The following is a 72,089-nucleotide window of genomic DNA, read 5'->3' as shown; positions in this document are numbered from 1 at the left end:
TTAGCTCAGTGGTTGAGCGAGTCGAATCGAGAGAGCAGTGGCATGCACAGGTAGACACTAGGTGGTGCTATAGCACCTGCCCTTTGCAGGTGCTATTCTGAGCATAATTCTGAGTTTGGCGGCACTAAATCATTAGCTAATTATATTATTTTGTCAATAATACATATTCCAGTGCCTGTTATGTTTAAATCGCCCACTGCTATAATAAGACAGCCGATCCACATGCCGCACAAGAGGCCCTAATTTTTCACTCAGCACCTGCCCCCCCAAATGTCTGTGCACGCCGCTGCGAGAGAGTGTCGTCACTGAAAGAGTTATGAGCGTGACATCCTTCCACAGACCGAGCAGCAAGTACACAATCGCCTCGGTGTCCTCCATTGTTTGTGTGTTTGTCTCACATAAATGATGACCCCACCCACTATGGTAATATGCAGTTAATGAAAATGATGTGCCGATGATACCCAAACTGAGTAAAGTTCAGTAGAGCCAAGTCAAACTAGAATCGTATCATGGAAAAACCCCTTAAAGCAGCTTTCAGTGGTCATCAAGACTAGACTGTTTACCATTGTGGTCATATTCTCTTCTTCCCTCAACACATTTAATCTACAGTGTGTTTTCAAAGTAAGAATTTACACACAGGGGATGCTGACAATCCTGTTTTTTCTACACATTCCCTTTCTTCACAAATCGAGGTGAGCTCCTTAAATTTTAGTGTGAATGAGGCTTTTATTGTTTATTCTCGTCTTGTGGCATCACCTTCAATTGAAGGAAAATAGGTAAACCAAATCAACGTAGTGCTGAGGTGAAATATCCATTCTGACAGGTTATTTAAATTTGTCATGTCTCCCGTCAGTCCATCAGCACTCTGATTTGGTTGGCATGCAATTTTTTGTCTAGCCGTCCATCTGCTAGACAGTGTTTTCATCATGTCTCCTCACATTGTTTCCTATGAGTGAGTGAGTGAGTGAGTAAGTGAGTGTAGAGCACATCCTCCTCCCTTCCCCCACCACCACACCACCACTGTTATTACTGCCATTTCTCTCCATCACATTCAATCATATTCCATTACATCCCATCACTGACCCTGTGAAACTGGGTGCAGTGTTCCTCTTTGGTGCCAGCTGAAATGTCACCCATGTTCTCCCGTGGGTGCATCATCCCTCAGAGAATAAGACACAGAGCTGGCACAGACACTGTCTTTCAATCACTCTTCTCTTCACAATATCCCACATTCCCTTTTTTCATGACCTGTAGCAACAAGGAACCAGCCTCTATGTTATTTAATGCAATATTACCTGTTCATCAGGTTCATTACTGAGGGATAAGACATGAAGAAAGGGGTATAAAATGCATGTGTGTGTCTGCGTGTTCTGATGTGGAAATAAAGCTATTCTGGTTAAGAGTCAGGGGAGGTCTTTCAAAATGAAACAGGCAGTACAAATCACAACCAATGTCATTAAAAAAAAGTCGATTTCCAATCTGAAGATAAGAATCTCAATTTTTACATGAATCATTTTTTTTTGACACCTCTATTGCAGGTTAACCTGAGGCAGACCTAAGTCTGAGGGGGTAGTGACACACTAGAGCTTTAAGGTAATTGAAGCTGCTGCTTGTTGACTTTCTTCATGGCACATTCTCTGTTGTGGTGCCTTAAGAGCCAATGCAATCAAGGATGACTTGACATTACTTGAGGGAAATATGCATATAAGGAGGATCTTTCTACAAATACAAGAAAAGTGTGACGGCCGTTCGCTTGACAGACTTCAATCTTGTGTGCAACACGACTTTGTTGCTGCCTGAATAATAAATAATATTAAGAGATATTGGTAAAAGAACAGGCCACAGATAGAATGGGTACTGCACAAGTAGAAGAGAAAACAGGGTATCAAATATAATAAGTGAAAGGAATTGTTTGACTTTGATGATTGTGTTCTTGCATGTAGAACAGTGAGGATTTTTGTTCATTGTCAATTCCTTTTTGCATTTGTTGTTGAATGTTGGGTGTTGGTTGGGGAATGGGGTGTGACATATTATATTCTAAAAAAGTTTGATAAGGTACAACATTGCTTTTCAAAAAAGTGCACCCCCAGTGAGTTGTAGAAGACAACAGCAATTTAACTAATGTCTGGTTTCTAGCAACTGTTTTAATTATTTTGCTTTTCAAATGAACTTTTCTGGTTGGTTTTTATTTGTTCATTTATTTAAAAAAAGAAAGAAAAATGTTATGAGCTGTCATTTTCTATCTTCTCTCCACTACAGCCAAGTAAAGCAGATTCTTGTCATGTTTCCTTCCTGACCTCTTGACATCACAGTATCATCCAAACCCAGTCTGACGTCCTCAGCCATGGCTCTTAAACCTTCCCCTTCATTACCATTGCCACCATGAGAGAATTAACAGTGAAAGGTCAATCCACATTGACTCCAAAATCCCTAAAATCATTTATATTCTTAACTAACAACCAAGCACACCAATCAATGCCTCTGCCATCTCATTTGTGTCTCACAGTGCGCATACAAAACACAAAAAAAAGATTTTCATATTATCTTTACAGTTTTTAAATGATAAAATTAGTATTTTTACACTTCTCAGGACCCGTATGTTGATGTATCTATAACCACCACTGATCAATAATGGATTTTTTTTCCCCTAATGGTTAAAATCTCATTTCATTTTGCAGCACAAATAGTGCTTTGATTTCCCAGCTCTATCTGTCACTTGGGCTGATACACAAACATAGACACGCACACACCGACACACAAGCAGTCAGTCAGACTTTGTCATAACCTGCAGAGGAGGATGGATCACACTATGATTTTAATGAATTTGCAAAAGTGGATTTATTTAAAGCAGAAACAACAGTTAATAGAGGAAGTCCAGATTCTCAGTAGTATAAGCGTGCTACTGCTGGTAAGACAGACTGAATGTGACCAGGGCCAATTTGAAGACAGGGAATAACCGGACCCAGGTGATCCCCATCACCCAACTCCACCCACTAGTGAGATCTTATCACATTTGGACGCAGGAGACATCCAGGTCACATTTTAAATCAAAGTTGTCGGTGTCCACTTGATTGCATCAGAACAGGTGTTAATTCCACATCTGACCTCAGTATAGCACATACAATCTCAACTTCTATCCACCTGATTCCTGGAGGAGTGGCTGTTGAAATTATTATGCTGGAACTCCTGGAGCAGAAGAGGAAGTAGCACAACTCGGTGGCAATGGCAGGTGCGTGGCTACGGTGTCAGTTCAACAGTGTTTTTCTGCCACATTAATAGGCATCAGTCAAGAACCCAGCAAAGAGCCGGAGGGAGAATTGAGGAGATGCACATGCCTTATCAGCATTATGTTCAGTTAGTTTAGAGTATAATTAGTAATTATTATCATATATTCAATATTTGGATCTGTTTTTTGTGTTTCCTGAAAAGCCTGAAGATTTGCACTTCGATCAACACATAACATCACTATACCCATATACTGTGGTTTAGAGTTTTAGTTACAAGAAGTGGGAAGCTAAAAGTGAACAAAAACATGGGATACAAATTTATGCCAACCCCCAGTCACTTTGAGAGACAAATGACACTGGTGAACCATTTCCCCTCAGTCAGTTTCCTGCAGGATAACAACAAATGAATGGCTGCTGTAGGAAATTCATGTTTCACTAAGTGTGTCAACATGGCCCCAATTCATCAATGACCAATGCCTCTCTCGCACTGAGCCAAAATACACCGTAATGGACCTCATCTCACTCCGTGTAATCCTCAGCAATTGCTGAGCACCACAGAGAAATGAGTCTCGCATAGTTATGAGTCAGATATTTGTCAAGTGCAAGCACACAGCGCAGAATTATGCTGCTAATACACTGAATGTATCCAGTATTTTTATGGCTTTCATTAGAATCCAGATATTTTTTTCAATTAGCCCATCCTCTTTTCACTGTGGGGATTTCTTGGTGAGTGCCACTAATCAATAAGGTTTTATGATTATTCTTTTTTTTTTTCAATCAGATGTCAAGCTGTAGAAATCATTACACCGTGGAGGATTTGTTTGGCATCCCTCAAACAATCCACGGCCACTCTATTGAGCATGCATAAATAAAACCAGCACTTATTACTTACCAAGTTCCAGATAAAACTTGTTGTTATCATCATCTGACAAAGAACAACAACAACAAATTGGTTAATTATTAGGTTTTCTGACAGCGGCAGTGCTGAGATCAGCTGTACTGACATTTCAATCGAGTGATGACAGAGAAAGCTGGAAGCACAACGGCTGTCATCGTCAAGTCACACCCATGGAGCGTATAAACAGGCTGAAAACCTGTATTTAGTTGTCTGTAATCACACACACACACACACACACACACAATACTGGTCACTTCACTCCAAAAACATTTCAAGTAAACATTGAAATAGTGACAGAGCCGTGAGTGAGTCAGATCTGAATTCATCTGCCCTGTGGACATTAGGGGTAGCACTGGATTATGTGCTATACAATAAAAACAATATAATAAAGCAGGTAATTTGAATCCAACACATTTTCTTTTTTTTATTAACACAATGAATGTAAATACATTGATTTCCTATATAAGGTGACACATGTAGACTGCAGAGCTGGGTATCAAACCGCCGCCCCTCCAGTTGAAAGACTTGCTGATCCACCGTGTGGTCAGGAGGAGGCTGGTCAAGTGAAAAGAAAAGAATATTCAGCGGATTGTCAGAGTTCTCAGTCACAATATCACAAAAGTGACATTCATGATCATATTTTACAGACCTTCAAAATAAAATGACTGTTTTAGTACGGAATGATAGGTAGTTCACGATAAAAAATATGTTCATGATGTAAAAATAAAAAAACAAAAACAAAAACAGACTCAAAAATAGAATAACAAAATTCAATAATTACCTGTAGATAAATGCAATTATATTGAATTATGTGTTAAATTTAACCTACTGTGTTTTTATTATAAAAACAATTGTTTCACAGTTTATTGCAATTTTTTTATTTGTTTTACTTTATGCTGAAGGGTATAAACGTTTTGTTAAACTAAACAAAGCAGACTTTTCAAGAAAAAACAAGAAATTAGAACTTTATGTTGACTCTACTGCTTCAACTGAGTGTTTTTTGCTGTGTGAAAAGAAAACAACTTTAATTAGAGTTATGTGTACTGGACTGTCTTAAACGGCTGCTTTTAACTATTAGCAAAACAGCACACAGATCATCTACAGTTTCTTCTACACTACCCCCTCACCTTCTAATGAACCAATGCACATTCATTATTTTGAATATGCGCCAATGTTAAATATGCTCTATGTTGACAAAATACAGCAATGCTCAGCAGACAGGAGGGATGAGGTCACATGGGGCCATATGAGAGGAGAGAGAGAGAGAGAGGAGAGGAGCACTGTAGGAGAGAAATGGAGGGAACAAAAACTGTGTGTGAAAGAGACTCAGATTGAGAATACGGTTTTAAAATGGATGCATCAAGCTGCTCTGTGCCCCTTGCCACAGAGGAAGAGAGGAAAGGTCAGTACCATCCTTTTAAATTACACTTCGTCTAGTGGGCAACGCTCACTTTGTGACCGCACAGTTCAGCCGAGTGGGTAGAGGGTTCACGCTGGGGTTGGACAGTGTTCCATCTCTTCTTCTTCTTCTTCTTTTTCTATGATTGTTGTACTGTGTGTACTTGTTCTCTAATTGGATTAGACATTTGTAAGGCCTAACTTGCCATGTGCATTGCAAACACACATTGTTTTGTTAGGGAATTGAGTTCAAATATACAGCATGCGTAAGGAGAGATACTAATGCCTCCACTGTAGCTTTTTATTTGTTTGACTGACATTAAATCTCCTCAAAACATGAAAGATGACTAAAAAAAGACAAATGTCATGAGATAAATTTGTGCATACTCAAGTAAAACATCACAGACATGTCCCTTTGCCAACAACATGCATCAATCCAATGGATATGTTATTTTAATAAACTTAAAGAAGCTAAAAAAAGAGGAGATAAAATATATTGTATTATTATTACTATTTATGCACGAACTGCATCAAATACAGGTCCCTGATAGTTAATGACCTGGATGATAAAATAGAAAAAATCAGTTTCTGGTTTGTTGTCAAGGAATTTGTTTTGATGTTCCAGTGAATACCATCGTAACAACATAATAAGAATTAAAAAGGCGAGGGATAAATAAACGTCAAAGCAGAATAGACACGACAATTAAAGTTCAAAGTTAAACTTAAAAATACAGGTAGAAATATCCACTAAATGGAAATGCTATCCACACTGTAAACAGATTGTCAATCATGCTATAACAAGTGTAAAAGGTAATATTTTAATAGTCATGTGTGACCTCTTCTTCATGTTTCTGCATTTAAGGATAACAAATCCAATAAGGACATACAGTAGCTACATGCAAGCCAGGGTCACACAACAAGGTAATGTGTCAACAGAATGAATATGAAGGGAAGAGCAGATCAATTGAGGCCAGGCCAGAGGTAAATTTAGTTTTGAGTAGTCAAAATATGATGTATTTAAACATGTATGATATCCAAATTGCAACAACAGTGCAACAAAGAGAAGATTCATTCCTCTCTAGTCAGGGAACTACGGTAGCCTTTGCATACCAGAAAGGATGTAAACAATCTTCTTCGTTAGCGCTGTAAGATGGACAAGGAAAAACGTATGGCAGAAGAACTAAATCATGGCTGTTGCAGTGCAAATCTTTGGCAGTACTTTTTAACAAAGACAGACGCTTCTGGTCACGCCGATGTTGAGCTCACTTCTACACGACGGAAATGTTACAGAAGAAGTAGCCGCAATGTGTAACCACAAACTTTCTCTAGAGTTTATGAACAACAAATGGATTTTAGAGAGTAGCACGACATGAGAATAATTGGACACCTTGAGACGCACAGACGTACAGTAGTTACTTCTGAGATGACGACATGACACCGCAATGAAAATAAAGCACAACCTCCTATCTTCTAAAGGGGTGAGTTGTTAATCTAAATTATGTTAGTGTTCATTCAAAGTCACATACAAATTTAAAAAAAAAATCATGCTAGACACTATCTTTTCATAATCTACTGTGCGTTTCAGAACGTTATGCGGCTAACATTGTTATTAGCTAACTCAGTATGGTCATTTTAAAATGCAAATGATATGCACATCGAAACTTATGTTTGATCAGATGATCGTATTACAAGCTGCAATGGGAGCATGTGAGCATCTGCTATTAATATGAATAACAAACCAACCTGGTGTGCTTGAATAATGTGTGAATGACACAGCTTTGGGTAAAAAAAGTATTGACTGTGATGCTAATGATTTAGCAACTAGTTGAGAGTTAGCGCATCAGCTCATTCAGCAACAGACTGATCGATCCACACTTAAATGTATTTTATTTGAATTGATATTAGAAATATGTATCTATATTTGTCCTTCTAACTCTTGTTTTTAATTTTTATGAAATTTTATGAGATAAATGGGAGAACCGTTGGGGTCCCTAGACCTGCTATTGATTTGAATTGTTCAAACAACGACAATAGTTTCTGTCCTGTGGGTTAACAGATATGAGATGTCACTACTGGACTAGTAGACTAGACTACTTGATGATACTGTCTCTTGGTTCTCAGAGGGTGTAAATCTTTGAGGTTAAAATTCTCCCTTAACCAGTTTTTGGGAGTGCCTCCGTTCAAATTGCCACATCTTCTTCAAATATTGTTCATATTTTGATGTGTTAGACAAAGCTTAGAAATAGTACTTTCAGAATCTGTAAATAACTCAAAATGCCCCTTGGGAGACATGTTCCTGGTTTGTCCATGGCTGGGCGCAAATTGACGTCATACGTCTATGGGACGAGCGGCACTGTTTCCTGACAGTGGGCTTGTATATGTATGTATTGTCAAGCAATACTATCAGACCTGAATAAGGACCTATCCACGCAGAAATGTAAACAAAACTTGGGTCTTACCCTACTTCGATCTTATTCTTTGTTTTTTTTGAAAAATGTTTTCAATCAATTTCCGAATCATGCTCTCCCTTTATAAACACACTTTTTTTAGTTGCAGTTTGTTTTGGAAGCATGTGTATTTTATGTGCACTGTGTGCAAACTTTTTTTATTCAAACAATTATACATTACAATGTACGGTATACAATCACTGAAACACAGACAGAGCGACTAAGGAAAATAAATGTTACCTTAAAAATAATCCAAACCATCTCCAAACACAAAAGGAGGATGATGCAGCGACAAATATAGCTAGCAAGAGAGAGGTGAGGCTATAACATTATTGTTTCCCCAAAGTAGCGTTTTGGTTGTATACACAAAAACAAAAGGGTGGCATTTTGAGATTTTCCTACTCTGGGACCAAAAAATAGCGTTTCAGGGCTCCCAAAACACATGTGGATTCCCCTAGATTTGTTTTCTGTGAACAGCCCTTCAGGGGGCATTTTTTATGTATACAGAGGACAAGTGGAAACAAGGGTAATTTATATCACTTAATTATATCACTTTTCATGCTTCTGTGTTTTCAGTCAAGCTCCAACCTGTTTGCACTTTGCACTACTACCACAATGTTGCTGTTGCCTCTGTCAGTCCTGACATGTGACAAACAGTACCAACCTTTAGAGCTCTTACAGAAGAAAAAGAGGAAAGAAAAACATTGGTAGTTTAGAGTTGGATGGTTGATGGTACATAATTAGCTGGATCCTGCTGCCAGTTCAGAGCTCACAACTACATATATATAGTGCCTTTTGTTCCTGTTTTAATGCTCACTCAGAACCATCCAGCCTCAGTTATTTGTTGTTTACAGTGGACACCTCTATGGCCAAGTGACGGATGGCTGTTCTATATTATCCTTTTAATTATGCACATTGATTCCCCTTGGTGGCCACTGCCTTGTTTACTTCTCTGCTGTAATGCATTTGCGTTCAGTGCTGCATTGATGAATGTATCTTAATCTTAATCTGCACATGGCAACATCCATCTGACTAATGCAGGACTTTGAAATAAATCACTGGGGCCGCTCTGAGCGCTGCCAGCTGACTACTGTCCCTCCTCTCTCTCTCTCACTCTCTCTCTGTCAATGCTTTTCTCCTTATCCATCTTTATTTTAGCCTCTCCTTCCATCCCTACAGCACAGTTTAATACTGTGGCTCTTCTCATGTGTTTGCTAATATACCTTTTCACTCTAGCCCTGGATCATGTAATCACTTATTTAATTTATATAGTAATTCAAAGTGATTGAATGGCATGGGGTCATCATCCACTCTTCTACTGTTCTACTGTTTCTAAACATTGTGCAGAAGAAATGCATTTTAAGACAATGGCTGATGACCAGAGTGGGCTGACCCACTGAGGCAGAGAATTGTCAATATTGTGTTGTAGATCATAAGAAGGGCTGCTTTAGTCATGTGCTTAGCTTGGGAATCTTACTGAATTGTATCACAAAATATGTTTACAAGGGTTGTAAAGGTGCTTTACACATCATTCTTTATGTTCTGCTCTTGTTCAATCGCAGCAATATGGTGGACCCCCTTGTGGACTATTGTTAGAAAATCAGATATGGGGCACAATATCTTGCCACTGGGGTATAGCTTCTAAGGTTCAGGTTTGTTCTATACCCTTGACATTTGTACCCATGTGGTTTGGAATTTATAGAGACCATTGCTTTACCCCTTGGTGATAATTTTGTACCTTAATTTAGAGGTCAGTTTTATATTTAATATTAAGCTAATTCAATTAAATAAAATTGAAAAGCTAAAGGCAGGGTATACCCAGGACACTATGAAAGTCTATTGCAGGGTCAGCATTCACACCTTCAGGCAATTTAGAGTGTCCAATCAACCCAATCACCGATTTGCATGTTCTTGGACTGTGGGAGGAGGGTGGAGTATCGAGAGAGAATCCTCATGCACGCAAAGGAGAGAAGATGCAAACGCTACATAGAAAGGCCCTTGATCGAATCAGGATTCAAAGCGTTATGCAACAATGCAAGCCACTGCACCACCATGTTCACTGCAAAGTGTAACAACTTGCTTGTCTACAGCAGACAGAGTGTTCATACTTGTGTCTCCTGATATTGTACCTTATCTGAAGAAATTGGGTATTTATGGACCTTTTACTGCTTTGAAAAATACATGTTCTTTAAGTGAGAAAAATTTACATGAACTTACATTTTGGCACCAATTAAAAGTGTTGCCATTAGGGTGAGAGTGCACACAAATCTAAGGAACCAATTTTATTTTATTTCTGAACAATTCTGATGATAAAACAAACACCAACAAGGAGTAACTCAAGTTGTTTGCTGTCACAGCCCAAGGCTGGACACCATTTATCTTAGCGTCACCTTCATCACTGTTGACCTCATTCCCCATTTTCTAGGGTAAACAATGGCAATGTTTACCCTAGAGATTCTGGAACAGGTGCTAGAAAAGACAAACTGATATTTGGCACAGAAAGACAGATGCTTTATTTCCTGTGACATTACACCGCTCTAAGGAGTACCTGTGAACTCAATTAGCGAGCTCAGTTTGTGTTGCCGAAGTGTTTGACAGTGGTAGGGCAGGTGGAGGGAAGGAAGATGCTCCTCTCATCACCCTCTTCATCAATGTTGGCAAGGGTGTGGAACCATGCCATAGCTGTGGTTACAGCTGAACATTGTGTTTGACATCACGTTGAGTATTTATGATAATACACCCATTTGTGCTTTTAGAACCATCAGCACTATGGTTTCTAAACTGTAAGAAATAATTTGTGTGCAAACTTATAGTATCAATGTACATTTTATACCAATATTCATCGGTGGCTTTTGTAGTTTGATGTGGGAGTAGTGTGGGTTGGTGTTGGGATTCTTTGTCAGAGTCTACACACTTAGATATATATATATACACACAAATCTGTAGCCTGGGTCAACCAGCCAAATCTGCCAGTGATATGGGTTTGCTTTGCAGACATGCCAATCACAAAGACCAGAGGCGGGCTTAATGCAATTGACAACAGTGAAGCCAAGTCTAGCAGTGTTGGTATATGTGATTTAGCTGTTGTTTCCATTCTATGCAACTTATTGGAGCTGCCCTGGGAAAAAAAAATGTTAGACGCCATTACTAGATAGCCATGCCTCCAAGAAACTACAAAATGTGTGTTGACACATATTCCAACCTGTTGTAACTGTGCCACAGCTATTACATGTCCTAAGTTTTACACTATCCCTCTTTTTTTAAAAAATAAAAATAAGAAAATACTGCAGTGTAATTAAATAGTAGATTCTCATGCTTAACTAATCCCGCTGATAAAGCTTACAATTTTATTTTATGGGCAATTACACTTTTTTAAGTGTGAATTTGAGATGGCTTTTGTGCTGTCTTGGTGGTTAACACTGCAGTCTCATAATCAGAAGCTGCAGAGTTAAATACCCACAAAGGGCAAATTGAGCAGCAGGTGCTAGAACACACTTGCAATTTATTAAAAAAAATACATTGTCATAGATATTGGTGTGATGATAGCACTAAGCTTGACTTTTAACTACTCCCATCTGGATTGTGGTAGAAACATATACACATCAAATTGTGCAGCACACTGATGAGATCCCCCACTGCATCATTTTAGTTTTAAACTTTAAAGGTGACATAGAATGCTTGTATCACACATATATGTTAGTTATGGAGGTCTACTTACATATATTAACTTGTTTTCATGGTTAAAAACCTCCTAATCGCTGCAAACGAGCCGATCTAAATATCTCCTCACTCTCTCATCAGCCGCGCTGTTTCAGACCAAAACCACACCCCCAGAACGTGGACTGTGTTGTGATTGGCCAGCCAACAAGAGCTTTCCCACTGTCCTGTGATTGGCCAGGTACCTGGAAGTGACGTAATAGATAGGCCAGCTCTCAGATACACAGCTCCCCCTCTGGCACGGTGGATGCTCTGCATCTCAGCAGCTACAACAAGAGTAGTTCTTCTTCTGCGGTTGAATGTACGCAACCGGATGTGCCCGGACTAGTGCCCGCACCGGGAGGCACTACGGTGGTGAGAGGAGTGGTGAGGATTTCTGATGACGACATCAAATTAAGGAAGTGCTGATCCACTTCGCAGAGCCCAGGAAAACAATATAACACTATTTTCTCAGCAGTGGCTGAACTGTTTGTTCTGAAACTTTAGGGTTTCATAAACGAGGTAATGACACAGATACACACACAAACGCAGCGTTAATTGGAGCTTCCGGTCTATGTGGGCTTTAAATGCATTATTTGGTGATGTATGACAACATTTATTACCCATAAGTCATTTAGTGTATGTATTAATGCTTTTAAATAAACTTGGTTCATATGTGTTTTAACCAAAAATGGTGTGTGTGTGTTTTGAAGAGGAAGCTTACTACCCCACCCACATACATCTGATGCACAACCAAGAAAGATGGAAAGGGATACATCTGAGAGGGAAAAGTGGAATATAAGAATGTTGATATTATTTGTGGCATGCTAAAGCCACTGTAGTTGCCTATAAATGACGTGGCCTGGGGTGAATTTAAGCTGTGGTACAGTACAGTAGAGTACTTTGCATTTCCATTAGGAATATTACCAAAATAACCAACCCCAATGGTTCAACTTTTGGCACCCTTCCCTTAGAATACTAGAGGAAAATAGTACATGGGTGGAGCTAGACTGCTCCACCCAGCAGTCAGCCAATTGGGCGATAAAACAAAACATCACTCCCTTGCAACCGGTGTTTCTTCAACCATGTTACAATGGAAACATAGCTTTAGACTGTTCAATTGAGAAATGGGGATTGGGTACCCTAGCCCTTGAACCAATTTCCTTCCAGTGGGTCATGGGGGGATGCCCATTTTCATTAATACAAATGCATTAAATGAATATAGACAATTACCTGTGTTTGTAGATATCCTGCCTATTGCAGCTTTAATTTGTTTTAGCTTTAACGCAGCTTTATTTTACACTGTGATAAGAAGTTGATTATACTTATTACAGTGAGAAGACTTTTCACAACATTAACCACATGCTAAACCTTTCTGACAGAACTTATCCCATGTAACCACTGTGCTAAACATCTTACAATGTTGTATATAGACACCTCAGTGCAAATACCATCTGAAAGCAAGCAGCAACGTTATCACTGTGAGGAGTCTGATTGTGCATTTCAGTTGACATTCAATTGGTTTTGGAGTTAAATTATTCCTAATGTTTCTTGGCAGTTTTTTCCTCCACAGATAGTTTTAAGAAGGTAATCTTTAACCTGTGTCAGATTGCATTTCTGAAATGACCTTCCCTGTGCTGTCATCAATTGATTTCTCTTTAGCCTTAGTTTTAGAGATAATAGAGACCGGTAGAAAGATAGAGACATACAAAGACAAATAAGAGAACAAGAGGAGAGAGAGAGCCTTGGGTCAGGATGAGGCTAAGATCTGATTACACACACAGTTGTTAAAAATGAAGCATGCATCTTAAATACATGTATACTTCAAAGTAAGAGTGGTAAGATGATGTGTCTTACTTCATCTTCAGTTTGTTCTCATGTGCTCTAAATGCATTTTCACTTAAAGAGAGAGAGCGAGAGAGAGTGTAACATCGTTTTTCTGCAGCATTAAAACATCAGTGGCGTGCGGTCAGGGGAAGCTCTAATACTAACCATGATAAAAGAAAATCAATTTGTCCACTTGACTGTTCTATAAATTAGTTTTCTGTATGATTTCTATGGTCAAAATTGCTGAATTTACTAATTTTCTGTTCAAATACTCTGTGCCACACACACTGATGCAGGCAGTTTCTGCATGCTCTTCTACGTGCAGCTGTCAACTGAGTGATGGAGATAGTCTTGGAGAAGGATAGGCGCATGGACTTGTATATATATATATATATATATATATATATGTATATATATATAGGTAAGACCATACACATTTTTTTTATTTTAATCAGCCAAACAAAATTAAATAAAAAAAATAAAAAAATGAATTTGATCTTATAAAAAATTAAAGCATAATTAAAAGCGTTTAAACAAATAAATGTTTCAAATAAATATAAATATAAGCTTCTATTTTGGGTTCATAGATTGTACATCCGACTCCAGAGCAGTCCAGAGCACTCAGTGCCACCCTAGTCATGAACTTCAAAACTTCAACGCTGATATTATATATATATATATATATATATATATATATATACATATATATATATGTATATACAGTATATATGTTTGTATAGGTATAGCTATATGTATACAGTATATGTATAGAGTATATATGAAGATTTGGAAGTCATTTGAAAGGGATCATTTGCAATGGTTTATTGGTTGCATCGGTTCACTCACAATTATGTACATCATCTTTTGCTTGTTTCCCATTTTATGATACTGTTTTGTAATCACAAAGCCCTTTTATTGGAAAACACAACAGAGAAAATGAATATTAGACAATTTACTTCTAGAGTTGTTTTAAAACCCTTAAAGGAGGACATTTTAAATAAAAGTTCAGCTCACCCACATAGCACTGAGGGGTGCCAATCCTAGCAGACATTGGGCAAAAGGACACTGGCCAGGTCCATCACAGGGCCAACATGCAGAGATGAACATCCAGTGCCCAATTAACCTACTCCACATGTTTTGGCTCTCAATCGAACCAGGTTTCAGACCACTGACCCTATTGTTGTGAGGCAACAGTGTTGGCCAGTACTTCACCATGTGACCCACTTAATATTACAGTCCTTTTATAGTTCAGCTTAGTTAGATTCAGTGCCACAGTGCCGCACACATTGAATTAATCCTTCTATCAGTTATCATGCTCCATTCGCACATGACACCACACAGAGATGAGTGCTAATGCACATGGAAGACAATGTGTCACTTGTCTCCAATATGCCAACACTTAGCATATTTAACTTACGCTGGGACCCAGACATGCTGAGGTAAACGTCAGTGAGAGCAGCCATGTAAGTCAAACAAGTCAAATCCTCACACGGCAGTGTTTTGTGTCTGAGTGTTTGCTTTGTGTTGCATTGCTTAGTGTCTCATTGTGCTATTCCTTTATGTGTTGTACTTTTCTCATCAACTTTACTTGCAACCTGACCTAAAGAGAAGGAAATCTCAGTTCATTCATCCAACGCACACCGAAGTTTGCAATCCCTGAGAATGATGTTTTCAAAACTCCTGACCTCGACATATTTTCTAATATAATATAATAATAATGCTCTCTTGAAATGTAAGATAAAGCTCTGTTAAATGACTCTACATTCACCAAGCACTTTATTAAGTGCACCTAATTTTTAACCCAATATCTGGTCAGTCGAACACTGCAATTCAATGCATTTACAGTTGACATGTTGACATTATCGGAATGACCTGCTGACCGAAGATTAGACAACACAAGACATTGGTCTCTACCAATGGGCTGCTAAACCTCTTAAGTTTATATGCAGTATTAATTTGTGGGCAATATTAAATTATTTATCAATTCACAATATTTGAATTGTTTGAATTTGTTGTTTCCTTCATGGTATGATCATGGCACTTGCTTCAGCTGCAGCACGCAACATTCTGTTGTATATCCTGTACAATGACATGGGGATTTTCATGCACAACCATCTCTAGTTTTGGATGGTTGATCTAGTGTTGATGGAACATATCCAGTGAGTGGCAGTTTGCCAGGGTGAAAAGGCCTTGTTGATGTCAGAGTAGAATTACCAGGAAAGTTCAAAACGATAGAGAGGCAACAATACCTCAAATGAACCATTCATTTTAAACAAGGTCTGAAGAAAAACATCTCTGGACGCATAGCACTTCAAACCTTGGAGCAGATGAGCTACAGCAGAAGACCACACTCACACTTACAGCTGAAGCAGCAGAATCAGAGTAGTTATTATTGTCATTGTGATAATGAGACATTGCACAATCAAATTAAAAGTGCAGGTTTTCCAGTGCAAAAATCTAGAAAGAAAGAAAATAAAACATAGATATAAATATGTTACATAGACTACAAAACTAAACTAACTGAGAAAGACACTGGGCTGTGACGCCCTGCCACCAGTGTCTGTCATCTGTTAGTATGCAGAAGACATGTGCCAGCCCTTGCTCCTGATTGGTGGCTCTGGTTCCTGCCTGGTCTTCCTCAACCAATTCACCTGCCTGCCTCGGCCTGCCTGTTCCCCTGCACTGTGATTGGGTCACCCGGCTCCAGCTTCACCTAACCAATCCTGCCTCAGGTCGTTCACCATCACACCTATTAAGAACCAGCAGCAGAGAGTCACTCGTGGGCACTGTGCTTTCAAGTGAACAGTAGACCCCTTTGTTGCTCTGATTTTGTATCTGCCCTTGAGTATTCACTTTGATATTTGTGAGTTTTGACTACTGTGAATACTAGTTTGTTTGTTAGCCACTTTGGCTCGGCCTGCGTGCCAGATTTTGATTTGAGATATTCCTTTTGGTTTTAAGTGTGTGTATTCTAAGTTGACGGCCCTGAGCCGGTGTTTTGTTTGGTACTAAACCCTGTTATTGGTAAACTGGACTTAAGGGTGCTATTCCCAGTTTGGTGTTTTGATTTTGATGTGTTTTTGGTATTTTGATTTTGGAAATAGCCACCTCCTCCCTTGGGTTATTGTAATTGATTTATGTTAAGTTTACCCTCCGTGTTAATAAAACCACCTAATTTTTGCTAAACCAATTCCATCTGGTAATTTATGTTATTTCCCCTTCCCAACGAGTTAGGGTTGTAACAGACACATACATTGCACATATACTGTACTGTATATTGCAAACATAAACCAGTGTGTTAGCCTGGGTGAACCTGGCCGAATCTGCCAATGATTCGATTTTGCTCTCCGGACATGTCTGTAAGGACGTTGTTTTGGCCAACTACAGATTCTCAAAAAAAGGGAACTAATCATAAATGTTTTGGTTTTTTTTACCACTGGTTGAAGAGCAGTTGTCTTTTGAGCTGGCTTTTGTTACCATTTAAGGGACTTGCGCTACGGAGCTCCCCTGGGCAAAAGTTAATAGACACCATTAGACTACTTACTAGATAGCCATCACTCCTAGAAAATTACAAGAAACACATTTGTTGACACCATTTCCGTTGCTCTGAATACGTCATCTGATTGGTCGTACAACGCCTCTTGAACGTGGGAGGTGTCTATACCCGCTCCAGACTCAAATGAGCGCTGACAGCTCTCACTGATCTAAAGTGGACATGACAATTTATGTAGCGCAAACCTTCAAAGTATCCCCAATACTTTATCCAACCAGGAGTCAGACCAGGGAGGGGGGATGCTAATGGCAGCAACAGACTTGAAGTTAGGCAAAATATGGCATATGGCATTATCAACAGCTTTAAAGAAAATGTCAAAACAATCGAGCAATCAAGCTCAAATACACAGGTCTCCTCTTCGGCCAATCAACGGAGTCACCACTGCACGGCTGCGTGAAACGGCAGTGACTTCTTTCACACATGATACACACACACAGATGAGTGACTTTTAAAGCAGTTGTTTGTTGTAAATATTGAGATTTTAGACATTTCCTTGGTAATTGTTGGAGATAAAGCCACATTTTTAGGATCGTTAAGTATTTAAGTACACGCAAAATACCTACTGTGCTTGGAACCTTGCCAGAGCAGGTACTAAAAAAAAAGTACCTTGTACCAGGTACTATGCTAGTGGAAACTCAACTGAACTGGGCTGTGGTGAGGCGAGACGAGAAGAGCCTTTACTAGTACCCGGATGTCTATAACAGTAAATTGAAATTTAATTGTGAGAACTGAATTTGAATTTTGAGAACTGAATGTAAAAATAAAGAGAATTTTTCCAATGCAATGATTCAGATTAAATAATACTAATTCAAATTATGTCACTCAAATTCATTTTTTTTTTTTAATGCAATTGAGTTTAGTAATTTAAATTCAAATATAAATGATTCAAATTCAGTTTCTGGTGGCACATATTTCAGCCCATACTCCATTATTTAACTTTGGTTACTCCAGTTCTAAAACTTCTAAACGAACAGATCTGATTATAGATTGGGCTGTGATGATTTTGCATCCTGTGCAAGTTGTAGCCCACCTTAAGGCCAAAGTGAAATAGGACACTTCCCGTCACTACTCTAAAAATTATATAAAGCAGGAAAGATAATGGATGGATATATAATGTGCCAGGTTTAAAGACCACCAGCTTTTCAGCAGATATGTTGGTCAGACTCCGGCAGCAAGTGCACCATCTATTTTTTCTGGTACACTGCATGTTCCCCTGGAGAGCTGTTTCATTATGGCGTTAGCTGCTTTATTTCCGCTCAAAACTACCTCTTGCACAACAATCAACTTGGAATGTCTCACAGGAGCACTGCATGATCTGTATATGTGCACTCTGTCAGTGTGTGTGGCAGGGATATTCCCAGGGAACGGGGTGTTTCTTCAGCTCGCTGAACAAGAATAATGACTTTGTTGGTCCACTGAGGGAGGGGGGGACAAGTCCTACTGTCTCGCTCTTCTCCCTCCTGCCATTATTTGCCAATTACCAGCATGTAAAGTGTCTAATGCGTACCCACTACCCACAAACGTGCCTATAATAGCTTTGTAATTTGCTTATTAATTTTTAAGGATTTGAGTTATTATTTGATGAGCTATTTCAGCTCAATAATTGGGGGCTATTACTAACCATTTAGGTCAGTACTGAAGCCAAATATCAAGCTTTGTCCTTCAAATGTGGATGTTCTTAAGCCATCAGCTTCTGTCGTCAGTCTTTATTCTTCAATTTCGCTCCTTTGTTGTCATCATCAGAATATTTCCTTGAATTATCTACTGTAAAAAGTCATAAGCAGGAGTGCTGCAAGGAGCGTTTCTGTTGTGACTGTCTCCACTGTCGTGGCAACTTTCATTATCTTTCTTGAGAGGTTTGCACTTAGAAATATCCTCTGGCTGAGCTATAATTTTTCAAATCACATGTTCTGCTTTTTGCACAGATAAATAAAATGGAAATTCTAATTAAACCTTGATCCAGTGATATATTGTATTAACTTGTGGGAAAGGATCCAGACCATTGGCACCATAATGAACCCTGAAGCTTTTCCCATTTCTTTCTTTTTTCAAACCCACAGATTTATGGCTTGTCTCATTCTCCAACTTCACTTAGAAACTTTGTGATTGAATATGCTGAATACAGTCCGGCGCACTTACAGTACATGCATTTGTAGTTTGTTTATATTTTTTTTTCATATGAATAGATGGAATTTGGTATGTCCACTTGGCCCATTTGTCCATGGAAGTAGGATGTGCCTGCAGAATTAAGATGAACATTAGACCCCTTTAAATGTTTCACTCTTTGTTTCATTGCAGCCATTTTCTAAAATCAAAAAAGTTCATTTTATTTCTCATTAATGTACACTCAGCACCCAATCTTAACAGGAAAAAAAAACAGAAATGTAGAATTTTTTTTTCTGGTCGTCCCAAACTTCTTCCATTTAAGGATTATGGAGGCCACTGTGCTCTTAGGAACCTTGAGTGCTGCAGAAATTCTTTTGGAACCTTGTGCCTTGCCACAATTCTGTCTCTGAGCTCCTTGGGCAGTTCCTTCGACCTAATGATTCTCATTTGCTCTGACATGCACTGTGAGCTGTAAGGTCTTATATAGACAGGTGTGTGCCTTTCCTAATCAAGTCCAATCAGTTTAATTAAACACAGCTGGACTGCAATGAAGGAGCAGAACCATCTCAAGGACAATCAGAAGAAATGGACAGCATGAGTGTCACAGCAAAGGGTCTGAATACTTATGACCATGTGATATATCAGTTTATCTTTTTTAATAAATTCAAGATGGGGTGCTGAGTGTACATTCATGAGAAATAAAATGAACTTTTTTGATTTTAGCAAATGGCTTCAATGAAACAAAGAGTGAAACATTTAAAGGGGTCTGAATACTTTCCGTACCCACTGTATATAATAATAATTTGACTTCCATCTTCCATTTAGTCGGACCTTTCTTAACCAATACATGCATTGTTTTCATTCAAGAAAAGATTGAGAATGTTTGAGACATTTATTTTTGTTGTGTCTGTTTGCTTTTCTCTTTTCTTGTATCGTGATTGTCTGATGTCAACATTTAACAATGTAGCTGTTCATGCTATATGCCTCGTTTCCATTGCTGACTAGTGTGACTGTTAGTATTCTAACCTCCCCTGCAAAATGTCTTATCTATGTTGATTTCTGTTTTTATTTTATATAATGTGCAGATAAACTAAACAGATGTTCCTTGAATTAATAGAGAGAAGCTCAAAATGGTGTGGTTGTCATGTGAGAATGTGAGGTTCATAAAAATCCAACGGCTGCATAGTGTCTTAATCTATAAAAAAATCACATTAATTTTCAAGGATCTCTTTTCCTTATGAATTTGATCCCAAATTTAGGCAAAAAATAATTACTGATTCACAAACAAAAACACTTAAGCAGCCAAGGAGCCTCGACAAATAAAGCAATACCTTGCAGGAATTATTGAAATTAGGTGCTCTGGCACAAACGTACGGAGTCCCTAAAGAGACCTCTAGTCAGAAAGTATCTTGTGCACAGCAGAAAGTATCTCGTGCGCACCAGAAAGTATTGTATGTGCGTGTGATGTCACCAAACTTAGTTTTAAGACCATTTGAGGCGTGAAATTAGTCATTTAGAATTCAAAAATGTGGTTTGTGTATTAAGATATGACGTATTTATAGTTTATCGGAGGTGATCAGCTCCGCCTCAGTGGACGCTTGCTGCCTACAGTGCGTGGGGCAGAGCAGCGTTACCTCGGCCTGTACTGATGAAATGATCCGCTGACATCACTGTCATTAGGTCTTGGTGTCTTGGTGTGATCGATAGATTTGTTGTTGTCCAAATTCTCATGTGGACAGGTAATCACGCTTATTTTACTCTTTGCCCTTTTCTTTCATCATGCCCCTTCCACTTCCCTTTGTCATTTTCGGGAGTATTTGAAGTCTTTGGTTTGTTGCAACAGATAACCTAAATAATTCAAATACAGTAGAATGGTTAACATAACAATTAGATTGAAATGGAAATTTTAATGGGATTCATCATGAGAGAACTGAGGAAAAAAAACACGCACACTTCTAATCTCATCACAAAAGATGGGTTGTTGTGCACCTTTCCCACTGCAGCGCCACAGCTGCGATATTAGAAACGCTTGCCTCTCTGCTGCTTTATGAATCGTTAATTTCTTGCCGTACACTATATCTGAGTGCATGTTGTCGGCTGTTATTACTTACTTTTGAATTTACTTCCGACAGAAAACACAGGAATGAATTCATGACAGTTCAAACAGCCAAGGTAACTAATAAAGACGAGGGTAGGTGCAATTAAGCGCCATACCTTTATCTATTTCGAGACATATACATTTATACAATTCCTCAGCACAGCATGAAAAGTGCACTACCAGGGGCTCTGGCTTAGGAGGTATCCTATTCGTCAGAAAGTTGGTGGTTCAATTCCCAGCTCATGTTGATAGCTTTTCAGATGGTAAAAAAATGTTTGTTGATAAAACACCTCAGCTAATCAGACCGACCTGTCCCCATCCTTGGGACACGCACAGATGGGCAGTGTATAATTTTTTTTCCCCCTGTAACATTGTAACACATATATGTGGAAATAATATGAGACCCGCCAAGAGTACACCAGCAACAAGTCGGCCCAACACAAATCGAGTAAACAAAAACAATTAGATTTTTACAGACTATACAAGTTGAGATTTCGAAGAAGCCACACAATGTTTCAAAATTGTGAGTATTAAAACCATGAACTTTGTATTTCAATTAGGGTTGTTTGAGCTCTGTGAATTGATTCCCAAGGGAGTGGTGATACCACAAAGGAAACACATGGCTACTTAATATGCAGCCGGAGACTCTTCACTGCTACTGCTGCTTCGAGAAGCTGTGTTTTTGTTTGCGTGTTTTCACTGCTGAATGAAGATGGACAGGGACAAAATTGTGGCTGTTACCTCACAGATCTTTGGCTGTACTTCTTAACGAAGACAGATGCTTCTGGTCATGCCAACGCCAATCTCACTTCTTCTATGCTAGCGGACTTTAGGACTAGCGTGAACAGACACAGTAGTTACTTCTGACAACATGATGCCCGTGATGAAAAGAAGAACTTCCTATCTTCTCATGGGGTGAGTTTTCATTATCATCGCTAATCTACATTACATTAGTGTTCATTTGAAATCACATACAGGGATTAAGAAAAAGGTTCTTTCATGCTGGAAGCTGTCTTTTAATAATCCACTGTGCATTTCAGAACGTTATGTGGCTATATTGTTATTATTGATTAGCCTAATCATTTTATGCCAACTATGTTTGCTTGCGAACACTGGCAGTGCACATCACTGTCATCACATTGCTCATTGATGATGTGTCCCAAATATCTAATTTTGTTGACAACATTTATCACTTTTTCACTTGGAACAAGAGGATAAGGGGAACATTTACTTAATAAAGTAAGTATAACCAGTAGTGTACCGTGGGGTTTCAGTCAGGGCCTTCAGTAAAAAAACAAAAAACATGCACAAACACAACCACATACAAAACACACTATTATGCACTATATTCACAAGACAGTTGATCTGCAACAACCATAGCGCAGACGCACACCACTGCGCATCTATAGGCTACTGCATCATTACCACCACATCTTCCGTTATGTCACTCAGCAACCGCAATTTCACAAGCCACCATATGACACAAAAACAAGCTTCCACATAAGCATAGGTGTCAGCTATGCGGGGGAACACGTCCCCGGCACTATTTATGATCAATTTTGTCCTCACCACTTCTAAATTTTTTTTATAAATTTATCATTAACAATCGAAGTACCAGAAATGATGTACCTCTTCGGTGTAGGTCTTCCTCTTGAAATAATTTCCTTCTTTTCTCCAAACGATCGCCGTGAAAAGTGCACACGAAGGAGATCAGAAACATGATGGATCGGTGATGTTAATGCAGTGATCATAGTTTACTTCAAAACACGCCAAAGGTTCAAACGTCGTTGATGACAACAGCAGGGGCTAGCGCCAGACACATCGCTGGGCCTGGGGCGTTCTGTCACTATGCATCAAATTTTGATTGGCTGACGACACACGTCAGTCAAAGTTATAACCAAATAGGAAATGGCAGCTTCAACGATAGGCCAGCAACACTACTACTACTACTACTACTACTAGGTCCACGGAGCTATGATGCATTATGGAAAATCCAGCTGAGCTTCACAAAAAATAACCAGATTCTTTCTGGAAATATATAAAATAATAATAATAATGATAATAAAAAATACTTTTTTGATATTGTCAGGGCCAGCAGGGCCTTCCCCACCACTGAGTACAAGATTATTGCTTGTGGTTCTCCTTAGTTTTAACGGACGTTTAATATTTACATTTACATTACATTTAAACTGTTATACTGCGCAAGACTTGAACACAGGTGATATAAGGCTAAAGCAGAGATGACATCACTTAAGACTTTTCACACCCACAACACAGTCTTACACTTAGCATTTTAGAAAGACCATCCAATTATGGTACTCAAATTACACTCAGAATGATATCTTAAATATCATGCCTTGACACATTTTTTTTTTTTCATGAAAGAAAAGGGTTTTCTATACAACCTGTTTAAAGCATTGACTGTGAAGAACTCAAGCTTTCACATTCATTTAGAGATGTCAATACAGTGGGATTGATTTTCTTCTTGCAGACTTTGGTTGCTCCAGAGCAGCTGTTTCACACTTAAGTGGTAATCCATGAGCACTTTGTGGGTGTCTTTTACAAGCTGCAAAGTAAAGAAAACATAGAACAAGAGCAAAAAGTCAAGGATGGTAAAGGATTGGGCAGGATTGGCAGCAAAAGTTCTATGGGTCACAACAACACAAACATATAGAGGGAACCCTTGACCAGGGAGGAGCTTAGTATAAATTACTTAAAGATCTATTACCTTCACAGAAGTTTTTTTTTGTCAACACAGCAGTAAAGGTGAATGGCAGCAGCTCAGACACAGACACCTAGAACCTGGGTCTGGTACTGCTTGCAGAATGTAATATGAAAACTCATGACAGGTTCTCCCACATAGGCCTCAGAATAATTGAAAATGGTCTTTATTTATTTAGTGCTTGATAACTACATATCACTCAATCACTTTACCTTCTCACCCATGCACAGAGCCATTCACACATTTGCTGCCACACATGCTGCACTTTTTTAGTCTGGATGAATCCAGCTGAGATTGCCAGCGATTTGATTTTGCTCTGCAGATATCTGTGACAAGGATGCTGTTTAGGCAAACTGCAGAATCTCCTAAAACAAGCAACCAATAACAAATGTGATTGTTTGTTTTGTTTTGTCCTTTTCCCTGGTGCGCTACGCTTAATAAGACGACGACTGAGGAGCAACATCTAGCAGCTTTTGTATGCGTCCTACATGGCGGCCACTGAAGAGCAGCTGTCTTTCTTTTTGGCTGTTAGGCTTCCATTTGAAGCGACTTGCTCCACAGGGCTTTCCTGAGCACTAGTCATTAGATGCATTACTAGACAGCCGTCCCTCCTAGAAGACCACAACAAGCACATTGTTGACATATTTTTCGTCATTCTGCGTATGTCACCTGGATTATTTGTCTGATTGGTTGCATTTTGACTTATGTCCATTGGCGAGGCCTCTTGGAAGTGGGAAGTAACTACAACTTTTCCATACTCATCAAATCAAATGAGATTGAGCAAATTGGCATTATGTGTCTTTCCCAGACCATATTGGCAGTGAAAGCTGAGTAGCCACAGATTACATCCCAACATCCTGGTTTGAAGCTGACACACTCAACCACTAAGCAACAGCCTCCCAAGGTAGTTAGGAATTGGAAGATGTAGAGATAAGCAACCCCAAGCCTCAGGGAAAACAAGGGGGAAGAAAGTGAGATTATTATTAAAATATGGACATAAGGATACTAAATTTACCATAGGCGTGATTGTGAGAGTCAATAGTTATTTGTCTCTGGGTGTTTGTCTGGCAACCTGATCAGGGTGTAGCCTGCCTTTCACTCTCACATGGGGGATAAAGCAATAGACAAAACTCCAAAACTACAACGAACAATGAAATGTAAAACTGTCACATACCCAGACAAAAAGGGTGCTGATCCTCTCATTGGGGATCACTAACAGGGATCAAGTCCCATACAGGGATATCCATTAAACAGATGAGCTCTATATTTTGTAGGGCCAGATCTATCTTCACCCATGTGAACATGTGTATTTTTTTCCATATTTGCACCAACAGAAAAACCTCCAGATGTGTAATTTATTTTATTACATGCTCACAGAGACGGAAACAGCTAAATTAAATCTACAAAACCAGGGTGGCTGACACTTCCTCACCTGTGCACCCTCCCCTTTTCATTATTTTTCCATTGAGTTTTTCCCTTCCTTTTATCCTAATCTTAACCTTCACCCCACCCTTACCCAAACAAGACTTTTAACCTACCCTACCCCAACCTGATTTACCATCCTATCTTAAATTTGCTGATATTAGTAACAGAGAGGAGGCCACCATGGTTGGCAAAGCCCCAGACTTGAGCATGATTCCATCACTCATCCTCACATCATTACTGTCTGGGTAAAAAAAAATGTTTGTGAACCATGGAGAGCAGCTGCTTTATCTTTGTTTGAATGATTCAAGATTTAAGTCCTGCATTACCTTGTTTTTTGTTTGTTTGTTTATCCCTTACATGGGTCTATATTCAGAAGACAACCTGGCTTGGACTCAACTAATTTAATCAACGTCACACCCATTTCCAACTTCCCATACATCTCCAAATTCCTAGAAAAAAATAGTTGCTGTTCAGGTCCACAATCATATCACTGACAATGACCTCTATGAACAATTTCAGTCTGTTTTTTGTCCACTGTATAGCACAGAAACATCCTTGGTTAAAATCAGTAATGACTTCCTGATGGCAGCTGACTGGTTTACTCTCCATATTCATCCTTGGAGACTTTACCGCAGCTTTCGACACAATCTCCCACTGTATCCTCATTATCACTTTAACACTGTACTCAACCTGGGTTGTAGTATTCCTCTCTGATCGCAATCAATACGTTCAACTCAAATCCAATCCCTCCCCTCCCCTGTCAGCGGTGGTGTGCCTCAGGGCTCTGTCCTGAGGCCCCTCTTTTCATCATCTACCTCCTCCCTCTTGGCAATATCTTCAGAAAATGTTGTATTAACCAGCTCTACCTCTCCTCCAAGCCCACCACAACTCAACTGCACTCCTAATTAATAACAGGAAGTATCAACCTTTCTGAGTGGAAATCAACCTGTGAAAGCAAAAACAAAATAAATATAAATGCATTTTCATAATCTGGATCACCAAGGTCCGGACCTTTCCCAGTAAATACATATACATCCTAAAAAGAGATTGTTTACCTCTTGCTAGTTAACCTCTCTGCACATTTTTCATGTTGATTTTGAAATGTATCCTAGGTCATGTTTTGGTTATTTTTGTCCCCTATATCGATCAATGCACCTCACTGATAATATTGCTGCAATAAGCCCCATTTATAGACAATGTTTAGGTATATACAAAGGACATGACAACTGCCAGTGTTTGATCTTCATTCCACCAATTCTTTAAACATCATATTTTTCTTCATTGTATTATGTCATTCAGTGAGTTCTTGCAACTTTCCAGCTGCCTTGAGCTGTTTTCCTATGTGTGTGTGCATCTCACAAATGCTTTCGCTTTCCCCATGCTAAGGGCTCCGAGGTGAATATTTGGACACCTTGCAAAAAAGGAGAGGGAGTTTTGTGGTCCAGGGGGAAATCAAATATGGCTCTGGTATGACATTACATTCAGCCTTCATAAGTAATGGATAATCTAAAGGATAGATCTAGAGTACCTATTTTGTGTTGAGTTATTGTGCAGTGTTCATGCAGTAGGTTATTCTATATTTCATTTTTTAAAGGGCACTGAATTCAAACCAACAACAGAACCTCTGCCTAAAAAGCAGGAGATTTGACAGAGGCCTCGGGGGATTCTCAGACTTTTGAGGTGAGTGTTCGTTTGGACTACAAAGCCTCTCCATTCTCGCCTCAGTTATCTTGTTGAAGAAATGTCATATGCCTGACAATTTGCTGCAGTGTTTTCAAACTTGATCTTACTAAGTGGTAGAGGGAAGTAAATGCTGTGCAGGGGTAATGGGGAACAGGATGGATCAAAGTTCAATAATGAACAACTTAAGTGGAAAAAATGTAGAATACAAGTAATAAAGTCTTGAGCTAGCACCAGAGCTGCAGCAGCTGACGGAAGAAACACCCTCTAACAGGCAATGACAATATTCACTTCTATAGACATACACATATGTATACCAGAAAACACATAAATCAGACAATATGTGAGACAAGTCCACACTTTACTAGCTGTTTCATCATAAAAGTGAAGATGGAGGATTATGCCCTGGGATACTAAAACAGATGGAGACAGGCTAACGGGAGACATTTTACTGTTTCCCCACTGATCCAAAGAGATAGTGGAGATGAATCACTGCTTTAAAACATGCTCACAGTAAGTAGAAGAAGATGGAGCAATGGGAACCCACAAGCCACGACCTTTGTGATTAACTTCTGTCAAATTCTGGACTCAGACTAGATTTACCAAGAGCTAGTCTGCAAGGCAACACAGCAGTTTTTTTTTTTTTTTATTACACTGTCCATTGCTAGGGGTAATGTTATGCTATGTTATGCAAACATGACACTTAGCCTTCCAGTAACAATAACACTATATTTTGCTGGTAGTGCATTCCAGTTTTCAAATTCCAAGTAAAGCTTCAACCTGAAGTTATAATGCTAAGTCAGGAACTCTGAGCTTTTTAAGCTTTGCATTCACAATTCAAGTTGGCTGCTCAGAACATCAGATTGTATTTTATTTTTTTTGTTTTTTTTTGTAGGGGCACCTTTGTATCAAATGAAACATGAAAGTTGAACACATAGTGCTGTGCTACTTATATCTGTGAATATGTTGCTATGCTACAGTGTTTTTATGTTTGAAACATTAGCTGTGAACTAGCTATAGGATCTTGCCATTTGACTTTTAAAAATCTCTGGAAGCAGGAATGCCTTTTTCTTGCATGTGCCGCCATTCCCAGTTCTGACTTTGGACCTTAGAGGAAATGGAACGCACAATAGACAATGCACCTTGGTAGTATCATAATCATAATTTAAAAAATTGACATCATATTAACCCCAATCAATTGTATAACCCTAAAACCAAGCCTTAATCCTCCAAAATAAACTGTGATTTTGATCGCACAACCAAGACACACACACACACACACACACACAAGTGATGAACTCATTAAATCCTTCTCTCATGTTAACAAACCCTCAGCCTTCTACTGACTGTCCTAACAGGATTTGGAGATGGGTTTGCTCTTGGTAATGAAATGCACATAGCGGCAGCTTGCGTTGCCCTGGGCATCTTCAAACATGTCAACAAGGATGTTTCAGAACAGATTCTTTCTCAGTAAGTAGGTTAAGTCCACTGTTACCAACCACACTATCATGGCGGGTGGGTGCAGGATGAGGAGGAATGCCTTGCTTATGTGCTAATAATTCCACACACAGTCATGTGTTTACACATGTACATCGATTAGGGACTAGAGGAACCAATTGTAAGTGAATTATTTTACATTAGAAAACAGGATATAAAAATAATGTATGTTTAATAGTCATTCCATGCGCATTTTTTAAAAATATACTGCATTTTGCCATCATTTAAGCATAAGGAGTTAGAAAATGAAGAACACTGCAAAAACCTTTTTCAAGACAGCTTTTTTTTTTGCCTAAAAAAGAAAATAATCTTGACATGCATGTTTTTCAGTCAAATAACTAAGTTTTACAACAGCATATTATAAACTATAATTACCAACTGTGTGCATGAAGGACTGGTTTGTGTCAAAGATTCTCTTAGAGCTTAATCAAACTATGTTGTTTTCTTGTTTTACAAGCTTGTTTTTAAGAATTCTAGCCAGGCAAAATGTGCTTACCCCAGGCTTATTTCTAGTGGGTTTGTGCAGTGAATATGCCTCTGCAGTAGCTGTTTTTGACCTATAGCTACATTTAATGGACCTCCAATCAGCACAATATAAGTTTTATTTGAGCTTCTTAATTAAATACTGAATTTTTTTATTTGTTTGTTTCAGGTTTAATTTTCTGAACAGTTTTTTTTTATTTTATTTTAATCTTTTTCCAAACATTCCTTTACTTTAATTCTAATTTGGTTGAACTATACATATATATATATATATATATATAGTTGTATTAAGTATAACATAATAGTACATATATGGACAAATAACTAAATCTTTCTATCTGTGTCCACGAGTCTGTGGTACATGTGACAGATTCCGGCATCCACCCCCATATAAAATTCTTGATTTTAATTGATCTTTAAAGACAGGCTAACATGTTGCATCATTCTAAATCCTGATGACAGCAATTAGCTCATTCTGCAACGGAGAAGCTTGTGGATGAAATCAGGAAAGTATGTGTGTTACATGGGATTCTAAAACTGCAGCAACAATGGAATGTGTGGAGACACGCTACTTAAATTGACATCTACTGTGGAACTTGAGGATTTGGATAGATAATAATGGACGATAGCAGCCACAGATTCAATCTCAATGTTTTGATGGTTGATGACACTGAGGTAATGTTGGTTGAAGCTGAGACAATTGTCAATATCATCATTCTCTTTTGAAACTGAACTGATTGCTATGCAGTGACTGGGATTTGGTTGCATTCATTGTCCTACTGTTGTGTGTCATCTGTGTGTCATGGCCCACGGTCGCTGCTCCTTACATTACAGAGAATAAGTCAAACATGGCAAAGTCAGACATTCTGGAAAGAGAAGCTGAAGGCATGTTCAAGTGCAGGACCTTCCCAACAGATACTGCAGAGACTACCAACTTAGGTTAAACGTTTCTGAACATGCACATTTTATTTTATTTACACAAAGAGAGGAGGCCAACCATACACCTGACATTCCAAATGGACAAGATTCAGGACCACATAGGATTAGGATATACTCACATTTAATCGAAGAAGGAAAACTATTGTGCAATCATAAAAAGATAAAACAGTTTTAGGTAAATGAATCAGCGCTTGTCAATGAGGTCTGTTACTTATTTGAGGGGCCGTCCACATCCGGACACAGGTAGAAGTTCTTACTGTAAAAAAACATTCTTGAGTTTCACCTGAGGTGAAAATCCTACATTTAGCAAGTTTGCTTTTGTTTAAAGTTGTAAAAAATGTAAGATAGTATTGTAAAAATGACATTAAAGCAGCTTTTGGCAACATTGATGTTGTGAGCAATTCATCTCCCTTCTCCCTATGTCACTGCATGGACTCAATTGGTGGTTGGGGGGCTTTTATTCAGCAAAAACAGCCTCACCAGCATGGGACTGCCTCTTAAGAGTTCTGGCTCCAGATTGGATAAAGTGTTATGACACGTTCTCCTTTTAACTTTAGTTTTTAAGCAACATTTGAGCTTGTGACCAAGTAAAATGTATTGATTAAGGTATAATTAAAATTAATAGATTATGGAGAGTATGTTTGACGAAGCTTTCCCGTCAAACAGCCCCCTCATTATTATTAAATCAATACAGTGCATGTTGGACATAAAACAGAAAGAATACCAGTCCCCATCCAGATGTTGAAAATGATCCCCGTGGGCCTGCCATGTGACACACACGCATGTGAATTGATAAGATTAATTAAAAGGAAATTAAATAGAAGCGATTATGGAGTTGAAGAGGGGGCTTCCTGTGCTGATTGAAAACACAGTGTTCTTTAATTTGTCTCCACTTCCTCTCTGAAGTCAGGAGCTGGGGTCAGGGGTGACAGATAACTTAATAATGCTGGTAATGAGACAGAAGCAGGCAGCAGCACAAAGAAGACATTGTTCGTAAGAAAAAAACACACACATGAACACGAGTCATTGGGAGATGAGGCAGAAATAGCTCTTTGTTTGAGAACAGGGTGGACACAGTCATCTGTCTTCCATTCAAGGCGCCATTGTAAAATGCAATAATTAGCCAAAAGTCACGATTTTCCATCACTAATTTTACACAAAATAATGATGACCTGCAGGAGAGCCGTGTCTCTCACAAATCCGCCTTAACACAAATACACATACAAAACAGTGCCAACATTTCTCTTGACAAAGTACACTTAAGCCCTTTTCATATTTTAGAGATTATTAGAATTTTTTTTCTTCATTTGAAATTCTATTATCAAATGAAGTGGTTACAAGACATGTGTGGGTCATTATATTAGGACGAGGAATTATATATACAGTATCATAAATCCTGGTTTCTATGGGTGCACAGTGGTGATGTGTGGATGGTAAATGGAGAGGGAGGATGAGTGGGGGAACAAACAAATAAAGATATTCTAGAGATGTCATAGAGAGGTAAGATGACAGTGAGGATATATATGTGTATATATATATATATATATATACAGTATATATATGTACAAGTAGCTAAGAGTATCACTGTCCAACATGATATTATTGTAGGAAACTAGGAGAACTTTTCTGTGAGGAGGTTTTTGGTGTGCACATGGTTTCTCTCCAGGCACTCCTGCTTCCTCCCACAATCCAAATACATTCTGATTACTAAGGCACTTGTTCAGACCTGGTGTTAACATCAGTCTTCAATAATCCAATAGGATGTGGAAAGCATGGTACATCTGTTCACATCTGGCAAAAAAATCTGTCCTGGATGCGTCTCTTTTGATGATGAGATCAGATCTTGCTTCCGCTGCCCTGTATGCCAATACACTGACGTGCTGTCTGTTCATGAGAACAGCATGGTTTTAATAAGTGTGACTGTGATGATGGATGTCAAGATGTTATGTGTGTGCACAAGTCACAGAGACAGAGGAAACAGAGAGTGAGACAAAGGAGACAAAGCTCTATTCATGCTGCTTTAGCATAAGGAGATCAGTCTTAGCATTGGATACTAATTACTGGATACTAAACATGTGAGCACTGATTAGTGTATAAAATGCAGCTGGTCAGGAGCTCAGCTGAGAAAGTCTCTTATCTGTTCTCTTATGTGTTCATGCATGCTTGGGACTGTGGGCACTACAATATGTCCTCAAACAACCTCCAAATGTAGTTTTTGTGATTGGATGTGAGGACACATTCAGGACGGATTGGGAGCGTTTGGAACAGCAGGTCTAAATGGGGTCAAGGTCTCGCTTGTAAAAAAGAAATGATTAGAAAGTTAATGTGACTTCCCAATAAAATAAAGGTTAAATAGGGAAGATTTTTCTTCAAAGTGTGTGAGGAAGGTGATTTAAGTGACTTTGAATGTGGAATGGTTGTAGGTGCAAAACAGGCTGATTTGAATGGCTTGAAAAAGAGAAAATATCCAGTGAGCATCAATTCTTTGGGAGAAAATGTGTTGTATTTAATATAAATAAAATAAAATTAAAATATTAAATTAATTCATTTATTTATATTTTCATAAACACGGAAATAAACAACTCTAGGGCAGCCCGTGAACAAGTGTCCCCACCCAGCCAGAAAGGGCTCAGGTACCCCTGAGCAAGGTACCCAACCCCCAATGCTCCCTGGACGCTACTCTGTGTGGCAGCCCACTGCTCCTAATTCTAGGATGGGTCAAATGCAGAGGAATACTTTCCCTAAGGGGGTTAATAAAATTAAATTCTAATCTTGGTCTAGTTTCATGGCAAAAAAAATGGCTGTAGCATAGATCTCTTTCACACAGCATGACCTCTTTTAATGTATAACAGTTTACGTAAAAAAGACACCCAACCTGGTAACATACAGAGGATATACATCTATTGTTGCACTTTGAATTTTAACCCAGACTATGATGCATCCTCGCAAGTATGGTGTGTGTGTGTAGTATTGGTTGCTGGGGGTCTTAAGGCCATCAGCACCTCCAGTTCCCCTCATCTCTTCCTCTGAGGCTGTTTGATCTCTGGCAAGCATCTGTTGTTGCATCTGAAGAGTTAAAAAGAGGAGAGTACAGAGATATAGGAGGGGTAAATAGCATCAAAAGCATTCCGAAAGAAGCAGTATGAGTGTCGCTCAGCTTCCACTCATTATCTGCTAGATTTCATCTGCCCCCGAAACCCTCTCCACCCTCCCCTTTCGCTTCAAACCTCACGTCTCTTTCATCGCCAGGAAACTTTCCAGTAAACACGTGTCGGAAATAATGTCAGGCTGTTTGTTAAGTCCCCAAAGGCAAAGCGGAGTAGGCAGACAGAGGAGAGGAAGAAAGCAAGCGAGGCAGTGGAGCATTCAGCTTTCTTGTCTCTGCTTGGTGTTGTATGCCTGTCGCTGACAAACAGAAGTCAGATCCCACCCACAATCCCCAGCACCATTACCACCAGGGAAAAAAGACTTGTCAAAAACAAAAAGTGAATGTGTGAGGGCTGTGATTGGCATGGTGGGGGTAATAATTATGAATTGTGGAGGGCAAGGGCCGGGAGTGTTGGGGTCTGTGTGTGTTTGTATGTGGGGGTGGGCATTCGGGATGCCATGGGAGCTCAGACTTGGATGTTAAGAGGAGGCTGCAAATTGAAAGTGGTGAAGCAGTTGACATGACTTAGGAGTTACAAATCACGACAACACGCTCCAGTCAACCTGACAGGCTACTCCCATATGCATGCATACGCACACGCACACACACATCAAGACAGCTAATTAGACTGCACATGCGAGGTGTGTGTATTTAATGACACATACACAGGATTTCTCTTCACCTAACATTGTAAAGAGTCGGCACAATTGCGTGTTTGTGAAGCGCTGTGCACATCCCTGCCATCACTGTCACTTTCCTGTTTCACACTGTGTCCTGACTTCCCCCTCTGTGAGAGGGATTCTGAGTTTGCTATTTCCCTGGCTGATAGCGGGTGTATCCGTGTGTGTGTATCAGGAAACCAAGTGAGCGTGGCAGCCACCTCAAAGGAGGTGGGTTGCCAGCAAACACAGCTAATGTGCTACGTTGCTGGCTGCATTAGCGGCTCTACCCAGCCTGTCTAATCGGTACAGCTGAGTGCCTTGGTTTAAGCTCCACTGTCTGTCTGGTTTCATCCTTTGTCCTCTGTGTCCTCTCGTGTCATTCTCACCCAGGCAAGAAACCCATTCCCACCTCGAATGTGAGCCATGGCACTTTTTGACAGTGAAGGCCAAGAGAGCAGTATAACTTTGCAGCTCAGAATCTGTTGCAGATTTTTTTTCGTCATACTTTCCATGTAATTTGTTCCATGTGGGTTCACATGGCCCCAATTCCATCCAAAAAAATGGTCCACACACCATCGCAGACATGCAGATGACAACATTATCGTCACTCAATCGCCCTGTGCAGATGGAAAAAAACATGCACCCACATCTGAACCTACTTTCTTTTGTACACAACACACAAAAGGGCATACCTTGAGCCAAGATGGCCACTGTCATTGAAGGCCTTTAAATACTGTCTTGCACCTCCTCAGAGTTCTGCATGGTACATGCTTGTATTTTTTATACATCAATAAGAGTGTGTCTTTCTGAAATCTCATGCAACTGTACCTGATCCCACATGTTGTCCCTTTCTGATATCTATATTATCAATCCTGGAGCATGCACAGTCACTGTGTATGGTCTGCACAGTTACACATTTGGACCTGCAGACACAGAACATTCAATTGGCTTCATCAAGGTATGCAATAAAAAAAATGCGATTATAGTATTTACTGTATACCTTAGGGGATAAGATGCTTACTTCACATTGCCTTCATTTACACACTAAGTACTTTTAGTCCACTGGGCATGCTATTTATACTGGCAATACATCTAATCACACTGCACATCTTTAAATTGGGATACTGGAGCACATTGTCTGACAAAAAAAAAACAGTGAATGGTATATTGTTTGTATTTATATAAACGTTCCTTGTCTTTATGGGCATGCAAAGTGTTTTACATTACAGTTTTTCATTTTTCATGATTCAGTCATTCACACTCAAAAGGCACATCGACATGCAGTACATTTTCCATCACACATTATCCATATGCATTCACACTGCTGGCACAGATGTCGGAAGTAACTTGTGGTTAAATGTTAATATTTGAATGGTAGTCTAGTGACATTTGACTTTGATTTACGTAAACCTTCACAACTCACCCCTCTCTTTGCAAAGCATTTCAAGAACTATTGTGGCCTTCACTTACCAGAAGTAGTAAGCTGTGTATGCTCTTGCTAGTTTGTCCTTTATGGCTGCTGTTGACCATCACGTTTGTAAAATTGTGGGTACAATAAAGCATATGAAAGGCTATTCTAAGGCTACAAAATCCTACCTTTTTAATTTTTAAAGTGATTATATATTGAAACAAACAAGCTTATGGGTAGTACATCACATGTCTACCAATACTACCTCCTTAATGTTTCATACTTTGAAGCTGACAGTGATCTCTTCACATTTCTGTCAACGCTCAATCAATACACATGTACCACATAAAACCTCCAGTCACCCTGGCAGTGACATGGAGGCTGCTTTGCATATCAAGTCAAGCATATCAAGGAAAAATGTCTCCCTGCTCTCCCTGTGCTCTTCTTCACTGAAGCTAACTCTGCCGCTGGCTTGTTTACCACATGTATCTAATTCTGACACTAAATCCCCGGACTCCAAAAAAAAAATGCTCTAATTGAAATGATGTTACAACAGCATGTTTTGAGGAATCAGCTGGTCTGAATTTAATCACTGTTGTGTATCACAGGATGTGATTAAAAAAATGTCAAACCAGCTCTAGTGGGAGATTTAATAAAAGTCCATCAGCTTCTTTTATCATTCTGTAACATGTAGCAGGCTGCTCTGGTGACTACCCACGCAATCCAAGAAGAGCAATCCATCTATCACAGTCAAGAGGGAACCAATCTCTCATATGTTACAAGAGAACAGTATTTTGAATCCACTTTTTCATGTCCACCACCTTCTTTTGCATCTTTTCAGCTCTCCTTTACTTGTCGAATCAAGCTACACAGTTTTCCCCTTTCACGCAATGGCAACTCTGTCTCTTGTATTTATTACACCAAACTGAGACGTTGACCCCAGAAAATGACAAAGTGCTGCCCGATATGTGGAGCTTGTTAATTCCCAAAAGACACAGACTCGTAGTTGATGAACTGGCTTTAGTTAATTTACAACATCTGGCACTCTTCACACTTAGTTAATGCAGGATGTATCAAATCAGACTGATGATTAGCATATTACCTTAAATACAGGTGGGAACTTAAAATCAATTTGCTATATGTGCCTAGCCACGAGAAAGACCAGGAACAAGTGGGCCGAGGGGCATTTTATTTACAGACTCTCAGTTAGCTGCTAAATCATTAGCATCACAGTCAATACTTCATACCAAAGCTGTGTGATTCACACGTTATTCAAGCACATCAGGTTTGGTTTGGTTTGTTACTCATATTAAAAGATGCTCACATTCTTGCATTATGGTGTATAATATGATCATTGATGTGCATCATTTGCATTTTAAAGCGAAAATACTGAGCTAGCTAATAACAATGTAGCCACATAACGCTCTGAATGCACAGTGGATTATTAAAAGATAGCATCTTGCATTAAAAAAAAAACATTTTAATCCCTGTATGTGACTGGTCGGGTTCAGGCTTAAAGACCCTCGGTCAGGGTTAGGTTGTAATTTTCAGGCCCGTTGAGTCTATAGCAGGGTCACATATAGAGACAAACAACCATTCAACCATTCACTCTCACTCTCACTGTCACCCTCTAATTCAAATACAAAATGTATGGTTTTAAGACCCACGATACTGTGTTTTGAAGCTGCTTCTTCGAAGTTTCAACTGGCATATTTTGTAAAAAACTATTTTTCTTTATTTACTCGATTTGTGCTGGGCCAACTTGTTGCTGGTTTTCTCGTGGCTGGTCACATATCGCCTGGTGATGAATTAGTCTTTAGGGGCAATGGCCAATATTTTAAGGATTCTGGTGTAGATTGTGGATACTGAGGTCAAGAATTTGAGTTTGATGCATTTGATCAGTCTGTTCCACTTGGGGAGCAAACAGAGGTGGGACACGGAGGGGGACACAAAATCATGCTCAATCTCAATCTTCAAACTAAGATCTTGTCCCTCACTTACAGGGGAAGGAATATATTTAAGCCACTTATCAAAAGACTAACTTCTACAAATCTATACAAGCTCAAAACTATGATATCAGAGCTCTCAAGACACACGCATTTCAAAAAGTTCACTCACTCACACGCCACACATTTCTCATTCTGATAAGTGATAAAAGTCACCGCTCATAAATTAATCATTTATGAATCAATGATGTGAGGGCAGATATCTATCTGTAGTTCATTCATATAGCTGTCTTGAAGTAGCAACCTATCAGCCGGGTAAATACACTGGTTGCAGAATGGACATGCTGTGCTCTGATTCACACAACTCCGCCAATTTACACTGCTTGCGTAACAAGACTTTTGTCGCGATACATCTCGCACAGAAATATGCTGTAAATGGAGCAGTATTTCTACTGACCAAATAAACAGGAGCATGCTGGGCTTACAAGGATTCGTTCTGTGATGTAGTCAAGTGAAATACGATGTGGTGTCAACACGAGATTTTTGAATCTGAAAAGTAAACCGCATGTTTTATTTTCCGACTTCACCTTGCAGTTAGGCAACATATTCTGAAGCTTTGTAACACCCTTGCCATTTTGTAGACCTATGTAAACATAGATTGTATTACAGTGTTTTTAGTGAGGCCAAGAGACTGTGGTCGTTTCTCAATACTTGGGAAGTACGACTGGAAGTACATACTCGCCGAGTGTGGGAGTACAATCATTGCAATTGGAACAGTAGCGTACTTGTTCTACTGTTTGAATGGTGGGTGGCGCCAAATGCATAAGCCTCATTACCGCCACCTACAGAATGTTAATAAATTAATATATAAAATACTTTTAGCAAATGCTATATATTTATTCTTATTATTTTACAGTACCATGTAGTAGTAAACATATATGTATATATATATATATATATATATATACATTTTATATATAAATACATATACATATAAGTATTACATACAGTATAAATACATATACAATGACAGTGCAACTTGAATATAAATCTAAAATTCATAGTTATAATAAATAAAACATAAATAATATACAAACGTTCAAACTGAAAAGTCAAGTTTACATTGAAAACAAAATAACGCATCAACAACAAATCTATTGATCACACCAACTATCTAATCACAGATTCGTCTAAACCGAGCGTCCACAGAAGTGGAGCTGATCACTGATCTGACAACATCACTATGAGTACCATACTCGCTGCTCGCTTACTTGAGAATTGGAACAGAACAGAGGCTGATGACGTTTCACAAGTATGAAAGTATGGACAAGTACGGATATTGAGAAACGGCCTGTGTCTACAGCTGGTTATTGGCAATTTCAGCATGCTGGCAGCATGTACAGCAAAGTCTCTATTAACTGCACATTATCTCAATTTTATACCACATTGTATTGTCATTATTTATTTTTCTATTTTTATTTTTCCTCTTATTAGGGAGAATAAGTAATATAATTGATAAAAAATGAAACACACAGTTGTGTTATACATGTCCAAGCTGCCCACATCTGGACTAACAAGAAGAATTAAAGTCAATTGAACATCTGAAGGGTTTTGTATGGGAGATGGCTGGTCCACTCATGGACTATAGAAACCAGTCTATTTGCTGTATATTCTGGTTTATTGTTGTGCTCATAGTAAATCACTCCCCTGATTTTAGTCATGTTCAAAGGTTCAAAAACATCACAACGTCTGGCTTCTGAACTGCAGTTTTGATACATTACATACTGTATTGCCCCAACATGAGATTTTGGTGGGGATTGGAACCAGCAAACCTCTGGTTACAAGTCAAGTTCCCTTCCCAATTGGCCACGGGCTGCCCTAAGTATAGGGCAGTATAAGGAGAAGTTTGGAATTCTCAAAACTTTTGTGGAAACCGATTACCTCAAGTTTTTGATTAAGTCAGTCAGTCAGTCATCATCTAACCGCTTTATCCTCCACCAGAGGGTCGCGGGGGGTGCTGTGCCAATCTCAGCTACATCGGGCGATAGGCGGGATACACCCTGGACAGTTCGCCAGTCCATCGCAGGGCCACACACAACTAGAGACAAACAACCATTCACTCTCACACTCACTCCTATGGTCAATTTAGAGTGTCCAATTTACCTAATCCCCACATTGCATGTTTTTGGACTGTGGGAGGAAGCCGGAGAACCCGGAGAGAACCCACGCACACACGGGGAGAACATGCAAACTCCATGCAGAAAGGCCCTTGTTCCAACCGGGGCTCAAACCCGGGTCTTCTCGCTGCAAGGCGAGAGTGCTAACCACTATACCACCGTGTGGCCCGTTTTTGATTAAGTAAGTTAGAATATTTAAGTTTGGAGTAATTAATTTTTTTAATTCATTACACTCAAATAGTACTTTGTTAGTGTACTGTACTTAAAACATTTGTTTTACTTTGTATATATTTTTTAATTTCTTTGTAATTACTTGTTCTGATGCTATGGTATCTTTAAACTCAAAAAATATACTGGTTAGTAACCAAAAAGATAATTTTACACAGCTCATAAACTACAATTTTTTGAAGTTCAGAATACTCAAACTTCTTCACACAACAAATGTAGAATATTTCAGTGTTTTTATTCAGATGTCTTTTTCTCCAAACCACTTTGGACACTGCAACAGAACTGGAAGCAAACAAACAACACATGCAAACATCTGTATGGGTGTGTGCATAAATCTGTGCAAACATCTGAAAATGTAAACAACCTGTTTGGTTGGAGGAAACCTTGCATATGTGTAAATCACCACAAATGTTTAAATGTTTGTGTCCAAGTGATAAAAGCATTGGGAAGGTAAAGGTATGGCCTTTCAAAACAGCATCTTCAACTTATTTTACATCTATGGCCATTCTACTTCAAAAACATAATTTAAGGAAATAAATCATTTTAAATAAATACAAAATAAATTAAATTAATAACCAAAAAGTGAATCTAAATATATCAAGATAAATCACTGCACATAAATAAAAAATAAATTAATAACCAAAAAGGAAATTTAAAAGATAGAAAGTCCATGCCTTTTGAAAAGAGGCCAACAAAAACTCAGTTTTTCTGTATGTAAACGAATGAAACACACTTCCAGAACATTAAACCCCATTTTCAAATAAACAACAAACATGCTGTCATGATACAGGTGTCTGGACAAATCCACAACTTCTACATTGTCATAAGCAGGTCACTTTTCAAACGGAGCAAAGAAGGTTTGAGTGGTGCACCATCATGCAACCCCATGAGTACCTTCTGAACCTTCTTTGGGTAGTCCAGATGCAAAGCGTAAACCAGCCCAAACAGTAACACATATGCATCAGCAAACGTGGCAATGTCCATCATAACCAACTCATCTTACACCACAATGGCTGTGGTTACAGGACTGAAGTGAACTGGAGATATACTTCTCTGTGACCACCGTGAGAATACCAACAGGAGTGTCACTGATGTCTGGTTCCTCCGATTCCTCACTCTGGAAAATGCAAACGGGGGTTCAAATATGGTTAGCTTGAATGAATCACACAACTGCATTTTTGCAACAGATGAGTATTTCTTGTTGAGTCATCATTACTCAGCAAGAACATGGATAGGTATTTCACAATAGAGTAAAAATTTCCCACATTCCTCGTTCGGAACACTTAGTAACTTAAAGTTGGGTTGACATATAGCGGATTTTGATTGCTGTTTTCACAATACTTTTGAGTTAGTAGTAGATGGTTGGGCTTTACAAAATGTGATGATACAGTGTCTTGGCTCCTAGAAGGAGGAGCCAATGAGGAGTGCCTACATTCAAATGGGTACATTTTCTTCAAATATTTTCAGATTTCCATGTGTTAGACATTGGTGGAAGGCTAAGAAATCACACTTTCGTAATCTGTAAATAACTCTAAATGCCCAACATCCTACTTGTTCCTTCATTTTTAGAATACGTTCTGTAGATAGATAGATAGATAGATAGATCGATTCTTTCAAACATGTTCAACATTTACAATAACACATTTACATTTACATTTCATCACATGTTTGAAAAGGAGTAGGCAGAAGTATAAACATATATGTTCCAACCCATTCCTATTACATAGTGTTCTAAATGTTCTCAGTACAATACAATAAAATAATATGTCAGGCTTTATAACTGAAAAAAAAAAAAAAATCCTTTGCTTTAAAAAACAGAAGTAATTTCACACAGCTAGTTTTGAAGATGGTTGCCGTTGAGAATTCTGAGTAGATTACCCAAGTTCTGTAAATCAATTTCAATATCAAATCTGATTCAATCGTGGAATACTATAAACATATTATTGGTAGCCTCAGTCTTTCAAGCTGTCACAAATTGGTGAAATACAATTAAAAATAAGAACATTAAAATAACAATCCTACAACTCAAAAGTCTGGGGTTATGTGGTTACATATCTACCATTTGTACCAAAATCTCTTGTATTTCTTATCCAAACAACGTCAACATTGAAGCCTGTAAAGCTTCAATGTTGTTCCACATGGGATAAAACTAGGACAGACAAAAGCTCCTGAATGAATAGAGAGATTATACATGTATATAATTACATAATTATGTATGCACATAACCCTCCTAAATGTAAATTGTATATCTTAGGCCACACTAGATGTTTAGTGCATGCTATGTCTTGCTCACCTCTGCTGTTTACATTGGGCATGTCTCTGCTGCTATGTATTTACATATGGTTTGCCTGTGGAAAGTGCATTAAATATCATTTACATATATGTGTGTATCAGACAGTGGACTTGACTAATAACAAGCAGGTCATCTACAAGAGGGGCCAGAGTCACGTCTTCTTTCTGATGAGGCTGAGTGCCTTCAACATCTACTGCTGGATGATGCTGAGGATGTTCTATTAGTCTGTGGTATCTTATTTGTTGTTGTGAGCTGGGGCAGCAGATTGAAGGTAGTAAATACCAACATACTTCAAACTCATACACAAGGCCAGTGAAGTTGTGGGGGTTGATGTGGACTCTCTGAGAGTAATGTCTAAATGTCTAATTTTGTCCCAGCTAATGTCTCCCACCAGCTCCATAATGTCCTGGTCAGACACAGGAGTAATTTCAGTCAGAGACTGCTTCTACCATGATGCACCACAGAGCGTCACTGGAAGTCATTCCAGCTACTCCCCCGGCATGTCACTCTCTCTCAGTCAATAGACTATGGCTCAATTTGTTACTGCTGCAAAAACTACTGTGCAATAGATTGCCACTGTGCTTTTGTCTGTAATCATCTTGCATTTATCTTCAGTACTTATGTTGTTCATTTAACGTCTTGTGTATAGTAATGATGCCCCAGCTGCTGTATACACTGTTCACTGGTGAATTTCATCATTTATTTTTGTTATAGCTTAAACCCAGTTCACTTTTTTAAGACTGATGTTCCACCAGAACCAAAAATGTAAATATTTAATTGCGCATAATAATCTTCTCTTTTTATACTTTTGTATTTTCATAGATATGTGACTTTGAATCTCCATTATTTTTCTCTTCTTAGTTGGAGTAGATTCAAAGATTCAAAGAGTTTTTGTCATTCAGGTCTTCAATTACACAAGAATGAAGCAAAATTGATGAATGGGGTCCTGGTAGCCAATATTAACATTCTGCTGTCAAGGATTAGTCCACTTTGTATATGTTGCACTTATAGTTCCAGTGGGAAGCAACCTGGAGAGCACACCAGAGTTGGCAGTCTCACAGCTGTTGGAAAGAAACTGTTCCTCAGTCTGGTGGCCCTGCTCCGGATGCTTCTCCCTGAAGGAAGAGGGACAAAAAGTGCATGTGCAGGATGAGTCCTTCAAGATGCAGGTGGCCCATTTCCTGCATCTGCTGTTGTAAATGTCCATGGTGTGGGTGAGGCTACTCCCAATAATCCTCTGTACAGCCTTCACTACTGTGTGCGGTGCTTTCCTCTCTGCAGCAGAGCAACTGCCATGCCACACAGTCATACATGTAAAGATGTAAGGAAACCCAATTTTCCACTGGGATTAATAAAGTATTTCTGATTCTGGTATTCTAAATGTCAGAATAAAGCCTTGCTGGTATTAATTTCACAATTGAAGTGAAGTTGAGTACTTTTACTTTGAAATTGTATTTTTTGTGACACATTTTACACATATAGACAATTCAACTTTCTATTTTGCTGTGAATCAACAAATCAACTGTGGCCCCAGCCTCAGAATCTATGACACAATCTATGACATTTAAATGAGTTAATATACATTTAAATGTAAACATGTTCAGATGTTTTACAACCAATTTGAATGTGGCTGTGTGTGTGTGTTGGTGTGTTTTATTAAATTCTCTGCCGGGGTGGTATGGAATTCAATAAAAATATGTAATATTATAAATGATGGTGTTTGCCCCCACACACAAACACACACACTTTGTCAAAGCTCACCTTTGGGGACTTTACATAGAGTTAGATTAATTTCCTGGATACTTGCCAGTCCCTAACCTCAACCTAACCTCAACCCAAACCACTGACCCAGAAATCACCTTTTGTCTCCAAAGGAAAAAACATCCCCTCGTGACTTTTATAGTCTTGAATTGTGTCCCTAAAGATATTCAGTGACACACACACACACCTGCCACTGTAGTGGAGCCCAGGTTGGTTGTGTTTGCACATACTACCACACTGTGAGCATAATCTGATCTGCGCTTCAGAGCTCTCCTAGTATCCAGTTGTGGAGCAACAGGGGCAAAAGGGGGAGAAAACCAGCGTCCACAGGGAGACAGCTGGATAGCTGGCTGGCTAGCAGAGCTGTTCGGGGACTGTGGGGCCAACGGGCCAAGCTCATGAAAGATGCATTAATGTAGCTTCCTTTCTCTCACATTGGACTTGTTATATGCTTGCCGCTCCCCTGGGGTTTGTATCTGTAATTTGACTCATAACCTTTCTCTTTCTGTGTGTGCAGTGGATGAATGTGCCAATAGTATACCGTGTGTATGTGTGTGACTGTGCGACTGTGTATAGATAGATTTGCGAGTGCATTATTCATATTCCCTGTCTTCCCTTAGTTGGGTTGACACTGGCGCCTTTGAAATGTTTTCATGTGTTGACGCAGGTGTGTCAGGGCCGTGTCGCTAAGCTTTTGTCATTCTAATTAGTGCTGAGCTCTCATAACAATTCAGATAGGGAGCTAAAAAATGGCACAGCAGACAATGCAAGACGTCGGTATATGGGAGAGTGTACTCTGTCGTCCATTTAGTTGGAGCAGAGTATTTTTACACAATGGAAACCCCTTGACAGTGCAGCTAGTGACAAGTCAACCTGGTTGGACTCCACCGCTTGTTTCAGTCAGATGAGCGTGTGCATATGGCACCTTGTCAGTAATTAACACAGCCCAGCAGGAATCAAAAAGAATGGGATGTGAAACTCTGATGCCCTTAGTAAATTTCATTTTAAAAGGAAGGATGATAGATAATGCCATCACAAGAGCTTTCAATTAGATTTGATTGCTGGGGAATGCTGCTACCACCTGGGAATTATGAAGGTGTAGCCGGATGTCTGTACTACTGAATGTCTGTGGTCGGATTGTGGACATGGACCAGCTTGGTCTGGCCAACAATGGCCTCACAGGAAAACAAAACTAGGACTGCTTGTGGTACCCACAGTCATGAAAGTGCCCTCACATACCCCATGCAATTCGGGCAGTGTAGCAATTCTCTGCCCTTGGCCAAGTAACAGGGCACTTGTTGTTTCATGGGCAGATGGCGGCTAAATTCAAAATGTTCATCTTTCTGTTTGGTCAAGTTTTTGTCCCTTTTGAATCCACAACACCTATTAATAATGTTTAGCTTTGTTCTTTTTAATGTTGGTCAACACGCAAGCAGCATGTTCCAGATGTCTGTTATGACCTCAGATCTGGAGGACCCTCTTCGTGGCTGCTTCACACTCACTGCCTCGCATGACCATCATGACTAAATCCTTAACGAAATCTGGACTGAGACTCTGCGAATGTGGTGACAAAATGCAGTGTGCCAGTAGCAAAAGAAGGTAATCTGAAAAATATTCTGTGTCTTGTGGTATTTTGGATTTAGTGCATCTCATTGTGTAGGTAGTGTTCTCAACCTGTTGCCAGTGGGCACACAGGAAAAAAACGCTGCCACTCTCTGAGAAATAATGAGTCTTAAGTCTTTCTTCAAAAGCTCTCTTGTTCTTCAAAGACATATATCCAATTGAAGGGGATATGGAGGGGATACTTTTTTGCTGGATGCTTTGAGGTTCTAAAGGATTTTCCTTTTTAATTGGAGTTACTTGGTGACGAGAGAAACATAGTTATGGCTACAACTATTGTATTATTGATTCATCACAATCTAAATGTATAATTGTTGTATTATTATGTATTATTGTACACCAGACACACACAAACAAAATAATAGATAGCTTAATTTGCTAATCAATCAATTGTTGCAACTGTATGAAGTCAAACATAAAACACTCACTTTGGAGTTTGGAGTTTGGAGTGATTTGATTATGGAGAACAAAAAAAAACAAAAATAAACTCAGAAAATCCAATGATGTGAAATAATGGCTAATGTGCTTTTTCTGTTTGTTTTGTTGGTATGTTACACTGTTGATAATTTTAAACAATGTGTTTCTTTTTTTGCAGGCACACACCTTGACACACATAAAGGAACATGGTGGATGGCTGAGAGGAGTTGATGATGTTAGTAATGGGCAGACAATAGTAACATAGATTTTCATAATGTGAAAATGTGCTTGATGCTACAATGTAGTATGTGCAATGTATGTATCATAGTGATGTGGATGTAGCCTTACTAACACTCACATCCATTTCTGACAGTTAATAATCCTTACATGTCTGTTTTTGGTCTTTACTTTAACCATTTTTAGCTGAAAATGACAACATTTTTTTTCTCGTCTTTGATTTATAAGTTTGTTCAGTTTAAAAAAAAAAAAGAAATAACTTGCAGATTAATTAAATTGTAGCTGTATTTCCCCTGGGGAACTCTTATGAGTGAAAGGTGCACATGTAATAAATCCCCTCGGGTACAGCTCTAAGTTAACATGGTTTGTTTCATGGACCACTTAGTGCAACAGCCACCATCACTATGAACAGCAGTGATTGACAGCCATTGAGTGTCTGCACTTCAATTAACGTCCACATGGATGGAGTTTTAATGAAAATGGAGAACTGGACATTTCCTTGGCTGTGAATGTGGTGTAGACAATAAAGCAGATTGAAAATGTGGAGGCAAAATTTTAATCAGACCTTTATAGCATATACAGTCACACGCAATATATTATTCCTAATCTATTACTGGGTATTACATTATAGTCTTTAAAGGGTCCTAAACTATTTCAATTTAGTTAAACCCTTAGCTGTAAAACATTTCACATTTCAAAGATGTATGTATGAATGTGTGTATAGCTGAAAATTTGCATGTAAACTACCCTTACATGGAATTAATTGTGTACACATTGGGTAAAATGTAGCAACATGTATGTTAAGGAACCTATGTAGCCTTCAAAAGATATTTAGTTTGTCCATTGTGGGCTAGTGTAAAAATAGTTAAAAGAGATATCATTCCCTTCCTATACCCACACTATAACAAATTTCAAGTTAGTTGAACTTAGGAACTAAAGAGAAGTTCACTTCCTGCATTAAAAACATGAGTAAACTCAACTTGAGGAAAGATATTTGATTTCAACACAGAAGGTATGTTTTTTGTTAACTAATAATAGTGATTTACTTGTTAAACTTGTCTAAAAATGGATAGCCAGTGGTGGGCTGTCGACAATATCAAAAAAGTATTTTTTAAATTATTATTATTATTATTTTTAATATTTTCTTTTTTTTAATAATCAAATTAATGTGTGTCTGAACGCGTCTGAATTCAATTAAGTTTCAGTATGTTATGATTATATTTCCAGAAAGAATATGGTTATTTTGTTGCAGATCAACTGTCTCTTGAATACAGTGCATAATAGTGTGTTTTGTATGTATTTGGTACACTACTGTGGATAGCTCAGTTCTAGTTTACTTTCTCAACTCTTCTCACATGCTTTCAGTGACTCCTGAAGTATGCACAGTTGACAGACCATCTAGTCTACAAGTCAGACCTAGTTCCCTGATTCCTACAAACAGTAGGTTAGGTGAAGTGATTCTGGAGCCCTGCATTGGAAGTATATCTATGCCTCTGAGATACACTTCGACTTAGGTACTTGACCTTAAAGGCCATGAAGATAGAGTAAGACTGTGAAACACCACAGGGTGAAGAAATGGTTGGTTGAATGAGTGTGTTTTTGTTGTCCTCCCTTCACCTGGCAGCTGTGTTGTCTGGAAGATAGTTGTTTCAGCTGACAGAAGGTCTTCTGTGCCATTGGTGTGTATTTTCTTGTCCAAGCTGTGACACGGGTCAAGCGGCAATTGCAGAGGGTCAGTTCAGCCTGGCAAGATAAAACAGTCGGCCATATTGAAAAGATTGTGGCTGATTGGTCCTTGGAGAGAGAGGCTGTTACTGTGCCAATCAAAATATCTCTCAGTCTCTCAGGAGCCAGTGATGCAGAGAATACTGGAGTGTGTTGAAGAGTTTGTAAATGGTAATTTAGTGAACTTGTGTCATCCCCGTCACTTTGGCTGCACGATGCAAGGTGAGTTGCACAGTGGATTGCAGTGCAAACAGTGATAAAGTGTAAAAGAGCAGTGTAAACAGCTGAATTGACACGGTGAAAAACATATTTCTTATTGTGTTCGATTCAAGGATTGGTGTCACGTATGATCCCAACTTATGGAAAATGTTTTCTGACAAAGAAAAACGTTTCCCCAACCACTCAACAGTGCTCACTCAGTGCTTACTGCAGTAGGCAGTATTGCTGGGAAAAGTTCATTTGTTGAGTTTTGATTCTCTGTCCAGAGCCCCCCACACTGTAACACTGTAACAAAAACATAAAAGTTCAACTGCTGCCTTAAACACATGAGTAAACACAACTAAATGGTATTATTGTTTCATCACAGAGAGGGAATTAATGATAACGATAATTGTTGGTTTAAACTTTTCAAGGAAGCAAATACTTCAAGGTTATACACTTTTTGAACAGTATATGTCATTTGACTCACACATAAAGCTAATTTCCGAACCATATACATTGTTTTATTTTTGCCTTTGCCTTGATATTATGTATGTACTACTCTGATAAATATCAGTGGTATTTATTTCATCATTTTCAAAATGCCAGTTCATGGTGAAGTTAAAATGTACAGATATAATTATTTGAGATAAATAAGGTATTAAAATGTATAAATAATGTATGTTTAAAATGAATGCTTTTAAAAAAAAAGTTAAAAGTAATTCTGTTATGTTATATTACGTCCTGAAGTTCATGACCTGTTTGTTCTTAAACTTCCGGGGGAGAAACTCGAGAGAGAAAGAAGGAGGAAAACCGAGGGAATGGTGAATGGTAGAGTAGAGACTTCGGAACAGTGTGTATTGCCAGTGGGAGTTTTTTTTCAAGCAACGGACTGTGAACTGTGATTTAGTTACGTGTTCCAAGCGTGTGTGGGTCGGACTGTCCACCGCAGGGTTTGTTTTGTATAAATACGGAGACAGGTTCGGTCGAGTGGCTAGCAGGAGCTAGGCTAACGCCACGGTTACGCTGAAGGGAGACACCGCCGACACGGATGCGAGGGGCTTCAAGAGTCGTCTCGCAGGAGAGTTGTCAACGGAGGACGTTTCGCTGCTGCCAAAGGAAGAGGGAGTTTTGACAAACGAGCGAGGCTTCATCAGCTGCGGCCTGGTCCTGCCAACTTCACCGATATACGGAGGTATTGGTACTGAGCTCCAACTAAAGCGCGCCAACGAAAGTCAAAACGAGTGCACTCAAAATAGAACAAGACAGTTTAAGAAAAGAAAACCTAAACCCCTGGGTTCTTTTTTTTTTTTTTTTTCATAAGAGACAGGTTTTGAATGTGTGTTTCCTGCATTTTAATACAGTTCTTGAAGCTCAGAAGTTTGTGTTGGGATTTTTTGTATTGTGTTGAAGTGAGTTTACAGGTCAAGTGTGTTTCCCCAGTCTGTTAAATGAGTGAGAATCATACGGTACCCTAGACTGATATATACTTTTTGAAATTTGTCTTTTACCATAGAATATGTAGGGTTTTAATACACGAGCCAGTGGTAATAGGGTTACATATATATTGTAATTTGGTGCTATTCAAATAAAATTGAATTGAATTAAACTGAATATGTAAAAAGAAAGCCACCAGCAGAACCTCAGAAGCTGCAGACAAAGCCTCAAAATGTGCATCAGAAGGGACAATCAGTGGGCTTATACTTGCCAATGATCACCCCGGTCAGATTGCCTGGGCAAGGCAGTCTGAAGTTAAAAGACCCAAAATCCCCATGACCCAAGGTACTATCACTGATGATGTGTCCAAGTGCGTCAAAAGATGTGGGTTATAACCACAGTGAACTATTCAAAATCAACTTAATTAAAACCCGAGAATCTCTTCAAGCTGAATTTGTCAAACCATCAGTCCCAAACTTTCATACTCTTCATGTACTTTATGACAGGTTTTACCAGGGATCCACTTTTTTTAAGTAAAGATATTACACATCACAAGAGGAGTAAATCTGTGCATAATTCAATTCAATTCAATTCAATTCAATTCAATTTTATTTGTATAGCGCCAAATCATAACATACATTATCTCAAGGCACTGTACATAGACAACATTTCTAACTATTTTAACTGCAATTTCTCGAAGATACAGAAATGTTACAGACTATTGCTACAGGCTTTTTTTTTCATATAGGACCGTTTTCAGCTCCCAGTATTGGTTTTTCCAAACACCCCTATCTATCTCTCCCTGGCTCTGTGTCTCTTCTTTAATTATGCGACTCTCTAGTTTTATCTTGTTGAGAGCAGACTGACTGTTGCGATGCCCCCTGCACATTTGTCAGAGTCACAAAGCTGATATTGCCAGAGATCTTACACTGTAAAACTATCTCCCCAGCACCACTGTCAGCCCGGTAATGGACATCAGCCATCATTCTACAACAGGGCCTCATAGCACAAGTTAGTTTTGCCTCCAATAGGTCCATTACATCTCAATGCATCTATCATTTCACAGCAAGGCCTATGTCGGCTAACATAATGGCAGCACAGAACAAAGCAGGGTTTTCTGGTTAGGCATTCGTCTGTCAGACTAACAGTCACTTTGCTCATGTTGTGTTTCATTTCTTTCAAATAACAGTTGCTGGGTTCTTTCTTTCACCCACTGAAAGGGAGTTTGCCCTCATATTGGAAAGCTTTAAAGGAAAGACAAGGAGCTGGTGTGCAATCATGTCTGATAGTGTTAGTCCACCCGTATGTGGCTTCTCACTGTAATGATGCTGAAACAACATGACATACAAGACAAAAATTAAAATAAGAATGGCTGCATTAACACTGCATGGTGCAAGTGACCCTATTTTGATCTTTTTCTCCCATGTGGCACAAATCAGATATGACCTGTTTCTGATTAGAATGAGCAGGGAAAAAGCACATGCATTCAGATATCATCAGATCAGATTCAGACCTTAGTCGTATGTGGAAATAAATCAGATAAGAATCAGATATGTGCTACAATCTAAGCGGAGAGATGAGATATCCCACTATCAATGCAACTTGTGCGTCCTTAAAAATAATGACGTAAATACACATGTACACTATCTGTGATCACAGGAGCCGCTGCAATGAGGACAAGGGCTGAAACCAGTGAAACCAAATTCAGATATAGGTCACTTTTGAAAGGCAGGTTTTCCAAAAAAAAATCATATTTTGGAATTAATACATGCAGTGTTAATGGAGCCAATGCTGTTATGATTATCTTTGCATACAATGGGGAAAATAAACAGAATTTTAATTAAACAAAGCCACTTCAAACCGGGCCCTGTCGAGCAGTACTATCAGACCTTACTCAGGGAGGAGAGCTGTAAAGAAAGAGCCTAAAACAACCTTCAGAGGGCAGGAGTGAAGGTCACAATCTAATGTTTGCAGAAGACTTCATGAACAAACTTACAGAGGCTACACCAGAAGATGCTAACCACTCATTAGCAAGAAGAATAGGAAGGCCGGGCTGGAATTTGCCAAAAGTACAGAGACAAGCCTCAAAAACTCTGGGACAAAGTTTTATGGACTGGTGAGCCAAAGATGAACTTTTACCAAAGTGATGGAAATGCAAAGTTTGGAGAAAGAAAGAATCTGCTCATGATCCCAAACATACAAGCTCATCTGTGAAACGTCATGGTTTGGGCTTGCATGGCTTCTTCTGGGATGGGCTCATTAATCTTCATTGATGATGTAACACATGATGGCAGCAGCAAAATTAACTCAGAAGTCTACAGAAACAGTTTGTCTGCCAATTTAAGGAAAAATGCAACCAAACTGATCGGGTGATCCTTCATCATGCAGCAAGATAACGACCCCAAACACACAAAGGAGTTCAACGGGGACAAGAAGTGGAAGGTTTTAGACAGGCCAAGTCAATCTCCACACTTAAACCCTATAGAGCACGTGTTTTACCTGCTAGAGAGGAGATTGAAGGGAGTAAACCCCCAAAACAAACAACAACTGATTAGTTAAAGGGGACATATTATGCAAAATCAACTTTTTAACCATTTTAATACTTATATTTGGGACTCTGGAGGCCCTACCAGTCGCCAAAGTGTAGAAAAATAATACTCAGACATGTTTTCGTGGTCCCCCTTAGTGTAATTATAGGCGATAAAACACGCAATGTTTTACCACAAAATTTACTTCGAGAGCTCCACCTTAGCTCCACCTTATCCCTGCGAGAGTGCAGGCGAGGGAGGAAGAGCAGTATTATGTCAACGCGGAGGGACAAGTGTGCTGTTCGTGGCTGCACAGTGGAGCACAGTGTTTTACACAAACTTCCAGCCTCAGAGGATTTGTGTGTCCAGTGGATAAATGTTTTATTTGAAGCTAATGTGCCGGATAAAGTCAGCAAACGCGTGTTCGCACCACTTCGCATTAGACTGCGGCCAGCGGTCGCCGTATTTGGTCAGCGAACGTATTTCACCGACGTACAAACACACACATTTTTAAGAAAAGGTCACATAGAGCTCATCACTGACCATTCTGACACATCCTAATTAAAAATATTTGTTCAGTACGTCCTCCATGACCGGAACACAGACTCAGTCTGATACAGTCACATACAGCAGCAGTTTATGCAGCTCACCGCTGATCGCGGCGAGCTGCTCATTTTACAATGGTTTTAATGTTATGGGAAGTTTTAAAAGTTACACAATACAGTTTAATGACTTAATGGGAAAGAAGTAGCCACCTTTCCTTCCCACTCTGTGGCTCAAACACTTGTGAAACCCTAACTGTTTACATATCAGCACATTTGGACAACTTTGTAAAGGTCCTGTACTAATTGGCTGAAAAACACATTTAACCAGTGGTGGGCTGTCAGGGCCAGCAGGGCCTTCTCTGCTGGTCCTGACAATATCAAAAAAGTATTTTTTCTTTTTAATTATTATTATTATTGTTTTTAATAATCAAATTAATTTGTGTCTGAATGTGTCTGAATTCAATTATTTCAGTTTGTTATGATTATATTTCCAGAAAGAATATGGTTATTTTTTGTGAAGCTGAGCTGGATTTTCCTGGATGTCATTAAACGCATCATAGCTCTGTGGACCTGCTCTAGTAGCATTGCTGGCCTTTCGTTCAAGCTGCCATTTCCTATTTGGTTATAACTTTGACTGACGTGTGTCGTCAGCCAATCAAAATGTGATATCATAGTGACAGAACGCCCCAGGCCCAGCGATGTGTCTGGCGCTAGCTCCTGCTGTTGTCATCAACCATGTTTGAACCTTTGGCGGGTTTTGAAGTAAGCTATGATCACTGCATTAACACCACCGATCCATCATGTTTCTGATCTCCTTCATGTGCACTTTTCACGGGGATCGTTTGGAGAAAAGAAGGAAATTATTTCAAGAGGAAGACCTACACCCAAGAGGTACATCATTTACCGTAGTTTGAGTGTTAATGATAAATTTATAAAAATTTTTAGAAGTGGTGAGGACAAAACTGTTGATCATAAATAGTGCCGGGGACGTGTTCCACCGTGTAGCTGACGCCTATATATGTATATATATACATATATATGTACACACTGTATATATATGTATACACATTATATGTATATATAAATAAATGATGAATTTTACCCACAAGGCCCATTGCATCTGTCATGATTTAGATACAGGCTGTGTGGAAGATGGCTGTTCATCACTACAAAATAAATGATGTATATATCTATATATCTATATATATATATATATATATATATATATATATATATATATATATATATATATATATATATATATATAATGACTGCAATATATAAAACAAGTATAGCATCAATAATATTTCAAATAATATCTAATCTGCTTGCATGACAATGCACCCAAACTGAACGTCCCACTTATTTCCTGGTGATTCATCATCACAGTCTCTTCATGTAGATAATTGTCCACACTGCTGACAGAGAGCAGAGAATAGCTGGGGAGCTGAGTCATGCTGCGACACCCAGCCCGATGCACATTCTCTTCATATGCAAGCCTGAAGAAGCACTTAAGGTCACCTGGCAACATGGCATCAGGAGATCAAAACAAACTTCACTGCAAGAAGGTCACCAGTTTGGCTCCCAGTCTACCTACAGTTGTGCTCATAAGTTTACATACCCTGGGAGAATATATGATTTCTTGGCCATTCTTCAGAGAATATGAATGATAACACAAAAACCTTTCTTCCACTCATGGTTAATGGTTGGGTGAAGCTATTTATTGCCAAACAACTGTGTTTACTCTTTTTAAATCAAAATGACAAAAGAAAGTACCCAAATGACTCTGATCAAAAGTTTACATACCCCAGTGACTTTGACCTGATAACATGCACAAAAGTTGACACAAACAGGTTTGAATGGTTAATCAAGGTTCCCATCCTTTCCTGTGACCTGTTTGGTTGTAATTCGTGTGTGTGTATAAAAGGTCAGTGAGTTTCTGGGCTTCTGACAGACTATTGCATCTTTCATCCATGTTTCTGGATTCTTAGTCATGGGGAAAGCAAAGGAATTGTCAAAGGATCTGCGAGAAAAGGTAATTGAACGGCATAAAACAGAAAAGGGGTATAGAAAGATATCCAAGGAATTGAGAATGTCAATCAGCAGTGTTCAAACGCTGATTAAGAAGTGGAAAATGAGGGATTCTGTTGAAACCAAACCGGTAGACCAGCAAAGATTTCAGCCACAACTGCCGGGAAAATTGTTCGAGATGCAAAGAAAAATCCACAAATAACTTCAGCTGAAATACAGGACTCTCTGAAAAATTGTGGTGTGGCTGTTTCAAGATGCACAATAAGGAGGCACTTGAAGAAAAATGGGCTGCATGGTCGAGTCGCCAGAAGAAAGCCATTTCTGCGCAAATTTCACAAAGTATCCCGCTTACATTACGCCAAACAGCAGAGAGACAAGCCTCAAAACTTCTGGAACAAAGTAATTTGGAGTGATGAGACCAAAATTGAACTTTTTGGCCACAACCATAAACGTTACATTTGGAGAGGAGTCAACAAGGCCTATGATGAAAGGAACACCATTCCTACTGTCAAACACGGAGGTGGATCACGGTTGTTATAGGGATGTGTGAGCTACAAAGGCACAGGAAACTTGTCCAAAATTGATGGCAAGATGAATGCAGCATGTTATCAGAAAATACTGAAGGAAAATTTGCACTCGTCAGCCTGGAAGCTGCGCATAGGACGTTTTTGGACATTCCAACATGACAATGATCCAAAACACAAGGCCAAGTTGACCTGTCATTGGCTACAGCAGAACAATGTGAAGGTTCTGGAGTGGCCATCTCAATCTCCTGACCTCAATATCATTGAGATCTCAAACGTGCAGTTCATGCAAGACAGCCCAAGAACTTACAGGAACTGGAGGCTTTTTGCCAAAAAGAATGGGCAGCTTTGCCATCTGAGAAAATAAAGAACCTTATCCACAACTACCACAAAAGACTTCAAGCTATCATTGATGTTAAAGGGGGCAATACACGGTATTAACAACTGGGGTATGTAAACTTTTGATCAGGGTCATTGGGTACTTTCTTTTGTCATTTTGATTTAAAAAGAGTAAACACATTTGTTTGGCAATAAATAGCTTCACCCAACCATTAACCATGAGTGGAAGAAAGGTTTTTGTGTTATCATTCATATTCTCTGAAGAATGGCCAAGAAATCATAAATTCTCCCAGGGTATGTAAACTTATGAGCACAACTGTATGTGCCCTGCCTTCAGCTATAGGATTGGCTACAGTCCCTATTGATCCTCATGAAGTGAGAGCAGAAGCAGGATATTCATCACAAATGGTCTCAGATGGTATCCGCAGTTACTTACTTGAGTAAGCATGTAACTGATCTGACATCGGCTGGACTGTTTCATCAGAGTCAGGTAAGGTCAGGTCACCAACTGAAACATGAACCCCGACCCAAACATGTATGTTTTACATAGTCAGTCAGGTCTAGCTTTAGCCCTGTTTTATTAACTGCCAGCCCCAGGTCTGCTTACCATTCTGTGAAATGACCGAGTGCAGATGATGCTGGTTGTCAATTGTAGCAGCAGGGGCTACAAATGTGCAGTGAGTTTTCATTAGTATACTGCAACAACATTGAAGATCTGGTTGTAAACCTGGTGAGTTTCCACATCTGTCACCATGACAGTTGATAATTATATCACATTGGAGCTTTATTAGTCCCACCATACAAGGAATGACTCTGAAGTCAGACACACTATCATTGGTCCTAGGTGAATATCAAAGTTTGGGTGAAGGAATCATACCAGCACTCTTAAACATAGGTGAGATGAAAGAAATGTTAAAAGGAAACTGAAAAAAATGTGAAAAAATAAAAACAGAAACAGAAAAAAAATACATATACAGTAACACATTCATATAAGTTGGTATTTGCATTTGTAAGCATATATATTACAGATACATTTATAAGTATAAAATGGATTCAATCCAAATATAAACACTATGTATGAGAAGTATGATGTGGACCGAACAGCTCATCAATTCATAATGTGATGAATATGATAAATTAATTGGAAAATACAAAAAAAAGTTCAACTTTTTTAATTGACAAATTTAGAAATTAGAAAACAAATGGCTGTAAATATTTGATTCCTGTTTGAAAACAGAATTGGGGGTTAAACACCAGTTCAGAGATGACAGAGAAAAGATTAGAATTGTTTGATGGATGATGATGATGTTGAGCCATCTGAGTCAGGCTAATGAAATAACACAGCACAACAAATGCGTTGTTTTACTGTAGCCTTTTCAGACACACACGCAATCACCAACACACACCCACACCCACACACACACACTTGTGGCTTGTCATTCAGAAGAGCTGGCTTTGTGATGTGGCTTGGCTTGGGACATTAATCATGGAAGACTCCAGACCGTATGGCTCCCATTATGTGTGTGTGTGTGTGTGTGTGTGTGTGTGTCACACAGAGAGAGAGAGAGGATGCAGCAGCAGTGGCTGTGTGCTGTCTCGGGGGAAATCTGAGCGTTCATACAAGCACTACCTTCCCTGTATATGGTAGCCCCCTCACACACACACGCACAAACACACGCAGGTTATGTGACAGGCCATCTGTGCTGTGGATATCAGGTTTATGAGGTACCACTTGTATTAATTGTCCTCATGTTGTTGTGCTTGTAATCTACTTGTGAAAACGGTTTTACTGATACATTAGTATTAAAGGACCATTGACCAACATTTTACGGTCCAATAAAGCACTTTTTTTTTTCTTTTTTTAAACTGCTCATGCTATCCTCTATCTGGCTAGAAAACTAGGAATTTCCAGGGTTCAAATGTGAGCTCAGGATGGGTCAGCGAGACAGGGGCATAGGTGGGGGTGTGGTGGAGTGGGGAGGGAAGGGTTAATGCGTGGCATGACAGGGTGAGTGTCCAGCTCCATGTCAGATGGGTCAAAGGTCAAGCACAAAGGAGAAGTGTAATTCAGACAGTTTACCCCCAAAGCTGAAATTCAGCCACATGGTCTATCTGCTCAGTGAAGCAAACACAATTTCACATGCACACAAACACACACATGTATATTATATATACACACAGAAAAAAGATGCAGTGTAATCAGCTGGAATATGACACATTTTATGATCCTTGTTTGGTCCAAACCACGTTTTGCAAATGGAAGTTCAGAGATATTCAGACCTACCACCAGGCTCCTACTGGACAATACAAGTTGTTAATCATGCTGGTTTCCACTCATGTGTACCATAATTTGGCATCCATTTTCCAGTAAATGGGCAAAAAAAATACAAAAAAATACAAAGAAACTAGTGATTGAGTTTTATGTTTTTTGACATTAAAAATCAAATGGGAAGAAGGCTCATTTTCCCATAGACATTCATTCAAATTGAGTTAATTTTGCAACCAGCTGAGTTTCCCCTGTGAGGTAAGCCATTATATTCTTATTTCCTGGATGGCTTTAGGAGAAAACTATGTCCAGTTTTTTAAAAGTCAGAAGACCAAGATCTTCTGACTTTTCACTTTAGTCTTTTGGGAAGTTGAACATGCCAGGTAACAAGTCGAGACTGTCACTCACGACGGAATATTATGGACATGTACAGACACACATGGACTCTGATTGACTGTCTAGAGCTGGACTACATCTCTGCTACCTGATGCTGAAACATGTTTTGTCAAATGTCATAAGAAAAGAATAATTATGTATTGTATGATGATAATGGGGGCAGGACTAGATAAGCTTTTGCTTCTCCCGCTTTCCCTTTCGGTTATGTGTATTGTGTGAACTACACTACGAGGATGTGTGATGAGTGATCTAAATGTCATGACCGAAATAAACATATAAATAAATAAATAAATAGTATAAACTAAAACAGCTCATGCATGCGCCCCAAAAATTATCCCATTTTTGATGACCTTTTGGTTTGTCATTTTGGCTGATCACACATAATTAATATCTATCTCTCACATGCTCACTTCCCCACTCACTTGTCAGATATTAAACGTACAAATAGACAATGAAGAACTCTTTTAAAGAAAAGGGAATTCTTATTTAGCATTCAATTTAAATACATACACTTGCCTATATTACTCTGATTCACTTTAAATGTAGGTTTTTTGATATATTTGACATAAGCTAAATGAAAATCACAAAGGGCATGGTATGTCCCTCCAACAGGACTTTAACATGACAACTGAAAATTGTCCCTTTAAGAGAACAACAAACAATCCTTGCGTACAATCAGAGTCTCCTGTGTGGCAGCCTGTTGCAGCAGCTCTCGCTACTTAGTAGCTTAACTGTAAATGTCCTCACTGCAGGACTAATAAAGGACGATCTTATTAGCGTTACAGTTCTTGAGCTGATGTTAAAATGGTCATGTCTTTAACGTTAAATTTCATCAGGTCAGTTGACAGGTCTGTAATTAAAATGAACACACTTCATAATTTCACATTCTCAAACACAGCCCATTTAGCATTGGAGCTAAATGGAGTCCTCCCATGGAAAACCAGTGAGACTATCAAAATGGACAGAGAGGGATAAAATTGATGCCATTTGGCGTCTCGCTCTCTACTTGTGTTTGACGCCGGGATGGAAATGAGCGCAATAATTGGTCGAAGTCGTCTTTTCCCAGCAGGCTAAAGTTAGACCCATAGACTGTAGCCTGTGGGTTGCTACACTGATGCACGAAAAAATGATGAACTGAAAGCCGTTATTCCATTTTTGCATAGTAGCTGTGTAGTTTAATGTCAAAATGTGTAGAGGATGGCAGGTCTGCTTATGAAACTAACATTTGAGCCATATAACAATAAAGATTCCTGTTATAAGGAGATAGATTTATCTTCAAGACGGCTTTATTGATTGACTTTTACAGAATGTTTACGTCAAAGAGGTCTTAGTTTAGTAGCAACATTCCTCTTGCAGCTGGAATACAGACAGAGCCTCCACTGGTTCCTGCCACACACTGGTGTGTTAATTTCAACAGATTATTGTGATTGATCACTAAACATGTTTACAGTTTACTTGTGTAACAAGAACCTGTCTCAAGATGTGCAGGCACTTTTTTTCAGCTGTGAAACATCACCAGCCCTGTCTTGATCTCTACCATGGCCCTTCGATTTATAAAAAGAGTGTGTTTCTGACCATATATAAATAATGTCACTGAATGTGAGTGTTTCACCGCCTGACAATCTAACTCCCTTAACAATAACAACCAACAGCAAAGCTCAGCTTTTAGGCTGCAATATGAAATATGTATACAGTATACAATATACAATCAGAGATGGTACACTTCACCCCATTCACGCAACAGGCCTCTGTCGGCCTCTGTTGGTCGTATTGGCAAGTGCAAAAACACAAACAAATAGACAGACGAAAACAATACTTAACTCCCACTCCTTTAATTAACAATATCTGGATCCAATAAATACAGCATCACAAAGATTAATCTTGATTTGGACTTTCAAAAATATATATTTCACAGTAGCCAATCCGTTCCCAGTTGGAATGTACCACTTGCTCCTTTCTTGATTACACAAATTACTGTACATCACTGTCTGAGAATATTTTTTTAAACACATTAATCAAGTTACAATTGATATATAATTAGCAGTCTGGGTGCTAATGAAACAAAATAGGTAGACACAGCAGGGACAATATTTGCATGTTTGTTAAAAGCTTGAACATTTGAATATTGAAATGAATACTAAATTTTGTAAAGTCAGAATTAAGGTGTAATTGCATGATTTCTAACAAAGGGATTATACATTAACGATACGCTGGCTATAGCTTCAAGTTATTGATTCATCAACAATTAGTTGTATTGATTATAAGACTTACACAACTAAATTAGGAGAACAGTAAAAAGTGCATGGGATGTGGATTCTGATGCTGATTGGAAAACCTAACTTAAAAATAAATACATCATATGAAAGTAAATTAAGGTATATTGACATGGTCTTTAAATGGTTCACCTTTAGGTTTTAATATATCACATTAAAATCTCCCTTTTTAATTAAATTATTTATACTGAGAATTTATACCTTATAGGTGGTTTGTCCTTTATGTACCGAGTAATGTTGAGGTGGTCAGGGTCATGAATGGACATGTGGTGCCTTAATGCAAAAGTTTAAATCACATTAGAGATATGCCCTTCAGTAAGCACACCTGAAACCTGAATGGTTAATATATGAACAAGTATAAAAGTAAGCTTGCCAGCATTACTGACATTTTCCCACACAGTGTGCAATTTGAATACATATAATTCTAATTTATGTTCACAATAAACAGCCAACGTATGTCAAGTATTGTGTAGTATTTGAACTAAAGTTTTAAACCGTGACAAGGTGTAGTTGTGGAGACATGACCAATGGATAGACCTACAACCAATCAAACCAATGAACCGGGTGACATATGCACTGATTATGAGTGATTTTCTAAGAGTAAAACTTTTTTATGGCAGAAAAAGTAAGTCATTGCATTCTGCAGTTGTTTCTGTTTTACACAAAGTCGCAAGGGTCTTTTTTTTTGTTTGGAATGTGGGTTGTGCAAAATCATGACCCCCTCATCCTCTTCAAACCTGGAGCAGAAGGTTCACATTGGTTTCTTCAGGGAGTTCTGCATAGTTCAACATCCTCAACAAAGAGGCTAGCGTTCAAGACCTTTGTCTGAAGTTCATGTCTCTTCGTGCGCTTAAGATTTCACCAGAGGTTTGTGATTAGTTCTCTTTGTTAGGAGATAAGTTGTCCAAAACAATATCGTTGCCAAACTTGCAGAGTGAAATAACATCGCTGGCAGACTTGGCTGGGTTCACCAAGGCTGAATCAAGTGAGAATTGGGTTCATTTTCCAATAGACTTCCATTTACAGCTTATTTTTCCAACTAGCAAGGTAATTTCCTGGTGACTATCTGCTACTTCTCTTTGAGTAGAAGAGAAGTAGCAGATAGTCAAGTATTTTAGGTAGTGTAATCTTTTGTTTTGAGAGTGAAGCCCAGGCACAATGTAAAATTTATAGCCTATGGTTTTGCTGAATCATTTTACTGATGGTGATAATCTCATGACTCGATATCTCAGGACTTTAAACCAGAGAGGTTATTGAAAAGAAAAGAGGAAACAAATATTTAAATAACCAAATGGATGTTACATTCAATATCTGACAGTGCAGAGCATAAAGTCGATGCACCGCAATTACTCCTTTAAATATGTCCGTCCTGCTGTATTTCCATGCAGTGGCAGCAGATCACGGAACTCTCAGCATTTCTGCCATGAAACATCACTTTCCCTATATTGATCTCTATATCAATGGCCCTTCAATATGCATAAAAAAACTGACTGAAGTCAAGAGTCTTTCCTTGGTGTTTCATTGATTGGCCCACCAACATTGACACTGTTGCATCGTATCGTACTGTTTTAACACACATCATGACCTTCTTAGGTCAACTTCAAGATCTCTGACTGTGTGAGGAAAGTTAGCAAAGAAAACAATGACTTGAGTTTTACCCTTACAACTATTCTTTGCTGTATTATTTTTTTTTGCTGCAGCCCTATGCATTCTGCATATCAACAAAAAAAAACCTTCAGGAGAAATCAAATGAACATCACGCATGTGCTGTAGTTGCCGGATTTGAATGGTCTTGGCTGCTCCTCAGGGGAATTCTGTGATATTGAAAGTAGACAGAACTTAAGAATTGAGTTTTGTGTCCTCCAGGATTTCACTGTGCTCTGTGATCTGCTCATAATGTATTTCCATCTTAGTGTAGCCAAAAGCAGAGTGTGTGATTGCAGGAAGAGCTCAGTAGACAGTGAAGAACATTGCAATGTTACTACTGCCACAACACTCAAGGTGTCACTCTGGCAACAACACCTTGTGAAACAATTTTACGTTTTTAAGTAATCACATGTGAAATTGGTGATGACTGTGTCCTCTCTTCTCCAGTTTGGATCTGATGTTTCTTTGTGCTGCATTGGTCCAGGTCCCAGATTTTGAAATTATAGATATTTGGGTTTTGGAAGAGCATATCTAGTTATTTTCAGATCAATAAAGAACTCCAGGTGGAATTATTGGTGATAGTAAGTCCTTTGAAAAGTTTGTAATAAAATACTAACAAACTAACAGGCTCTTTTTTTTTACTGTTCCAGAATTGAGGTTAAAGCCCAATGGTGATTGGCTTCTGTGCTCTAAAGTAACCTTCCAGACATTATCAGATTAGCGGACTCTATTGCGTTTAAACATGTCTTAAAACTTACTTTTATAGAAAGACATTTTTTGACTTAATTTTTTTTTTTAAGTATTCCTAATTCTCTTATGCCCAAGCTTTGACCTTTTAATGTTGTATCATAATTTTAATAGCTAGTTAGACAGTCAGACCCTGTTTTTATTTGCATGAAAAGTGCATGATGAATAAAATTAAATAATTAAATATTAAATAAATCAAAATTAAATGTGGCAGTAGCAAAACTGTGTCTGGAATGTGCGTGTCTCCCTGTGTCTGAATTGTGTCTACTCCAGTTTTTGCATTTAATGTACATTTGTATGTATCTAATCACGCAAAAAGTGTTTTGTGTTTTGAAAAAAATCAGGTTCTGTTCATTTTGTGGCTGCAAACCTCCAGAGCAGTGTGGACTGTAACTGCGGATGCACACATAGAAAACTAAAAGTAATGTTCTAATTAAATCTAAAATTTATTTTTTTATGAACATAGCCCCTGACTCTTACTGAGCTGGTAAATGGTGATTTGTTGTGGGGGAGTCATGAGATTAGAGATTATATGCCAAAAATTAATGTAGCTCATAATCCATTCACATTATTATGCCTTCCTTTGAATCCCCTTGTGTTTCCATGTTAATTTTCATTTCTGTTAGAAATTGTGATTTTGTTTCAGTGAAGTCATTTGTCTTTATCAGTGTGGATTTATCATTATAACCATACATGCTGAAGTCGTAACACATTCCCTGGGATTTAAATGTGCTTTATATTCATATTGTTATAGCCACAGTAAATTTCTGAAACAATGCAGGATTTTGCCTTTGGGCCCAATTTGCCAACCTCCACTGCAGACTTCTGTATGAGACAATGTGATTTTAGTTGCACTCCTGTCTCCCTAAATCAGAGCCAGCTAAAGATCCACCGGGGAGCCTTTTGTTTGTAGAGAACTCGCGGGGCCCTTTCTCCTGCTTTTTCAACCAAATGTCTTCATACACAGTAATCCTTAATTAGGCCTGTGGCATTTTACAGCACACTCTCACTGCACTCACCTCACCCTCCTGCCAGAACACAGCAACACTTTAAAGTGTATTGATCTATGGCACTGCAGGGGGCTGCTAGCCTGCACCCATTAACACACGCTAACATCACAGTGTGTATATATAGTAGGTGTACAAAGCTGACTAGAAAAACAAAGTTACAATCTAGTTGCATCCACACACACAAATAAGGGGCAACCCTGAATAAATGATTGGGCAAATTACTTGAGCTCACAAAGATACAGGGGCAGGACTGAGAGTTACAGTAGGTAAACTATGGAATTTTGAATAGGATTGTGGTGCAGATGGTCAGGGATTGATTTGGTAGTGACTGCAGTGGGGTGGTTAGTAGTGGGCAGGCTTCTACCTCTGCCAATTTATCTACATTAATTTACACACACACTCTTTCTCCCATCATGGCCTAATTGAGAATACAGAATGAAACACGTAGTGCAAACCAAATGTTCGTACAATGCAAACATCACTAGCTCTACCATTCCAGCCCAGCCATTTAAAGTCAATCTAAATCTCTTTACAGTTCATTTTCCTCTCTGTGGTCGTTGAGACTCTCTTTGTGGTCATCTGGCATCTCTTTGTGAGTGTCTGTGTGGTCATTTAGAGTCTCGCTCTATGTCTCTTAGTAGACCTTTTGTGGTTGTTTTGTGTCTCAGTCGTTGTTTGTAGGTCTCTTTGTGGTCACTTTGTGTCTTGTTTGTGTCAGTTTTGCACCTGTTTGGTTGTTTTGTATCTGTTTATGGTCACTTTTGAGTTTCTCATTTCAATTTATTTAATGTTTATTTGATTGGGACAAATAATAATATTATATGTATTACAATTATCCAATTAAAACTATGTGGTTGACAATATAAACATAGCACAGCATTCCAGCATACATATATACCCCATTCTTTATGGTCAGAAAACCTGTAAACCAGATTTAAAGTTGTTTTTTTTGATCAGTGGGAATTTGTTTAGTCAATATTCACTCCCAGGACATATGACTCTGGGTCTTGTGGTTGAATGCTCACAAATTGCATCTTAAGCTAATAACTAATTCTAATTAATTCTAATTATATGATGGACTATCATCCAAGAGACTTTGAATCCTGTTGGAGGAGAGGTGAAACATCTGTTGCCTACAACTCCTGAAGATTGCAGATATGGCACTGGTGTGATCTAAGGTTAAGGTTCAAGTAACATTACACATTTTCCCATGGGAATTTGCAATGTTAACTTTACATTTTTACCCATCCTCGACTCTGAACCTCAGTAGAACTAGAAGCAGTGACCAGGGGTCTAATTCAGATTGAATGTCAGTACCTTGGTAAGGGATTGTGACATGGATATACATCTTTCTGATTTATATAATTCTTATTCTTCACTATAACATAGTTTGTGTTCTATTTTTAACTGGAGTAGCTGTAACAAATCCAAATGTCCTATTCAATCAATCAATAAATCAAGTATTTCTGATTCTGACACTCACAGGAGTTTAACACAGGAACATGGAGAAAACCTGCAAACTCACCAAATAAAGGATCTGGGATAAGTTGGGGTTTCCGACCCCTTAAAAAAAACAAAAAAAAAAGTCTCTTGTGATCACCATTTATTCCCAAGAAATTGACCCTGAAATATTTTAATCTGCTCCAGTGAAGATTGGCAGAAAGGAAAACATGACACCCCGGTGGAGCCAGCAATTTCTTCATCTACTTTATTTTGGCAGTCTACATGCTGACTCTGCACCTTTTCCAGAGTAATGGTATGATGTAAGATGTTCAAGCAGATATCTAAAATTGTCCAGTCACTGCTAAGATTAAAAAAAGGACTGAAGGGAAAAATGGAATTGTTAACACTGGAACATTGCCCACTGGCCTTGATGGTGTTTTCTGTTTTGTGACATCAAAAATAACTCGGAAATAGGACAGGGGCCAGTTACCTTTTTTCACCCATAATACCCATAATAAAGCATGATGATTCTGGTGTAAAAGAGGGATTAAGTAGTCATGGGGTTAATCATTGAGGAAATTGCCTGTAACCATATAAAAACAAAAACAGATGAGGCATGAGAAAATTATTCAATGCATATATGATTTGGTTGCAGACATACTTAAAATGATCTATTTTAACATGTTTATGAAAATTCAATTGAGGATGCAACATTAGACATTTGACTTCACAAAAACCTTAATTTCTGTCATTAAATGTCAAACACATGTTAACAGGCTGTGGCTATTAGATGCATTGGCAACTCCTGCACTAGCTGTGTTTCCATAAGCATATATACAGTGCCACCAATTCCTTTATTCTTGAAAACATTTGGGTTTGACATCAAAAGATTAATATGAGACAAGAGATCAACATTTCAGTGTTTAGGTATTTACATATGAGCACATAAGCATACATTTGAAGGTCAGTGCCATGACTTAACTCATGAAAATTGTTTATTTACAGGCCAGTATTGGCCAGTATAATCGGTAATGCATCTTTTTTTTATCATTTTCACTTTTGCGTACCATCTATTTGTAGTCAATTTCTGTTCCTGTCAGTGGCAATAATCAAATTAATAACCCGCATGACGTTTCTGGGATTAATCAGACTAATTGCAGTATTTCTGTTGATTCTGAGAAGTTATGAAGTTGTCCACTCTAATAAGATTTGTATGTTAATAACTTTTTACTCTGAGCTCTGCAAGTTTTGTACATCATGATGACATTACTCAAAAGTCCATTAGTAGGTGAGATGTTGACAGAATAGCTGGATGTTAGAGAACAATCAAAGGTCAGAGTTGGTGAAGGGTTGCCTGAATGAAACTACTGCAAGTTAGTGGAAAGAGTCCACTGCCATGCTCGGTGTTGTCACCTCAATACAGGCACACCAGTAGTTTAAATTAATCCTGGTTAGATAGTGACAAATTAAGCATTTCATGGGAATTCAGATAATAAGACATTCTTATACACGGGATGCAAACAAACTGCTAAATTAAATAAAAATGATCAAACCGCCATGCCTTTCACCCACAGCTTTTAGTATGTAAGCTATGTAACAACTTTGCCCCAACATTAAAGGTTCATGCTCATACCACTGAGGTACGGAAGGAGGGAAGACATAGATTTCACAGGAAAGAAACATGTAACAAAACATTTCAGACAAATTCATAAAAGCAGTTTTATAACAGCAATGAACACTGCTATTGACAAAGTTGTCTTTTTGCTGGAAAAATTACAATAAAGGGAGATTAACTAGAAACACAAGTAAATCCACTCCAGACTAAAATTACTTTGCACTTTATTTTATGATTAAAGCACAATTGCAGATTCATTGAGAGATTAAGTTTGTTTTATATTGTGGCACTGTTGTTTTGTCATTTTTATTTTCTTAAGGTTTGAATTGAAAATAAACATAAATATCTGGACATCAACCTGAAATCTAATATCTGGACAGTTACTTTTACCCACACATTTTTTCTTTGTACTAATGATTTTTAAACCAATTAAATCTTAAATAAAAGGCTGAGAAAATTCAGCAAATTTAGTTGGGGACCAAATAAATACAAACAACTTCTGAGAATCACTGAGCTAAACAACTTGAACCAAAAAACCATGACCCAGGAACAGAAATATAAACCATACTTGTAGCAGTTTATTTTAGATCCATACACAGCAAGCTGTTTATGCTATATGTTTGTGGAAATATTCATCTGATGAAGATAAAAAAAAATCAAAATACACTATTCAGGAGTGGCGCTTTTCATATCTCGGATTGAACTCACAGAACCACACACCACACACACACAAACATACTCACACATATGCATGCCCTGACAGCAGGAGGGTCTTATGCTGCTTTAATCCTGTTTCCATGGAGACCAATCTGTCCATTGCTCTAGGGACAAGAAAAGATCAGCAAGCATCTGTTTCGCTGCACTTCTGTCAGTTTGTCCAACTACCCATGATCCTGTCTGTCTGTCAGCCTGTTTGTACATGTTGCAGTCTGTCAGGGGCTGTTTCCCTCACACGCCAACTGAATTTCAAAATAATAACCGGTGGCATTTCCATATCAACAACTGAAGTTACTCAATACAATCTCTAGGAAAGAGTGGAAAAACAAATAAAGGAAGCACCATTCTTAAAGACAGATCTTAACTGAGAAGAATTTATTGTGGCCATTCAGAAACATTGAAATGTAGTAGCAAATATAAATTGAAATGTGTACTTTTTGGAAATGCCGCCATGCCAGCAACAGCAAATTGTTACAGTTCTCCATTTGTCCCCTCCAAATTTCTCAGAATGAGATATTTGAAGAGCATCTTCATGGGAATCCTGTCAAATATGGCACAAACATTCATTTCACGAATGCCCCAAGAGAATCCTTTCAACCTTTTCATTGCGCATGGATTTAATATGCAGGATTAAAAGTGCATAACACCTACGGAAAATCTCAGAAAATGCTAAATCCTCTGCTAAAGAAAAAGATTATTATGTTATGTTATTACAAATGTTTACTCCAACAAGGTATTATTCTCTCACAATAAGAACACTGCATATTAATGCATATAACATTGTTATTTTTACTACTTTTTTTATGAGTTTTTCATAAAATTGACAATTTTGGAGTAAAAAAAATCTATATATTGCCTTGCTAATAGTACCTTCGTATATTGCAATATGTCACTGCTCTAATAATTACTCCTCTTTGGGGCAATAGAAGGGCTAAAGGTCACGATGGCCTCACATAACATGTTTTGGGCCTCATGAACATTAGTCCTAGTCAACAACCACTTGTTTCGAGGTGCAGACATCATGTGGATGCTTTCACTGAGCACTTTAATCCACAAAGATTGACCAATATATTGCAAAACTTGACGGACTGAATATATCTGATTTGTGTAATGGAGTATGGAAACAGACGGAGAGGACATTATTCCAAACCTGCAGTATCCTGACATCTACAACTTCCTGATTAACTTCCCTTCATCTCCAAAGAGTCACTGAAAGTTTACAAGAGCTGGAGGGAAACAAATGGATGCAGTATGGCTTTGAGACAACCATTCAACCCTGAAGTCCAACGGCTAAAGATAAGTGTTGTCACTGGAAGGGTAAGTGTCACATAGTGTTAGCATTAGCATGTAGTGTAATGTAAGTGTTGCTGTGCAGACTTGTATGCCAGCGCGTCTGAGTCCATGATTTACAAGAGTTAACCACAGAATCCATTGCTCATGGGTTCCCATCGCTCTGTCTTTGAGCATGTTTTACAGTAGTAATCTACAGTACCTCCACTGTCACATGAAAACCCAGGTAGTAAAATTATCTCCCGTTAGCCTGTCTCATCCTGGGGGCATATCTATCCACCATATTCACTTTTATGATGAAACTTTAGACTTAAACTTGTTCTTGAGTTGCATAACGTCATCCACATTCATATGTATTGATTTTAAATGTTCATTAGGTTATTCCCTTGCCAACTGAGATGGGATTTTTTTGCAGTTCAATGGCACAAAAAAATGCATTAAGACTGCATTATTTAATATTTATCTTTTGCAAACTTTAGCATTTTCCCATTATCTATACACAAGTATGTTTATTATGACCTCACATAACACAAGCCTTAAAACATTTCAGATGTCCTTATCAGCATTTTGATGCATGTCCAAAACAAGAACGCCATGGGGCACAAAGGCTCTTTGTTGTCTCTTTAATGTAAAGCATTTTCAGCTTAATTTTAAGCTATCGAGTCCAGTCTGATTCTTGCCTGTCTTTCTTGGTACATTGTTGATGAATGGAGATAATGTTAGCAGAATAATGTGTAGAACATCACTTGCGGGTGCATCCTCCACCACATGAAACACATGGGGACCAAATGGCAGCTGGTCATGACCTCACCACAATCTGAACTCCTGTTGGGAAGCCTGGAGATTTGCAATTTTACAAACTCGCTCTCAATCACAGTGGTGTACACGCATATGTGCTGTTCTTGATTGATTGTTTTCCTTTAAACGGGAACACAATTTTATAAATGTGATATCGTCTGCTCTCGTAGAAGACCCAAAACTGTGATTGGGACATTAACCCCTTAGGAAATGTTTACTGAAGTAATAAACATTGGGACGTAGGATGATGTATTAATTTACTTTTGCAATCGGGGCAGTCTCCACCTGGTGGCTGACCGCATCCCATCATCATTTTTATTGACAGTCTACGATGAGGACTCATTTATAAAACAGTGCACTGGAGGCCACAAACACAGAGGAACAATCTTGGCCGTGACGTTCATGGAGCGGCCGCACGGAGAAGCCTCCATGCAGACTGATTTACACACAGTCACTCCCACACACATGCGCACATACTCACGTATGTGGATGTTGACATTCGCATTCACATAACGTGACCAGAGCTAACACTGGTGACTAAAATTCTCCATAAACCAGTTTGAGGAGTGCCAACATTCTTATGGTCACATGTTCTTCAAATATGTTCAAATTTCCAATTGTTAGACATTGTTGAAAGCTTTGAAATCATAATTTCAGAATCTGTAAATAACTCTGTAAATGTCCCTCAGGAGACTTGTTGCTGGTTTTTCCAAGGCTGGGCACATATTCATGGGTCAGCTGTAGAGGAGTTCAAACTTCTACAAACTTCCAAAGTTTAACAGGAAAACAAATATGTTTTGTGTGCTATTTACATAAACACGTCCACCCTGCTCCTTCAGCTACTATGATGCATTGCCACATTTTTTCCATCACATCACTAATCCATTACTCTCCCACTGTGTTTTTTTTGCCTAAACGTCAGAGGAGGAGAATGAAAGAGATGAAGAATGAAGCACGGGGATGTTGAATAAAGATCCTGGAGTAGCCTGCAGTCCGTAATGACCGTGTACGACCTGAATGGACGAGGGTGCTCCAACACTGTGACTGTTTGATTTAGAGTTATGTTTGAGTGAGGGAGGAGAGACACGAGTGAAATATGGAGAGGCAACGAGAGATGGGTAGAGAGATGGACAAATGGAAAACAGAAACACTAAGGGGCAGAGAATTTACCTCCCTCCCTCCCTCCCTCCATCAGTCCATCTGATCTGACCTTCCATCTTCATTAGTCTTTATTTGTCCATCCCTCCATCTGTCTGTCTATTTAAATCACATCCCTCCATTAGTCTGTCCAGGCCATTCCACACTTATCTTAAACACATACACAAACATGTGAGAATGTGCATATATATATACATATTGCATTTGTATCATTTATTTTTCATACCAGTTTTTATAAATATGTGTGGTAAGTGTGGTAATTAATTTACTCCTCACCATTGTTGAGGTTCAAGGATATTCCAGCATGTGAAGTCCTATTATAATTACAGGCTACAAACACTAATATTGCTCTGATTAAGTTTTAGTATTTACTCGGCAAACTCAATCTTACACAGCTAGAATGTCTTCCATAAAACTTGTCATCTTACACACAAAGTTACTTTAAGACCCTTTGAAGTCTCAGACTTTTGAACCCTGTGTAGACAGTATAGACAGGTATTAAATGTTTTGTTAAAGTCACTATCCATAATGAAATATGGCAAAATAAAGTTTAAAACTTTTGTATCCACAGCTAAACTGAGCTACCTCCTCCCTAAATTCCTGCAACTCAGAATGAAGCCAGATCAAATTCAGATAGCAAGCATTTAAAGAATGTTTAAGAATATTTTTTTTCCATCATCTTGCTCAGCTGGAGCTCAGACACACACCTGTGATGAAGGCATTCATCTGGAGATGGCTAATCAAAACATATTTGATTTATTCATGGTATCAAAGATCTACCTACTCTTATTTTCACACAGGATTTTCCTTCTTTTTTTTCGACTTAACACCACTCAAACCACCCATGCCAATCAGAAACCATTATGGGGTAACAGCACAGGAAACCCAGGTAGGAACAACAGAGAAGGTCATTGAAGAGAGGAGAGGAAAAAAGAACAATATGACACCTCAAAAGTGTATGCACAATACTGTGCAAAAGTCTCAAGACACGACCAGCTTTGTTGTTTTTATTTCTGTGAAATTATGTCATTATTGGTATTTTGTTTGCAATGATGTGACTGAAAGTTGGTCTATTAATGAGTTTTACTCCATGTAGTCTGAACTCAAAGCCAATGCAAAAACTCCTAATCATAAACCAGCATGTCAGGTATTAATGAATGCATGTGTGTATGTAACATTACAAATTACAGTAAATATTATTATTTAAAGAAAAAATTATGAATGCAATGCAATGACTATTAGATTAGTTAGCGTATACACACATCCCTTCGGACTGCTCTGGGAGTTATTATGAAATACTTCTTACTCTTCCATTCTAAGGCCTCCTCCATGCAGTCCTTTCAAGGAACTGTAAGTTCCAGCATGATGATGTTCTTAGTCCTCTCTGACACCAGTAATATTTATGCAGGGGGAACTTAAGCTGCCTGCCCAAGTCCACCATCAGCTGTCAGTCTTGTGAGTCTTGAGTAGCCAAGTTGCCTTGGATGCCTTGGATGTTTTCTCCCCTGC

This window comes from Solea senegalensis, linkage group LG12, assembly GCF_019176455.1.
Source record: "Solea senegalensis isolate Sse05_10M linkage group LG12, IFAPA_SoseM_1, whole genome shotgun sequence".
Taxonomy (NCBI): domain Eukaryota; kingdom Metazoa; phylum Chordata; class Actinopteri; order Pleuronectiformes; family Soleidae; genus Solea; species Solea senegalensis.
The sequence above is the reverse complement of the archived record's forward strand: the minus strand, read 5'-3'. Positions refer to the sequence as shown.